The 72089-nt window shown below is 37.5% G+C and overlaps 3 protein-coding genes across 11 annotated transcripts; 1 reads left to right on the plus strand and 2 right to left on the minus strand.

The window, feature by feature from the left end:
• Window positions 1–15168: 15168 nt before the first annotated feature.
• LOC105060749 (uncharacterized) lies at window positions 15169–34444 on the plus strand. 6 transcript variants are annotated; one of them, XR_012141368.1, is made up of 11 exons: window positions 15178–15527; window positions 16745–16788; window positions 18537–18633; window positions 19238–19370; window positions 20354–20949; window positions 24284–24659; window positions 25642–25948; window positions 27130–27294; window positions 27855–28355; window positions 33398–33951; window positions 34266–34444. XR_012141368.1 is itself a non-coding variant. In XM_019845875.3 (10 exons), exons 1-10 carry the CDS (start codon window positions 15368–15370, stop codon window positions 33692–33694), a joined length of 2643 nt encoding a protein of 880 aa, XP_019701434.1. In that variant the 5' UTR covers window positions 15177–15367; the 3' UTR covers window positions 33695–34256. The 6 variants fall into 6 exon arrangements, 5 of the variants coding, with proteins under 5 accessions (XP_019701435.1, XP_019701434.1, XP_010942880.1 ...); XM_019845875.3 differs by lacking the exon at window positions 34266–34444 and having other exon boundaries at window positions 15177–15527; window positions 20387–20949; window positions 33398–34256; XM_010944578.4 differs by lacking the exon at window positions 34266–34444 and having other exon boundaries at window positions 33398–34256.
• Window positions 34445–38679: 4235 nt separating this feature from the next.
• LOC105060751 (nucleotide-sugar uncharacterized transporter 2) lies at window positions 38680–43387 on the minus strand. Of its 2 annotated transcripts, XM_010944582.4 has the most exons (7): window positions 43048–43387; window positions 41389–41540; window positions 41048–41256; window positions 40819–40912; window positions 40436–40602; window positions 40189–40359; window positions 38680–39277 (listed from the first exon to the last, which is right to left on the minus strand). In XM_010944582.4, exons 1-7 carry the CDS (start codon window positions 43124–43126, stop codon window positions 38854–38856), a joined length of 1296 nt encoding a protein of 431 aa, XP_010942884.3. In that variant the 5' UTR covers window positions 43127–43387; the 3' UTR covers window positions 38680–38853. The 2 variants fall into 2 exon arrangements, with proteins under 2 accessions (XP_010942884.3, XP_073113586.1); XM_073257485.1 differs by lacking the exon at window positions 43048–43387 and having other exon boundaries at window positions 41389–42018.
• A 1663-nt stretch (window positions 43388–45050) lies between these two features.
• On the minus strand, window positions 45051–52436 carry LOC105060752 (uncharacterized). 3 transcript variants are annotated; one of them, XR_003798516.2, is made up of 8 exons: window positions 52063–52436; window positions 50047–50598; window positions 49133–49356; window positions 48129–48275; window positions 47522–47746; window positions 46348–46378; window positions 46132–46276; window positions 45823–46048 (listed from the first exon to the last, which is right to left on the minus strand). XR_003798516.2 is itself a non-coding variant. In XM_010944584.4 (7 exons), the coding sequence occupies exons 1-6, from the start codon at window positions 52327–52329 to the stop codon at window positions 46135–46137; spliced, it is 1659 nt and encodes a 552-aa protein (XP_010942886.1). In that variant the 5' UTR covers window positions 52330–52435; the 3' UTR covers window positions 45051–45712; window positions 46132–46134. The 3 variants fall into 3 exon arrangements, 2 of the variants coding, with proteins under 2 accessions (XP_010942886.1, XP_029116455.1); XM_010944584.4 differs by lacking the exon at window positions 45823–46048 and adding an exon at window positions 45051–45712 and having other exon boundaries at window positions 46132–46378; window positions 52063–52435; XM_029260622.2 differs by having other exon boundaries at window positions 46132–46378; window positions 52063–52435.
• Between the last annotated feature and the right edge of the window lie 19653 nt (window positions 52437–72089).

The following is a 72089-nucleotide window of genomic DNA, read 5'->3' on the forward strand; positions in this document are numbered from 1 at the left end:
GTTTAGTTTTTTCTTTAGAACGTATCTCTTCTCTGTCCTATAATTTTTTTTTTCTTTTAAATTGGGTTAGGTGGTTACTAAAAATAACCATCTAAAACTACCATTGCATCATGGGTATATATATACCAACAATCTAGATCCCATCTATAGGCCTGTTGGATTGCAGGAAGATAAAAATGGACCCATGAAGGTCTTTTTTCCTCTCATAAGATTTGGGTTGAGGAGGGTATATGTCTATATGGACTCCATCCAAATAAATTGTTCACTTCATAAATCTAATAGGAAATCTAACAAAATCTTGTTGGATTTTCCAAATAGGTTGTAACACTCCATTATGATTCGTGTAAAAATATATGTAATCTCTCTCACTTGGGTATATCACATTCTCCCTCTCACCATTAGCTCTTGGATCATACACTATCTCAAATCCATTTGTCCATAGTAATTTGCTTTCCACCTAATATACGAAAGAAGGAAGCAATCATGTGGCCTTAAACATGGAAATAAGGAGAACCCATAATTTTAAAATCTTTAAGCTTCACAGTTCTAAATGTTGAGATTTAATGTTTTCAAAACCTACATTGGAAAAAAAATTAGTGAAAAAATACAGAATCCTATTTTAATATACAACTTTCTACATGCAGCTATACAACAAGTGCATCCAACCATGTTCCCCTCTCCATGTATGCATTTCCACCTCCATATTTCCAACCTTGCATATTTTTTAAGACAACCATGATTGGGTAGTTTGGGCACCTAGCTATGGATTACACTACTGAAAATTCAAACCATTCCTCTAGGATTTATCATTTAATTATGAAAAAAGAATATTCACTCAGTTGTCACTGACTAATATAAACCACATACAAACATAGTGTTGTTTGCTTGATAATGATTTAGATCTTGTATGATTATATTTGATGCACAACACTTGCAACACGTTTGTTAGCTAAAAATATTTTTAAAGATTCCATATCAATAAAAACTATAGAATGTTTATTTGCCATTGGATATTTGATAGGATCAAACTTATCCTCTATTACAACCATTCTTTGTATGATAAATTATGATAATATAACAGAGTAACTTTGGCCTGCCTGTAGCATTGGCCCCTATCTTGAATTTCTAATATGGTGTGCTCCATATGCAAACTTGACTATTAAACCAAAACATGATAGTAGCAAATTGTCAAAACCTTGAGACCATGAAATAACATCTACGAGGAATTATGAAACAAGAGGACATCGATGTCAACAAAAATAATTTATACATTTTGGTGTATTTAGGACAGAATTTTGTTGGAGGTTCTATATGGCATCACTTTCTTGTTTTTTTGGTGGAAGTGTGGGGGTGGGGGGCTAATTCCAGTTAAGGCTACAAATAGATTGGCTCGGACTAGGGCATGCTTAACTCCAACCCAACCCAATTTCATAATTGGAACATGATTTTGGACTCAGATCCAAGTTATTAGCTAATCAGTTTAGGTTCACAAAAAAGATTTTAGGTCTAATAAATCATTCAAATTAAGTTAGGGTTGTACTTGACCTTAACCCAATTGAAAATGTTCAGGTTCTACCCAACCTTGTTTCATTCTTGAGTTACAATTTTAGACCTAGACTCAACCCACACACTTATTGGATTGGGTTTATGGAAAGGATTTTAGGTGTGGAAGATCATTCAAATCAGATCAAGATGAAGTACTACCCAGGCTTAATTTGAAATATTCATGTTCTAATTGGAAACTTAGTCAGGTCAGGTTTGTAATTTGAGACAAGCATGTAATTATTCTTTACATAGCTAAAATCTAATAATTTATGGCTAAATATAAAATCACTAAAAAATAAATAAAATTAAAAGATCCAACTAAAACTTGAATTTAATTTTATCAAGTTGTTGCGGCCAATCTCCCGTGATGTCTATTGCTGATGAAGAGCACCTGCAAAATAAAGTCCACACTGACTGAAATTGTATCTAGTGGGGATCTTCTGATGCTTAAGTCAATAGAGAGTGGTGAACAGTAGATAAGTATCTAGAGAAGCAGAGTTTCAACTCTCAAGAGATTTTACCAAATACTGTTCATTTACCTCCTTTTATAGATGAGTAGTTGGTAACCATCTGTAATGGTTAGACATATGGGTCCGATTTGTTCCGGTATTATGTGATTGTGAGATGGGTTATTATACCCGTCACTGATCATGTTTTGACTATTACGCACTTTCTATGCTGGCAGTTTCTGCTAAGCCAACTATATGTTGGTAATCAAAATATGTCGATCATATGTCAGTAGTTGTGAAATTTCGAATGATTATCGATCGATAACTCTGATATGTCGATGGTCATTGATCTGAAATCAGTCAAGTCATCATAGTTGAAGCTTGTTAATAGCTGAGGATAGCCGACTATTAGTCGGCAAGTCGATTGATAGTTTGTAGTTTATGCTTATGAGGTCGATTGAGAGTCGAAATCAAGAAATCGGCTGAATTGTCCCAACAGTTGCCCCCCACTCCCAAATCTAAGGTAGTCTGACACATGAATTATCATGTGGTCTGGTATGTTGGATGAAGAGAGTTGCCACATGTTATCTCGAGCTCCGATTCGACTGCAGACATTAATGATTTTTCAAAATACGAAGGATCTCCAATCGTTTTGTCGTTTCGGTAACTATGAGATCATCATTGGAGTATCACTTCGAGAAGATAATCCGACGTTTGATGAATTCGGACGATTCGATTCTGACCAATCGATTTCGGCTATGTGTCCAGATGTCAATGGCTCTATGCAGTTCATGTGGATAGTGATGAGGTGGCATGATCTGAGGATAGGTACGTTGAACCTTTCGATCAATGATCGGTTTTGATGTAGTCACGTATCGAAATCTGAGGGAGCCCTGATTTGAATAACTTCATCCAGACCATTGAGGGATCCTATATATATAAAGTTATTTTCATTTAGACTTTTTGCTTTTGCATTCATCATTTTTCTCTGCAACAGAAGGTTCTGCCTCAGGTGTCAAGAGCTTTCTCCGTTCATGTCATTTCTTAGCTCCAGGTCGAGTTCTCATTTCTTCCTCCTAGGTTTTTTTTTCTTCTTCTAGGTTCTTTTATTTTCAATGGCAAGTAAGGAGAAGAAAGTGAAAGCTTTATCTTCTCGAGATAGTCGGTCAGAGAATCCGACCGATGATTCTCCTTCAGGTTCGAAGATAGAGATTTCTTTCTTGTCTGGATCCAATGTGGATCAGCTTCGAGAATAGTACCATATCCTGAAGCAATTTCAACTCTTTGCTCCTAGCTCAGATAGTCGGGTGAACTCTCCTCCTTCGGATCAGGTTGCCTTTTATGTCGAGGACCTTCAGACTGATCTTCAATTTTTGATTCCAGAGTTCGTCTGGAATCTTCTTAATTATTACCGACTTTTCTTGCTCAGTTGGCTCCGAACTCTATTCGATTGATTATCAGCTTTGCTTTGTTATGTCGTCTCATCCTGACCAACCCTCGTCTTGCTCTTTTTCAGATCTTTTTTGTCCTTTGTCCTCATCCAAAAGCCAAAGATTGATGGTTTTTCAACCCGAGAAAGGGTCTTTCTTTCATTTTCGATCTTTCATCGTCCATTCATGGATGGAAGAATCAATTTTTCTTCGTTTCTTCTTCGTCTCCTTAGAGCTTTTCTTCATACTGGGGCGATCGGAGAACTGGCCCCAATGAGCATAGTTGAATTGACATCATTGATCGTGAAGATTTTCTCCGACTTAAAGATACGGAAGTCCCAACACAATGAGAGCTGATGACAGAGTAGGCTCTCTACGATGCCGGACTTAGTTTGGTAACCTCTTTAGGTATAGCATAATCGTTCGCTTTATTTTTTGTTTGCTTCTGAACTTTGTATCGAATTTTTATCTTTTGATTGAAGCTATGCAATCGACAATGTGCATTTCAGCTGCCGACATCCATCTACATACTGCTAAGAAGAGAGCAGTGATCGATGCTGGACCATCCCAACCATCGAAAAGAAGTTGGGGTGACTCTGGGTCGGTACTAGTGAGAGAATCTGACCTTCCATTGGTGGTAGCTCCCGACATCGAGCCAGTTATAGCATTGTCGGCCCCGACAATGCTTCCTCTAATTGAAGTACCATCGGTCGAAGTTGAGACAGCAAGGAATGAAGATGCCGCACGAGAACCATCAGCGGCACCATCTGCGGGGGTTTGGACCGAATCTATGGCCAAACCAGAACTATTTGCGGCTGCGCAAGCCATTCCGCAACTGGCGCAGTCTCGGACACAGTCAAGCATCGATTTTGTGGTGGTTTCAAGCGAACGACCACCGACTGCGGAGCGGAGAAAGGTGCCGACTACCTCTGCCGATAATGGGTCATCGATGGGTCTCCCCACTCTTTTCAATATTCGGATCCTGATCAATGAGTAGGCTTTGGCCAACCCAATATTGGCCAAATGACTCATTGAAGATGCACTTCTCCTGACTGACAGGGAGAACAGGAAAGATCGGACAGTGTCTGAAATATTCTCTTCTTTTTATTTGATGATGCTTGGGGTAAGTTTCTTCTTTTTACTCGACTCATTTCTTCTTTTTCCTCCTTTTTTTTGACTTGTTTTTTTCTTTCAGTGGGCATACGATATGTATGCTCTAGAGAGCGGATGTCAAAAATTCATCGAGCTTCATCGAGCGTGGATGGACAAGGTAGTGATCGCTAACGTCGAAAAAGCTACTACCATTGAACAACTTCAAGCGATAGCTGAACGGGATAAGATGCTCCAGGAAGAGAACTCCCATGTGATGACCGAAGTACAGTTCTCCAAAGCCAAACTAGTGTTGGCTCAACAGAGCATCGGGTCTCTTGAATCTCGGATCAAAAGCAAAAAGTATTTCATCAATAGGCTCTAGAAAGAGCGAGATGGATGCATAGAAGAGCTTGAGGCAGAGCACGAAAGGTATCGGGCCATCATGGAGAGGTTGGTACTGATCGATGCAGAGTCGACCTCCATCAAGGAAGAAGCTAAATCGGTGAAAGGTGCTCTGAGTCTGGCGATCGAGAATTTCAAAGAATCATAAGAATTCAAGGATGAAAGTTTCGAAGGCAGATTCGCCTCCTACTATGTCAGATACAAGGATGGCAGAGATGCAGTCAAAAAATTATATCCAAACTTAAACCTAAGCAGCATCATTCCTTCTAGTTCGAAAGAAGAGGTTGCTAAGGAGACCACCGCATTGAATGAAGGAGATGCATCGACTGCATCAGAACCTGCTCCAACCACCGAAGTTGTACCGAAGCAAGGTGAAGAAGAAGCTGACTGGTGACCAGTGTAATACTTTTTTTTTTGTAATCAGACTATGTCCAATTTTGTAATCTCTTCTTCAATGAATGGAAAGAAATTTTCTAAGTATGAAATCCCTTTTTAAACTTGTACTGTCAATATCGTTGAATAACAATCGGATTATCGATAATCCATCGGTGAATTAAATGTCGACTAATAATAATAGTAGAGTTTGTCTGCTAATCGGGCATTAGCCGACTTAGCTTATATACTTTTTAGGTATTTGATAAATAGTGATAATCCATCGGTGAATTAAATGTCGACTAATAATAGTAGTAGAGTTTGTCTGCTAATCGGGCATCAGCCGACTTAGCTTATATACTTTTTAGGTATTTATAAAAATCGATTGATCGTAGTCAAGTCGGTGTATTTCATACTCGATCAGGATCAAGTCAACATAATATTCCACTTAGCTAAAGCTAAGTCAGTATGAGTAGTCATTCGACTTAATCGATTTTTACAATAAAAATTCGAGATATAGTCAGTACAATCTGACTGATTATTTGTCGATTCGATGTTGCTGTTCGACTTAAGTTAGTTTTTATAGTAAAAATCGAGATACAGTCGGTACAAGTTAATCGATTACTTATCGATCTGATGCCATTTTGTAGATAACTTGAAGTTGATAGAAGATTTTAAGATTTAAAATCTCAATATTTCATTTCGAACAGTATACATATGAACAACTTTATTGATAGTAATCTTCAAATTATTGACATTTCAAGTTCGAAGAATAGTCATTCCATCGAGAGTTTCTAATCGATATGCATCGGGTCGAAATGTCTCAGTTACTCTGTAGGGTCCTTCCCAGTTCAGAGATAATTTTTTTTGATCCAGAGGTTTTGAAACTTCTGCTTTTCTTAGGATCATATCTTCTAGATGAAAGATCTTCAGCTTGATTTTTGTATTGTAAGACCAGGCTACTCTTTGTCGATATGTTGTCATCCAAACTTGAGCTTGCTGTCAGACTTTTGAAAGTAAATCTAGGTTGACTCTCTGACATTCTGAATTGCTCAACTCATTATATTGTTTTACTCTTACTGATGGTAATCTGATCTCAAGTGGAATCATCGCCTCCGTTTCATAGGCTAGGTTGAATGACGATTCTCCTATCGGTATACGAGGAGTTATTCGATATACCCATAAGACTGGATATAATTCTTTCATCCAGAGACCTTTAGCTTCATTCAGTCTGATCTTGAGACCATATAGGATTATTCGGTTTGTTACTTCCACTTCACTGTTGGATTGTGGATGGTCAACTGATATGAGCTTGTACGTAATATGATATTTCGCATAAAACTTTTTAAAATTTTGATTGTTAAATTGTCGACCATTATCGGTGATGATGGTGTGTTGTAAATCGAATCTACATATGATTAATTTTTGAATAAACTCTTCCATCTTACTTTCAGTGATTTATGCCAAGAATTCAGCTTTTATCTATTTGGTAAAGTAATCAATGTCAACCACTATAAATTTTTTTAATCAAATATCGAAGGAAAAGGATCAAATATGTCGATTTCTAATTATGCGAAGGGTCATGGTGCAATAATCGATGTCAGCTGGCTGGCTAGTTGATGTTGTATGTTCATATATTTTTGACATAGTTCACATCTTCGAACAAGTTCAGTTGTATCTTTCTTCATGGTGGGCCAATAATATCCTTGTCGTAGGACTTTATAAGCCAGCGATTTATCTTCCAAGTGATTTTCATAAATTCCTTCATGAACTTCTCGGAGTACATAGTCGGCATCTGTTAGTTTCAAGCACTTCAGTAAGGAAAGAGAGAATGACCTTTTATAGAGTTGTCTATTCATCAAAATATATTGTGAGGCCATCCACCGTAGTCGTTTGGCTTCTGAAGGATCTGCAAATAGAGTTTCATCAATCAAATATTGGATGATCAGATCATCCAGCTTGATTCGTCATTGATTTGTAGTACTTCTTTGACTTTATCAATACTCGATTATTCAAGACATTCGATGAACGTCCAACCAAACGAGCTGAAAGAAGTAGTTGCGAGTCAAGAAAGTATATCAGCTCGAGCATTCTCTACTCTTAGAATGTGAGAGATTTCAAAATATTTTAGAGTTGACGTAAGATCTTTCACTTTCTGATGGTACTTCATCATAACAGAATCTCAGATTTCAAATTCATCCTTAACTTATCCGATAATCAACTGTGAGTCGGTGAAGATCTTCAAGTTGTCAGTGTCAAGTTCTTTGACAATCTTCAAGTCAGCTAGAAAACCTTCATACTTGGCTTGATTATTCGAGGCTTTAAAATTAAATCGAAGGACATATTCGGTTACAATTTCTTAGAAATTGGAGAAGATGAGATCAACTCCACTGTCTTGTGTGTTGGATGCTCCATCAGTATGTAGCATCCACACCGATGCTAAGTCGGCCTCAGGAGTTTCAACTTATTTCGATTTGTCGTCAGATCTATCCTCAGGATTATTGTTGGATATGGTGCATTTGACGACAAAATCGACCAAAATTATGCCTTCATTGACGGTCGCAAGCGATATTGAATATCAAATTCACTGAGTTTTATTGTCCATTTTGCCATTCGACCTAAAGTATCAAGTCGGTAGAGAATTATCTTCAATGGCTGATCTGTCAAGATAATTATTGGATGTGCCTGAAAGTATAGACAAAATCGCTGTGATGATATGATCAAAGTGTAGATTATCTTTTTTACTTTTGAATATCTTATTTCAGTATTATGAAGCACCTTGCTGGTCTAATAAATCAGCCATTGAATTCGATTTTCATCCTCTTGGATAAGTACTGAACTAACTGCCTCTGTTAAGGTTGCCAAGTAAAGATACAACGTTTCTCCCACCTTCGATTTTGTGAGCAATGATAGAGATGTCAAATATTTTTTTTAGATCCTCGAAGGATTATCGACACTCATTTGACCATGAAAATTTTTTTGCTTGTCTCAAGGTCTTGAAAAAGGATAAACATCTTTCTGTCGATCTTGAGATGAATCGACTGAGTGCAGCAATTCTTCCATTGAGTTGTTGTATTTCTTTCTTGGAGCTTGAATGCTTCATATTGATGATAGCCTTTATTTTTTCGATATTAGCTTCAATTTTTCATTGCGACATAAGAAATTCAAAAAAAAATTTGAAAGTTACTCCGAATGCATACTTAGTCGGATTCAATTTCATCTGATATCATCGAAGTGTGTCGAATATTTCTTTCAAATTTTGAAAATGATCAGAAGTTTGGAGGCTTTTCACCAGTATATCATCAATATAGACTTTTATGTTATGTTCAATTTGTGCTTTGAACAGTTTGTTGACTAGTCGTTGATAAGTAGCTCCGGTATTCTTTAAACCGAACGATATTACTTTATAACAGTAGATACCTTTATCGGTTATGAAGACAGTGTGCTCCTCATCTTCGAATGCCATCTGAATCTAATTATAGCTCGTGAAGGCATCCATAAAGCTCAAAAGTCGATATCCTGAAGTTGCATCAATTAGTTGGTCGATCTTTGGTAAAGAGAAACTATCTTTCGGACAAACTTCGTTTAAATTTATGTAGTCGATACAGATTCTCTATTTCTTATTGATTTTTTTCATCATTACTACATTGACGAGCCAATCGAGATATATAATTACCTTTTCTGATGAAGCCAGCCGCGAGGAGTTTATCGACTTCTTCGTCGATGACATTCTACCTTTTAGGAGCAAAAGATCTTTTCTTCTATCTCACCGGCTTAATTTTAGAATCAATGTTCAGCCGGTGGGTTATTACTTTCGAAAGAATTTCTGATATGTCAGTTATCGACCAAACAAAAATATTGATGTTTGCTCTTACTAGATTTATCGGTTGTTGTCACTCTGGATCTGATAATTGTGATTCAATTTGGATTGTCTTCTCAGAATCTTCTTCTTTTAACAGGATAGAAACTAATTGCTTGGCTAGTTCATCCCTTTCTTCATTTTCTCTTTGGTCTAATTTATCGATGGACAAAGAGTCTTCAGATTGATTATTCTTTATAGAGATCATGAAGCAACGTCGAGCAAGTTATTGATCTCTATGTATTTTTTTGACTCTATTTCTTATTGAAAATTGGATCAATAAATGATATGTTGAGACTATTGCTCTCAGGACATTAAGTCCAGGTCATCCAAGTACGGTATTGTAAGTCGATGGAACTCGGACAACTATGAATGTCAGGAGAATAGTACTTTATTATGGATCTGTTCTCGCAATTAGTGGGAGAGGAATTTTTTCTTCCACGATAATTGCATCTCCAATATAACCAACTAATGACGTTGAGATTCTTCTGAGTCGGTCAGTCAGTAGTCGCATTTGAAAAAAAAATTGAGTAAAAGAGAACATCAGTTGAGCTTCCATTATCGACTAAAATTTTTTTTATATCATAGTTTGCTATCATCGTCAAGATAATGACAGCATCATCATGGAGAGTTTGTATTCTTCGGATATCATCTTTCAAAAAAGAATTACATTGTCAAGTCATCGTTTCTTTACTGACTCTTCTTCAAAAGTTGCCTCCCATGCTTCGGTTGTCCAGAGATCATGTTGATTATTCCCACCATTAATCGATTGTTGATCATTTCTTCAACTTATGGCTGAGACTGTTGGTCGGTGGGAAGTTGAGTCGGACGATCTTGTCGAAATTTTTTGAGGTAGTTATGTCGGATCAGGGCCTTTATTTCATCCTTGAGTTGAATACATTGTTTGGTATCGTGATCGTGATCACGATGAAACTAACAATACTTCTTCTTGTCGCAACTCCTCATGGGGGATATCGAAGATACTCCTTTCCTTTGATCTCCATTAAGATCTACGCACAGAGAGCAGAAAGAGGAGTGTAGGAGTCATACCTGCTACCATAGTGGTTCGGCCTTAGACTCCGTCGATGGGGTGAAGCTCCCTTATTGATCGTCGTCTGATTTGGTTTGGTCGAAGCTCTACTTTTTTTTTATTTCTTTTTCTGACTTTTTTCTTCTATCTGGCAACGATCAGAAGTACCTTCATCTGCACGAATATACTTGTATGCGTACTCCAAAGGTTCAGCATAGATCCGAAAGAGAATCTTATCTAGAGAGTAGGTGAATCTGGATCCCTTTAGACCTCTCTTCATGGCTGAGATGGTCATATTTTCATTGAGATCCCTGACCTCAAGCGTGATCGTATTGAAGTGAGCCACGAAGTCTCTCAATGTCTCTGTCTCACTTTGCTTGATGGAGAAGAGACTATCTGATATCCATGACATCTTTCGGCTAGTACTGAAGTGGGCCACGAATGAATGCTCGAGCTGCTCGAAAGAATTTATACTCTCCGACTGAAGTCCAGAATACCATGCTCGACCTTCTGAATAGTTGTCGAGAAGCCAATATATAAGAGGGCGTTGATTGCCCCTTGGATCATCATAAGAGCCTTATAGCTCTCCAAATAATCAATTGGGTCGGTGGAGCCATCATATGGCTCCATCTGTAGCATTTTGAACCGAGATGAGATCGGCTAGTCCAAAATATGCTGAGAGAGAGGTTGGGCAGTGTAGAAGTCGTAGTCATTGAAAGACTTCCGACCTTTCACTTAAAGTCGGACAAGTTGACGGTCGATCTGCTTAAACTTGCGCTTGTAGTCGTCGAGCCGCTGTTGTTGAAAAAATTCGAAGGTAGAATCTCCTGAAGAATTCGAGGGTGGAGAAGTAGAAGGTACATACGGCCTCTTTCCTTTCTTGATACTATGTACATGAGAAGGAGAAGGAGATCGTCGTGGAGAATGAGCAGCATGATGAGAATGTCGAGAACACGATCGTTCGATTTGATGAGAATGTCGAGACGGTCGTCGCTCTGGAGATGAAGAAAATGAACACCGTAGAGGACGGTGGCTATGCCTAGATGGCATTGAATGAGCCATCGGCTCCTCTGCTGGCAGTTGTTGTGGTTGCTGTGTCTGTTGTTGTTGGAGGCTGTGCACCGTCTCTGTTAACATCTTCATTTATTATATTAGAGTAGCAATTTGTGCATCCGTAGTGATTACAGGATGCGAAGAGCTGGACTCTGCCAATAGAGGAGGAGGAGGGGATCTTTCCGGTTGGAAGATTACCTCGCGGATCCTGTAGAACTTTGAGCTCTAGTCTTTGTCATAATCGCTCGTATTGTTCGCCTATCTGGTGCGCCAATCTGTTGCAGCCAAATTCAATCCTCTGTTACGTCTGTTGCTGGTGAAGAGCACCTATAAAATGAAGTCCACACTGATCAGAATTATATCCGATGGGGACCCTCCGATGCTTAAGTCAGTGGGAAGTAGTGAATAACAGATAAGTATTTAGAGAAGTAGAGTTTCAGCTCTCAAAAGATCTTACTAAATGCTGTTCATTTACCTTCTTTTATATATGAGTAGTTGGTAACCGTCTGCAATGGTTAGACATGTGGGTCCTGCTTGTTCCGGTATTATGTGATCGTGGAATGGATGGTTATACTTATCATTGATTATGTTTTGGTCATTACGTGCTTTCTACGCTGGCAGCTTCTGATAAGTCGACTATATGTCGGTAATCAAAATATGTCGATCGTATGTCGGCAGTTGTGGAAGTCCGAATGACCATCGATCGGTAACTCTGATATGTCAATGGTCGTTGATCTGAAATCAATCGAGTCGTCATAGTTGAAGTTTGTTGATGGTTGAAGATAGCCGACTGTTGGTCGGCAAACCGATTGATAGTCGGTAGTTTGTGCTTATAAGGCTGATTGATAGTTGGAATCAGGGAGTCGGTTGGATTGTCCCAATACAAGTAATTGATCATTCTTAGCTATACAAACTATGTTTTTGAAAATATATATTGGTATACCCGGAGGCATTATAGATAAAAACCCACCAAAAAAATAATATAATATAAATATATAGATACAGTATAAGTGAAAATAGGTAAGAGAGGATGTAGTCGCTGAGTTAAAAATGGATAATTAGTTTAAATGGGAGCTTATTTAATAAATTTGAAAAGATTTTAGAGTGGAGGAGGAAAAGGTTCATGTGATTTGGGTTTTTGGGTAAGACAGCGTTGGGTTAAAAAATATAAGACCCAAACTCCAATGATCTGCGGGTTAGGATAGGTTATATCAGGTTGAAAATACGAGAGCCAAGTCTGACCAGAATTTGGAGCAAATCTAATTTTTGAACCCGATAAAATCCACAAATCTTCAAATATGGATTTGACTAGGTCTCATTTGGTTAGAACCGAGTGGCTCATAGGCTGACCTGACCCATTTGCCACCCTAATTACAATTTAGGAAAAAAAATACTTGCTAAATGTGATTCAAAGAGAACCAAGTGTAGATGAAAAGTCAGTTGGTTAGCAAGTATGGTACAAGTTGGGCTCAGCTAAAAAAATCCAAACTGATTTGTGATCGATCCATGATTGGATTGGAATATGCAAACCTATATCTAATTTATTTACTCTACATGAACCTCTGCTATCCTCGTTTTCACTCATCGTTCACACACACTAGAAAATAAAGCAAGATATAATAAGCAAAGAATACAAAATAACAACAACAAATCTAACTTCAAAGATATCACCATGATCACAAAGGGTTTATGAATATATGATATGCGGCGGTTAGAGAGCATTCAAGTTTATTGCCCCTAGCTACTTTAATTATAGTAAGCATAGTTCCATAACCAATGGCTATCTCCCGAGGCCTAGGCTTTAGCCTAGGTGACATGGGGTGGATTTAAGGCAGAGAACAAGAAATAACCCCACTCAAATTAAAAAAGATATTAATTAATAGTAATAAAACAATTACTTGCATCCGAACCTTGTCATTTATCATATCAAATGCTCTATAATCCCCAGCTCCCCTCTTTTTTCTTTTATTTTTTTTTTTAAAAAAGTTGAACTGAACCTAATGGGAAAAAAAATTAGAGATACATTGGGTCCCAGAGTTGGTTGGTTCCTAGTCAATTCATCTTTGATGACTCATTAAGTCCAAGGGGCTAAAACAAGACCCATGCATTTATAAGTAGGCTAACTTTGGGTTGACATAAATTGATCTAAATTTATTTCTTGGGGACTTTGATGGGTTGATAGGTGTGGGTTGACTCGTTGATCTTAAGCTTTGTCGAGACATATCGTACTTAAATTGCATTAGAGTTCATCAGTCCCTGCCTTTACCCTCATTGCATTGTGATGCATACCAATGGATGATCAAACATAAAGAAAAAGGATGTCAGGATAGATTTATAAGCTCCATTATCTCCTTGCGTATCTGGAGAGAAATGAAGCAAGGTAGCTTCATCTGGAAGCAAACCCAGACTCCCTTTTTAAAAGCACAACCCTTTGTTTCATATTCCGTTTAATTCGTGCAAGCATACCTTTCATTCTAAAGTTTCCGACACACCAAAGATATATTATGACGTGGAAAGATATATTTTATTTAACAAAAGATATTTACAAAAACAAAAGTTAGCTCTTTTATTTTTGTATTATTTCACTGCTTACACTGTTATGGAATCATATGGTTTCAGTGTCAAAATTGGAATCTGCACTGAATTGACTAAAGGATATATGCTATTCCCAAAAATAAAAGAAAGGATATCTAAAATGCATGTTTTACAAAAAGATAACAATACATCATCATCATCATTCCTTTACTTTTATAATTATATGAATTTAGATCACATGTCAGCTACGTATAAAATTAATAAATAATTTCAGATAGGAACCAAAAATTGAATAGTTCAAGAATAAAGAAGAAATCAGTTATGATATCTGATAATTTTTATCTTTTTTTGATCCTAACAAAAGATATTCTAGAATTAACATACAAATGTTTTCATCCCAAAAAGGCTAAATAAAATCTTTTGGAGAATTGTTTCGACATCTAAATGGTTTTGTTTTTTGATAAAGTATTGATGTATCAGTATATTCAATAAGCCTAATATAAAAGTTATCTTCTCAAAGAGCTATAAAACCATCCATTAATTTGCAAATATGTTACACATTGCTCAAGTATGTAAAGTCTACCACAAGCGCCGACAAAGAAATCATACCCCAAGAAAGCTCAAAAACCAGAAGAAACATAATAAATTAAACATTACAACCATCCAACCAATGACTAATTCTCAAGGTCGAGAGAGATGAGTGCTACCCTACCTTGAAATTTATCACTTTGATATTATATTCATCTCTACTTAGACATGCAAGCAGGTGTAACCGGGGCCAAGTCCAACTTGATATATTTTTAATTAAGACTAGCTAAGAATATAAGATGAAGATATAACAAGCCATAGCCAATCTTTCAAAATAAATTTGGTCTGACTAGATAAAATCTGATTAGATCCAATCTAGCCGTATATAAATCTACGGATTCTATATCCATCTTAATGACATTTCATGTCTAAATTTTGGACTCCCACCTCGCTGAGATTTCTATTTAATCCGATGAAGATGCAAGAAACCACAACTAATCTTTCGAACTAATTTTTGTCCAGCTAAATAAAATCTGATTTGATCCAATTTAGCCTTGCGTAATTCTACAGGTCTTATGTCAATCTCAATCACATTTCATGTTTAAATTTGGGACTCGCACCTGGCCCTTGTCTTATCATGTTACATGACCAATCTGCACCTCCACCCACCCCACCCCACCTCCGAGGGAGACCATTGGGAGCTATTGAAACCAACGGGCACATGAGCCCACAAGAAACGTGTCCCATGGCACGGAAACCAGACGAGTAAAATCCAAAGACAGCATCCCTTCTGTTCATCTCCGTTGCCTGCCCATCAGACCCCGCAGCACAGCCCGAAAAAAGACCAGGAAAACTTTAATAGAAGTTCTTTAAACATGACAACCTCATGCCCCCTTCTTAAGACCCACTCATCGGGGGAAAGAGAAACTGGTGAGGGGCTCCTTGTACTCGGTCCTCTCTCTCTCTCCATAAAAACATTTCAAAACCCCCAAAATCTCCCATTTTGGCCTGCTATTCCTGAAAAATACCCGCTCCCTCTCTCCTGCCCCCTCCCTCTCCCCTGCGAGCCAAGATGAGCGGTTCTTCTAGGATCTCCATTCCAAGCAGCGTCCGGAGGACGATCCAGGACATCAAGGAGATTGCCGGGAGCTACAGCGACGAGGAGATATATGGAATGCTCAAGGAGTGCTCAATGGATCCCAACGAGACCGCACATAAGCTCCTCCTCCAAGGTCTCCTTTTCTTTTTTCTTTTTTTCTTCTGTTCTCTCTCTCTCTCTGTCTATTGTTTTTCTTTTCTCCACGGGTCTTCTCCCGGTATCAATTCGGGCTTACGGGGCTTGATTTGGTGGCGGACATGTGTTGTTTTGATGGGATATGGTGATTTGGCACATAAAATCGAGCTCCGGTTGATAGTTTTGTAGTTTTTTTGGTTGATTCATGCTTTTTTGTTATTGTCATTATTATTATTTTTTTGGTGTCCGTATCTTTTTGATTTCAAGAAGTTCTGATCAATAACATGATGGGGTTTTCTTTGTATCTTTAGTTGGATCAACTTAAGATTTATTATTAATATATATATATATATATATTTATTTATTATTAATATATTTAGTAGAAAATGCTAATTTTGTCCTTAAATTTGAGTTGGATTATTGATTTTCCGCCCTTTCCAGTACCATAATGTCGCATCTCGTTCTTTGCATGTCACTGATGAGTTCTCGTTATGTTAATCCAAGTTGGTCTTACCGCGACCTGATTTCAGTCACGGATCTGATAGATTTCACTCTAGGAAGTATTATTTGAGTAAGGTTGTTTGAATTTTATTGCGTAACAATTGATGCCTATGCTTGATCTGAAGCTCCCATTCAATCCCAGCATGTTGACTCGTAGAAAAAAACATGCCGATTTGTCTCGCTTGTTGGACAACTTTGACCGGATGTGGATGCAGCAGTTTCTGTTCGGCATCGGGAGGGTCTGCTGTTTGTCGACTGATAATCAAGCAAGTCTTTCTATCAGGAACGTCGTGTTTTTGTTAATGACTTTCTTGTACTTGCTATCAGTTCGGTTGACTGAAGCATATACTGAAATGTGTGAAGTCAGATTTGATGCATAATGATCTTAAGCTCAGGGTCTTTTTATCTGTGCCCCTTTTGATTCTTGCAAGTCAATGACATGCCTTTTTTGATCGTTCATATAACCAGTGGTATTTACGTGGATGATTCTAATATCCTGAGAGGCTTTTCTTTGTAAATATCGATGCATTACAGATTGGTTTTTATATTTCCAAAACCTTTTCTATTATATCTGTTTTGAATTTAAAAGGAAATTGCATTTGCATATTAGGATTTTATGTCCACTGTGGGATCTTGTATCTAATGCATTAGCTTACTATCACGTGTTGTGACATTCTAATGTAGTGAAATGCTAACAAATTGATGATTTTCCAGATCCCTTTCATGAGGTCAAGAGGAAGCGCGGCAGGAAAAAGGAGGTATTGCTTTCCTTATGGCTCTTTCTTATTCATTATTCAAATCTTTGTTTTGATCTTTGCACAGTAGCTGAGTATAAGAAAGTCATCAAATTGAAACTGCTGATGCTTCTTCATTTTCATTTAATCATTTTTTTTTTTGAAAAAATTAAATGTGCTTCTGATACTTTGTCCATTGTGCGTTGTATTCTCTTAAAATAGTTTATTGCATGTTTAAATGGAAGAGACTTGGACTCGTTTGTTCTTTAAAACTCAAATTTGGAAAATAATTTAAATTTGAACATGTAATCAGTATCTGAGTTTTAATTGTATCAGGTCACTTTTACTTTGCATTTTTTTAAAAGAACAGTTAGGATCAGTTTTATTAGATCAGGGGTCAATTTTTTTAAAAGTATCTTGACATTTATTTTGGGAGAAAGGTCATTCCCAAAAATTGTGAAAAATTATGGATTAAGTAACCAGTTGAATTGGACCATGATTTTTCCTCTTCTTTGCAGATTCTTGATCTCTTCTTCTTCTTCTTTGTATCTTCTTGCTTCTTTTTTTTCTTACTTAGTTCTCAGCTATAATGTTGTAGCACTTGTCTAATTTTGCATTTGACAGTGTGGCTGCATGGGCTTGAATTAGTACTATAAAATTTGACAACTAATGCTTACATTTTATGTCGATCGTGGGGAATAAATTGGATGAACCTTGCCAGGTTGTCATGAGTGCACTTACTTCTAAGCCTTAATACGGGTGAAGATCTGCTAAAATTTGATTTCTGTTGCTTTAGACATAATTCATGAAATGTGTTATACCATAACGAACAGCAAGCATTCAATCTCATAGTGAAACGACCTTTACATGTCAATGTAATAACATTCATCTGGTTGATTTGGTTAACTATGGCTGCAGACCTGCTGATTACCAATCCTACTTCTTGACTATTTCTTCTATTGTTTTGACTGCTTATGATTCAAAATTTTGTTACACAATCAAAGCTTCTCAACAACTTTGAACCCTGGCTATTGCTTTGTCAGAGGAGACTTGTTTGCTTGAATATGTTGAGTCTTCTGTGGCTGGTCCAGACAGTATTATATGGTAAAAGTTTATTTAAACATCAGAAGGCACACCATACCCTAGAACAAATTTATTGCTTGCTAATGAACATTTGCGCAGTGTTTCTTTTTTGGTGCACATATCCAATCTCATATTTCACTAAATGGTCCATGGTCTTGTAAATTGGTTTTGATTGAGTGATTTAACCCCTTTTCCCCCCTCAGGTGACCTATCTGTTTATAATATATATTTATCAATAAATTAGATTAAACAGAATTTTTTTTAATTGTCTTGATTCTTGGCACTGGTTTCTAATGTGCATTTCTTGATGCATTTTCTGGATTATGACTGTAGTATTCTTACTGATTCAAAGGGCATCAGAATGTTGATATTTTATTCTAAAATACTTTGCATCATTAGCATTTCAATGTTGTTTACCATGATCTTTGATAATTATAAAATCTTTAAGGAATTAATTTTACTTTGTAAGTTTGTATTATTCGTTCTTAGATTCAACCAAGTTTGTCAATGAGTTTCCTAATGAGCTACTATGTCATTTACTAACTAGCAGATCAAATCTGAGTAGTTGGTGGTCTCTTAAATTGTAAAAAAACCATACGGTAGAAGAAATTACATTGGTACATGTGTCATGCCTGCGTTTTGCTGATTTGGATGAAATTGTTAAATAATTGCTTTTTAACTTTGTGCAGAACAGGGAGCCTGCTGATTCTAGGTGGAGGCCAGGGTTGCAAGGGCGAGGGGGTAGGAGTGGTAGGGGAAATCATTCTTCTTGCCATATTTCTCATGGTAGGTACTTGTTTACTTACAAGGTAATCATTTAGCTGTGCACTATGGTTGTTATCATACATTGGCTATAGTGGTATCATGATACTCAGCAGTTATATTACTGTTATTATTTGAACTGCCATGTTTACTTAATATTCACTGGGAAATAAAGTTGTTTGCATTTGTCATCGCATGGATTCTTTGATTCTTCTTCTTTTTGAATATCTAACTAATGTGGGTTCTTTGCATGATTATTAGTATATTCTACATTTACCATGCATGAGTGCTACATCTTTATACTTATGCATTAATGCTTCTCATTCTTCCAGTTGTTTAAAATGTATACTTTGTACACCTTGTACAGATCAAATGCACTATTTTTGGTCCTCTAACACGACCATTCTATTGCACTTTTGCTTTTCATATTTCTGCTAAATACTTGAAAATTTGCTTCAGTATCTCTAGAAAGAATGACAATTATATAGCTTGTGTTACATTATTATCCCAAAGTTTAATTATCCTTTTTGGAAGACACGCACCTAACATTATGGTTATGCTACTTTTACTTTATTTTATTTGTTTTTTTAATAGCTATGAATCATGCTTAATGATTATCTCTTGTTAGATGTTGGAGGTGGAAGTAATGTTGGTGTTGGAAAGGAAAATGGTGTCAATCAAGGCACAGATAAGAGCATCACATCTTCATCTTTGCCTACCACTCATGACACAGGAAATAAGTTCGCTGCCACTATATCAAGGTACATGTCTCTCAGTTGTTCTGCATGCATCTCAAAGTAATCTTCTTTTGCAACCTGCACTATAGGTTATTTTGTCATTCTGTTGTCTGCTTGCAGTGCAAAGCCCATTTTAAGGCAAGAATTTTGCGCACGCATCCGCACATGCTCAGTTCCTAAATCAGTCTAATTTGTAGAATTTGACAAGCCACTGACATAATTAATTTGTTGATATTTAAAATCATTCTATCGATGAAACTATTGTAATGTATGGCAACTTAATGTTAGCATTGAAGGATACCATGCTGAGCTGCTATGACAATGTGGCAGTAGGTATAGCTTCTCGTGTGGTTTGTTTTACTCGCTGGTTTTCATGGTTCCCCTATTCCTGCAATGCCTGGCAAACTGCAGGGGCATCATTATAATCTTAGTTATGTGCTGATGCTCATCCAGGAAGTATTTTGACAGTTAAAGATAAAACATTGTAGTTGACACATCCACCCATCTAGGATTGATATTGCTTGACAGGTTTTAGCTATTTCTTTTGATACAATACTAGCAATTTAGTCTGGCCCTATTAATTTGGTTTGGATTATATAATTGGATCAAAGAAGTGCATTCATAATTCTGTTATTACTCTTATGTTAGTGGATCTGCACTTTGCGATTAATAGATATGTCTTTTTGCATTTGACGTTATCCTTTTTGAGTTTGATGTTATTCTTTGTCTTCATTTTTAAAGAATTTATGGTTTTCTCAGCTGCTTTTTCTAAGATAATGCATGATTTATTCAGTTTGATTGTCTAAATAGGCTGCATGTATTGGTACTGATTTCTTTGGTGCTCACGATGCATTGTAGGGATTATTTAATAATTTATGGGCATAATATCTTAGAAGATAATATTTGATTATTCCATGTTTTTCATCTTCATTTCTTCCATGGTTTCTGAGTTCGAAGCACTCTCTTTATCTTGCATGTTTGAGATTTATCATAGATTATTTTCTCAGCTCTGTAGCTGGCCTGGATAATGGTTCCACCAGGATGGAATGCCAGATTTTGGGACACGGAGGTACATGCCAAAATTCCGGTGGCAGTGTTAACACCTCAGTAGAGGAATGTTCTACCACTGAAATAAGTAAGATGGCAACACAGCTACCGGGTGACATAAATAGTGTTTCTGCATCTGGCCAATCTATACCTAATTCTGACCAGTTTGTATCATCTAGAACAACAATTGTATCAAGAGTGTATGCATCAGCTTCAGACCCTGTGCTGGTGCAATCTTGTGATGCATGCATTCCAGGTGTTATTGGTGCCATCGGCTGTGAAGTTGGGGGTCAACGAACACCTGGAGTGACAGACATCAACAGAGTTGCATCTTGTGATGTTGCTAGTTCTGAGTTGTCATCTATAAATGGAAAGAATTCTTCAGAATTGGGCAATTCTAACAAACAAGGAAGGACGCCAAGCAAATCTAATGGACTTGATGTGATCCAAATTTCATCACAAGATGGATCTTCCTCTTCTACCACTGTCTCTGTGGGCAGTAGGCCATCTTCTAATTACAGCAGCAGATCACAGCCACTAAGTGGTCCTCAGAAAGGTACAATATCCAATGCCTTTTCCTTCTCCAGAACAAAATTCTTCCATGAACTCCTTGAAAGATCATTTCAAGCCCTATCTAGGTATATATATAGTACATTAACAAACCCAATAGGAGAGGGTGGGATACCGGAGTTGAAGTTTAACGTGGAGTTTTGGCCATTTTAACTTCAGACCTATCAATCTGCTGGAATGATTTCTCTTAGTTCCTACATCCTATCTTTTATTTTTAAGATGTGGAAGAGAAAGTATTGTGTGTTTATAATGGTTTGTATGAGAGTTTGGATATACAGAAGAGGCAGTTTATCCATTATACTTTTAAAGGGAGTATGTGTGCAAGCTGTAAATGATATTAAAATTAATAATCTTTAATGCGTTCTCCTTGCCATCATCAATTTCTATTATCTTCCCCCTCACACTTTATGAAGCACTAGCATGCTTTAATCAGGAATGCAAGGCCTGTGATTATAGCTCTACGTTGAAGTATCTGCAATATAGGAATAAAATATAAAGATATTATGGGCTGGCCTGCTGGAGTCTAGGGTTTTCACACACAGATACACATGTTCTATATATGCGTATATGCATGTTTATGTGTATATACATCAGCTTTTATAATGGGCAATTAAAAAAGGTCTGGAAACAATGGAAACATCCAAGATGGTACGGTGGTACTTCAAGCAGATGGACTATCCTTTTTGACAATATGCATGGCTCCCACTTGACAAGCTCATTGCATTGTCAACATCTATATTCACTTGTTGGACAACATAGCATGAATAGCCATGGTATCCTTAATATGTGCACCATACTATGAATTCCTGTATTATTAATGTCAAGCATCAAAAGCTACTTCAAGCATGGCCAGTTTCCTGTTTGGAAATTGGGCTTAACTTAATGAGGTTGTAAGGAATCAAATACCTAAACACCAAAAGGAGGATAAACAACTACCTTCTGGTTTCCTTACATTGACAGAATATTGGAAACCACCAATGGAAATAAATAAGACAGCTGACTCGAAAGAATTTCAGATAAAACCAAGCAGATGACACCTATATTAGAGAAATTTTTTAGCTTGCTGTTCTACAAGACAGGAAGCAGATTGAGTTATGCAGTGTTCAAACATTTAGATGGGTCAAGATTGAAACATCATGTGCCCTTCAAATATTTGCCTATTGTAGCCAGTCAAACTCATTAGTAAGCCCAAATATTGATAACTCTTTATAGGTTGTATGTTTTAAAAACCTGCAATACAGCATACCTAACTTTTAAAGCAATGGTTAACAGATGTAAAAATTTATATCTTTATGAGACAAGCTAGGATAAGTGAAAAATATGTCGCAAAAAAAAAGTTTCTTCCCCTCTGATATTCTTTCCAAGGCAATATTTTAATTCTTCCAGATCTTCCCAAAGTAAATACTCATAAAATTTAAAGTGCAACCATTGCCAACTTCACTTATTACTATTCCTTTTTTTTTTTTTTGAATTTTTTAAAGTCAAGTCAGATCATGTTAAAAAATTCAAAAAAAAAAGAGAGAAAATAATAAGTGAAGTTGGCAACCACTGCCGGTTTCACTTAAAAAAAATAAAAAAAAAAGGGGTGAAGCCCCTGTTTCGAAATGAGTCATGGGCTCCACCCTTGTTTCGGCAATGCCGGGGAGAGAGGGCTCCCCCCTCCACCTCTTTTGCGCTCCGCCAGCACCCCCCCTCCTCTCTTTCTTCTCCTCCTTCCTTGCCAGTTTCTCAATCTGAAGGTTGGAATCATCCCAGCCGGCCTCTAGCATGTCTTGGTATGCCAATTTCCTTCTCCTTCTCCCCCTTCCTTGCAGATTTCTCAATCTGAAGGCTGGAATCATCCCAGCTGGCCTCTGGTATGTCTTGGTATGCCCCAAACCGGGTGGTTTGGGATGGTACCACTGACCTTTCTTGTGATAAGAATAGCTTTCAACTTCTTATTTACCCTTCTAAAAGATCTTTCTCTACATCTTAAAACATGGTTCTCCAATAATTAAGTTATGATTAGGAGTATGGGGCGTGTATAGACTGTTTTCTTTTAATAAGCATACTATATGATACTTCTAGGTTTTCGTATTTTCGTTACCTTGTTACTTCCTGGGCATGAATTTTAATATTCTGGGTTTGTATGATTAGCAAAAGTGTCGCAATGTGGATACTCATCTTATACTTGGACCTTGGTCATCATACAATAAGACTTGTATGTCAGTAGCGATTTTAATCAGCCAATCGTAAGATTTTCTTTGAAACTGATGCCTGGATGGCAATTCCACACCAATGCCTTTTGTGTGATTACCCCTTTATGTAATAGCCTTGAACTGACATGGACGTGCATTGACACCTTGGTCACTTGGTGTAACTTAAAAGCTACTTAGCTCCACCAGACATGCAAGAGATGCTTGTGGACACCTAACCATCAGTACTAACTGTTAACTGACAAATTTGAGTTTAACTTTATGAGTTGAAGTTTGAGCAGAATGTAAGAGGAGTGCTTCAGGTTGATGGTTTAAGCATTGTAAAATTGTAACTATGCAACCTGAAGGATGTAAAAAAACCTTATCAACAAATTAAATTTTGATGAAATTGCAGAATAATTTGTTTTGTAAGATTTAGTTTCTTGTGGCTAGTGCTTGATGACTAGGGTGGATCTTGGCGGCTTGGCACAACCGCAAGGTTGCTCCATTGTGACTTGGAGGTCATGGGTTCAAAACACGGAATTAACCTCTCTGCATGTGGGAGTAAGGCTGCATAACCCTCCTCAGGTCTTGCAATAGTGGGAGCCTCATGCACTGGCGGCCCTTTTTTTTTTTGGCTAGTGCTAGATAATATTTTTCTTGCATCTTCACTACTGACCTGCTATATCCTTTCAGTTGGGTTAGCTTGCAGACATATGATATCAAATTATCTCTAGCGGTCATATTAGGTTAGGATAATCTATCCATTTTCTGGCAAAGAACTGCTCAAGTCATCAACTTTTTTATAGGTTTTGCTGCTACATTTCATATAGCATGGGTCGATAGACGAGATATGAAGACATAGTTGATCTTTTGCTCTCATTTATGCACCATTCCTTTTCATGATCATATGTACTTATGTAAGCTCTACCCAGATCATCTGAATGAACTAATTCTACACAGATTTAACTAATGCATATATTTAGTCTGATTTTTTTCTTCCCTTCTCCTACTTGGTTTCTTAATTTTCAGCAACCTCTCGTCTCTTTGTTTATATATTAGTTTACCGTTGCATATAATCTGTTTAAGAATGTTCCTTTTATTTTCTCCTGCCTAGTCTGAGTTGTTTAGACAATTTTGATTCAGCAGTTGGTCCTGCTAAGGAGTGGAAACCGAAACCAACGAGTGTGAATTCTGCTCCGGCCTCTGGTTTGTCAAGCACTTCTGAAGTTCAAACTATGTCAGCAGAAACTGTTGATCCCTCACTACCTGCATCAAGTTCTACCCCTTTCAAGAACACTACTTCGAAGCTGCAGGACAAGCTAGAGGAGCAGCAGTTTTCAGAAACCCATGTTATCATTCCAAATCATCTTCAGGTTCCACAATCTCAAATAACTGGTCTGAGCTTTGGAAGTTTTGATGCCAATTTTGGGCTGACCATGACTGATAGCAACAAGAGCTCGACGCTGTTGTCTGAGTCGTCTCAGGAGGTTAAAGAGAATGTTGAAGAGCCTTCTCCAACGTAAGACTCATCAATTGCAATTCCCCTTCATTTCCACTATGGTCATGCTTTCATATGCACTTGACTGTGATTTTATTATTGTTGTTGTTGTTTTTATTGGTTAGTTGACTAGAATGTTGCTTAATGACTAGAAGGTCTTTGCATGCAGGAACTAGATGGCTTAAATTGTAATAATTGTTGAAATAAGTGCATGAGTCAACATCTGGTGATTGCCTGTTCTCTTTAATAAATGTTTGTCTAACTTTATTTGTATCTTTAACCTTTTTCCATAAGAAAGTTTTGAGACCTCGGATATTCTTAAATTATTGACTTAATTTTTTTCTTTTTTTTATAATTTAATTTTGCATTTGGTTTTGAATGGATAAAGTTTTCAAATAATTCATTCCTTTTCCTTTTTAATTTGAGACCATTTAGATCCTTAAATGTTTTTTTTTTCCTAGAAGCTGCAAGCCCATTAATGTCTGTCTAGCTTACCTCTGAGAGCATGTTACTTGTATCTATCATCTTTCAAACTAATATATCTAAGATATGCTTCTTTGTTTTTACATTGTCTTTTGCTTGCTAGTTTCGTTTTAACTTTTTGTTCTTTAATGAACATTGCATATTCACTTTGGATGCTTATTTTGATCACTTTGCTCATGATTTCTAAAAAAAATATCTTTACAAATTTATGGTTCATAATGAGTTGTTGTTGTTATTCTGCTGATATGGAGGTATTCCAGTGGGAGCATTAATTTAATGTAGTAACTGGATTATAGCAACGGCTTCATCCGAGCAGAACGTGTTAATGTCATAAATATGAATTTTTTTGAAAGAAATAGGCCTATAGTTGATGGGCTAAAGAACGGCAATGCTCCTTCCCTCAAACCCCTTTATACATTTGTTCACCTTTTCCCCCTTCTGAGAAACATATATTTGTTCATTTTTGTTGTTGATGGAATGTGGTTCAGCTCATTAATTTGGTAGTTTGTATTGAGTGCAGCTTTCACAATGTGTCAACTACTCAAGAAGCAGATTATCCAGATCATCTGCAGCCACCAGCCCAGATTGCAGAAAATATATCAACCAAGGAGCCAGAAATTTCCTCCAATGTCCTTGCAGCACCCGAAAATGATCAACCAAAACCAGAAGCAAGTTTGGCCCCTGAAAGTCCTCAATACTCGGTGGTTCATACTGCACACACTTATTCAAATTTTGGACTGGTACCACCAACAGTGAGCAGCCAATTTAGAACCGTTGAAGGTGCTGAACCTCAGTCACATGAAGCCTCTCATGTCTCGGGCTTTGTTGTAAGTCTTTAACCTCTTTTCATGTATTTTATCTGCTACAACTTATGATGCTATAAGCTCTCTTAACATCAGATGAATATCTGCTCTGTATGCTAACTTGTTGTGAGCCACATGAAACAAGCAACAAACTGTTCAAAATTCGGACTCCATATCCTCAACTGGAAAAGCTTGTGAATCTGGTCAATCCTTGTGCTCTGTGACTTTTTTTTTTTTTTTTCAGCTGCAACGTTATATCTACAATTTATAATTCCACTGTCCTAAGAGATGAGGTTTAAATTCTTAATTTGATGCAGAAGTAATTGAAATTTGTCTAACTTTGTCTTTTATAGATATATTAACTTGCATAATGTGAATCTGATGAATTAATGGATTAATGTATATCTTGTGAGTTAATTTCTTTAGCTACCTAAGTGATTTATCACTCAAGTTGCACATTTTGGTTGTTTTCTTTGTTAACCTGAAATCTTAACTTTTCCCTAAGCAAAATTAACATAGTCAATTGTTCGGTTGCTGTCCTGAGAGATAAATTCCCACCTGTAGGTCCTTCCGTGCTCCATCAATGTTAAGATATATCCTGCTTTGGATGACTCTGCTACCTTCAGAATGCACATTGGAAGTTGTGCATTCTGGCTATGGATTTGTTGGTTGCTTTGACTTGAAATCTTATCCTTGTATGATGTCAAGCCATTTGAATAGTGACCACGACATGCATAGGATGGTAAGATGTCTTGGGGACAATGTCAGCAGCAGATCTGAAGGCCACATAGAACTTTCACTTTGTCAGGATGATAACTTTGTCCCATATAAGTAGCCCAAGTCATACAGCCAAGATATCCATCCTGCATATTGGGTGGTCATTGTAAAACCTTGGTCATTGAATATGGGTGATGTGCCTGGACTTAATTTAGGCATAGAGCTTCTTTTTTATCAATTTATATTTTATATTTCACTAAACTCTTCTTTCCTGGTGCATTCAGTTACTGATATCTTTTTCAACTTCATTCCATTCACAATATTAACTATGATTCTCCATTTATTGTTAGTCCGGGTGGGGGGGGGGGGGGATGGATTAGGATGTTTGTTACTTGACATATAAATTCATTTTCCGCTGTTGGTTGCAGTCCAGTCTCTGTATTTGATTAATACAATCAAATTTAGATATTTGATGTTCATTTATTCAGGTGCATCAACATTTTGATCCATCTACAAGCTACTATACACAAATTTACCGACCTGCTGCTGATGGTGATGGTCGCTTCTCTCCATTTCTTCCACCTGGTGCTGCTTCCAAATTCAACGGAAGCATTGCAATCTTACATCCTCAGACTGGCCAGTCTCAGCAGGAGGTATGAGTTACAAGCATTCTTTATCATTTTTTTTAAATACATAAGAACCATCAAGTGCCCTCACATTTTCCTGTCTTTAATTATCACTTAGCTAAGCAAGCTTCTCCATGTTATTTGAAATTGAGCTTAAGGTTTTTATAGCCCTGAACAAATTTTCTTATATCTAATTGGATATTTTGAAATTTTATCTTTTGTTGATTTTCAAAGGTCTTGACAAATGTTTGCATCCTCTCAATCATGTAATCATAATATTTAAACTTTATGGTGTTTGAGTAGCTGAGAAAATTTATGAAGTTTGTCATCTCTTTCTTGTCTTACATCTTTGAAAGAAATGACAACAAATTACCACTAGATTTTTCTGATGGCAGCTTGCACAAATTGGTAATACATTATTTTTGTTAATTCTAACTGAAAGTCTCTGATTTTTAAGTTGCACACAAGTGACATTTCTACAAATTTCTAGGCTTCCATGTGAAAGTTTACCTTTTTTCTTCTTTGCATCCTTGTGTTAAAATCATTAGTTTACTGATGCTCATATGTTTTTCCCCCTCCCATTCCAGAGTGGGAATTCTTCTGTTCTGTCTTCAACAGATCCGACCCTGCTTGTACCCCAAGCTGCTGGAGTTATTCCGAGCTCTCTTGCCATCAACCAACAACCAATGCCTGTCTTTCGACAGCCTGCTGGTGTACACTTTTCTCATTACCCTCCTAACTACTATCCATATAGTCAGTATTTCTCACCATTCTATGTTCCACCCCCAAGTCTTCACCATTTTTTAAGCAACGCCGCATTCCCCCAGCAACTTCCCACTGGAAGTATGTATCTGCCTCCAGCAGATGCAGCTGCTGCAAATCCTGTCAAGTATTCACTCTCTCAACACAAGCCTCCAACTAACAACAGTAATCCAATCCATACTGGAATGCCAACTGGCTTCGGCATACACAGTTCAAGTCCAGCCAGTTATAGTCCCACTCCTGCTATGACATCTGGAAACTCAACTAGCAATGAGGATGGTTCCATGCAGTCAAAAGAAAATAATGCCGACATTGATAGTCAACAGGTGCTTTCTTCCACTTTCAACTTAAAATATGAGTTCGGCTGTTTCAATCTATCAAATGACTGAAAACTTTATATTAGGCAAAGGTCTTACATGAATAAAGGAAACAACAGAGAAATTTGTGTACAAAATTGTAGAGACAGTATCCTTGTTTATTAAAACCAACTTTAGACTACCATTTTAACCATAGTTTAATAGTTTATACATTTCTCTGCTATCCCATGCTTTTTATGTTTCATGAAGTTTGTTACAGATGACATTTGGCCGCTGCTTTCCATGGGTAAAATAGAAACTTTCTGGCATATTTATTGCTTAGGGATTAAAATATGTTTACATGTTGATTATGTAATTATTTAGATTTTACTTCTGTTCAATGATATAATGTTGCATGCCTGTACTAGTCACTCAACCTTATGTATTCCATATAATGCTTTGTGTTCCAGCATGTTGATAAACTTTGAACTTGTCAATGGTCACTTCTAGTGCATTGTGAGAACACCTGAAGTAGTTTTAAAGCTTTGAGGCTTGAATTACGAAACAACAATCTTTGAATATGATACGACATTTTCATCTGAGCCTGAAAGGAACTGCTATTTGAAACCTGGACATGAATGTCTGGGAGATTGACTAAAGTTTTTGTTGTATGGTAGCTACAGAAGCCATCTTTTTAGAAGATTTCAATACTACATTTCTAGTATGGTCCATCTAGATTTGGGTATTTTCAAGGCATTTTAGATAAGAAGTTTCAAGAGTAGGGTTTTGTTAATCACCAGCAATATTTTTAAAGGCTATAGATGACTTATGGGTGGCCTGGCGTCTGCTTAGTGCCTTGGCACTAGTTCAGTGCCTAGGCAAAATGCCTAGAGGTCAAGTTGGCACAAAGATTAATAATTAAAAAGAATAAATATAATGAGTATGTAAAAGACGCCTATATTCCAAATATGGAAATTATTTATTAAATAAGATATAGGAAGTCAAAGGGAAGTACTAACTTGGCTGCATTTAACATCAATTCATAGATTCATGTTGCCCTCCATACTCAAATTGGATGCAATCATCAAGGTGGGCACCTATTGACTGAGGTGGCTCTTTTTTTGTTTTAATTATACCAATAATAGCTAAAAAGAATTGTGAAGGGAAAAAGAAGATGAAAACACTTTAGTGTAGTTGCCTGAATTGCAAACATGCACTGGCGCAGACTTGGGTGCAAAACTAGGAAATGGATCTCTCTGAAGATCTCAGAGGTGAAACTATCTTAGATACATCAATATTAAATGATTTTAAATGTAATGAGTTATGTAAATGTGGCGGGAGTGATGCTTGATTGTGACGATGTGTCCCGGTGTTAATATGCAACTGTCAGGGTGTTAATATGCAACTGTCAGGCCAGAGGCGGAACTATGCTTTTTCATGGGGTTGGGAGGTGTACCCTGATATCTTGTTTATCGTCTAGATGTGAGTGCTATCATTCTGTTTTAGTGCTGTGGAAGATTCACACTTTGACAAAGAAAATCAAATCCAATGGTGCAGTAGTCAAATGTGCAAATTAGTCGATCATGGTAAGCTTTAGTTGTTTAGCATGTTGATACTACTAAGAACATTTAAAATTGAAGGAGAAACTATCTAGCCTAACAACAATATATTTCGTCATGGTGGTGGTAGTAAATAGTAAATTAAACTATTTAAGAACTTAACCAAAGCTCGAACTTAGCAAGCTAAGTAATTTCTATAAGATTTGATCAGTATTTTACTTATTTTCCTAAAAATAAGATTACAAATATATGATAACTTTTGCATCCATAAAAATAACCAAAATGTGTGCACATACCCCCTGGGGCTAAAGGACCGGGTGGGGGGGGGGGGGTGGTGGTGGGGAAGGCATATAGATCATAAAGGTTGTATGTTTTCTTTTTCATATCTTTTTCTAGAATGATGTACAAGGGAATTGTAGTTCATAAAGGATTGTTAAAAATTTGATTCCTTGTAAGGCATGCAGATTTCCATCGCACCAAAAGTAATAGGAGTCCAAATATTATCTTTCCAAAAAAATGGAGGGGAAGGCATGTCTGAGAGATTTCTCAGGGGTGCTGTCAAGTAGATCAAGCAGGTGGTTGAGAAGGGAGTATTGGTTGAGAGGGGACAGGTGTTGGAGAAGCAGATATATGAATTTACCCAAAAAATTCCAAGTTTGAGGGGCCCAGCCACAAGATTTTGATGGAGCTGCATGGTCAAGAGATGTAGAGAACGATTTGATCTAGAAGAAGAGGCTCTCTTTAGTAGAACAATATGTTTGAGAGAGGGTTTAAATTCTGCCATTTTTGAGGATAGAAGGAGGCTCTTGTCAGGGGTACAATCTCAAGGTGCTTCTTGAAGAATTCTTTCCTCAATTTTCTTTTCTTTTCCTGTCACTGCTCTACCAGATATAGATCAGGGTATTCTTCTTCCATGTTATGCTTTGTGATAATATTTCATTCAAAACCACTAAACTTGTTTGGACAAGCTTGTATTTTCTGATCCTTTAATTTCTACAGGATTCTGATTAACATTCACTTTATTACCATTTCATAAATCATATATCCATCATTTGCAACTAACCTGCAAAAGTGGGCATTAGTGCACATCAAATGTTGTTCATGTTCTTTACTGGTTGGGGACTTATAATCAAATATGGTTGAAGGCCCCTTGTGGTTCTACAGTTATCATTTTCACCATTCTTTTGGCAAATACTTTTGGCAGATACATGTTGACAAAATTATGCTGTCTTGATGTTTTCAACACCCCCCCGCAATAAAGGCTTTTTAATAGTAATCTTGATTAATTTGCAGGATATCTTTGATGTAGTTATTGAGTGACTAGTTAGTCCTCCAAAGCTAAAGCTTAAGGTGAAGTTTTTGTTTTTGGGTGGTTTGTCTTTGAACCTTGTTCTGAAGGCTGATTTGAGGAGAAGGCATAGATAAGCTGCTGTTGCACTTGCAGAGACTGCCCCTCTTCATGTTGCTGAGATTCTTTTGCAGCTAACTTGCAAAAATAACTGAAAATTATGTGCTAAGATGCTATGGTAAATTATCCACATCCATTATTAGAGTTAATTCAAATGGTAAATCACATGGTAAAAGAATAATTATCAGGGTGCAATTTTAATGAAGATTCAATAATTGAGAACCAGTATTCAAATTGCAGCCCGGATGGCCGCATATGCGTCCCCTAATGCAAATGCAATCTGGTGACCGCTTTGCGCAGGGATTGGGCAACATAATGAGCTGCTGGACACCTATATAAGCTCAAGTGGGCCGCATATCCACCCATGTGACCTGATTCATAAGGATTGTGATGGCAATTGATTGTTGTCAACTCACTTTCTAAAGTACAAGTTTGACTTTTGGTGTCTTTTCGAAGATTAATAGCTTAAATCCTACATTCCTTGTATAAACTTGTACTTTGAACCTAGTTATAAATAATGCATCTTTGGTGATTGTTTATGGAATGTTCATTGTTTGATAAGTCATTGAATTCTTCACTGGATCAGTTTACGTGAAATTCAAGCACAGTTCATAGTACAATATTGTTCTTTTTTAGGTTGGCATGTCATACCATATTAAAAAAGCCTCTCAGATAAATGTGAAAAATTTTGCTTAAAGTTCAGTTTATTTTTTTTATTTTTTGAATTTTTCTTTTTGATCCAAAGAGTGTATCGAGGGATACTTGACTCCTGATGCTGGTCAAGTTATGGTCGATTAAGTGGTTCATTTTATAGTCAATGAGTAGGTGGCACACATGAAAGTGCAGTTGATATAGGCAGTTATGCCGTTATGGTGGGTTGACTATGATCTAGTTATGTCTCCATATGAACAGTAATCTGTCCTCTAGATTTCTTGAGATAAAAAAGTCCATTCAGCGAGTTCATTAGTCGGCAAAAGGATCAATTCTAGGGTTGGTTGAATTTTGCTTGGAAGGTCCAGATTACAGTTTTGTTGTTCCTGAAGTGGTTAATTCCAAGCGAAGATTTAAATCGGTCACCACCAGCCATATCAGATAATACCAAGAAGGTTTGGTAAGGTACCAATACTTGGTATTTCACCACTATTTTTCCGTGCTGGCAACAAGAGGCATACTGTGTTATAATATGGTTCTGTGCCAATATAGGTACCAGCGTAAGTAGCTTGTTTCCTGGATTAGTCAGTCAATTCTACGAGGAGACCTTCATATGTATTTGTATGATTGTTTACATTTTATATCTTTTGGTTTTACTAAATTAGCAGACCACATGCATAGGTTGATCTCCAGATCCTAAGTGCTTCAAATTGCAAGTTGTCTTAATATGCTACCCTAATTTGATGTGCTTTGCATAAATACAGCTTGTGAGCAATTTACCAGTATGTTCAAGTGTTGCTTGATCAAAAAAATGGGATCCAGTATTGCATCATTAACTCACAAAAATCACCTATTAAATAGTCATTGATAACAAATGCTAATGTGGATGCCATCGTATATGAGAAATGAGATGTCTATGTCCCAACTTGCAAATGCAAGTTTTAGCATATTAGACACCACTCAATTACCCATGTATCAGTATATTGATCTATTTTATATTTTTGGAGCCAAGATTCTTTTGGCGTGTGTTAGAATATTTTTTCTGTGGAGACTCATGTCTTATTGCTTAGGAAGCAGCATTCCTTGGACATCCTGAAGCTACTATATCTTAATTTTTTCGCATGAAGTTAATAGTAGTTGATTACAACAAATGTACCAGTTAGTTGAGTAGTTGAGAACTAATATGATTGTGACTCGTTCTGTCACATTTTTTTTTTGTGTCATGCCTTTTGTTTGGGGATGATGTGTTGTTGATGTAGATATTCCATTTTGAATTGACCAAAGCTTACTTGGGATCAGTCCTCCTTTACAATGATATTAGATTTTGATTAGACGTAGTTTATTTGATTATATGTTATTTAAGTAGCTTATTTAGAGAATTTTGTGAACTTCATGTGTTGTGTTATCCTTGTCCTGCATGTATTAAGTTGTATCTGAATTTCTGTTGTTACCAGAGTGAAGTTCCAACTGTGTGGATTCCCGCACCTGGGAGGGACGTATCTAGTCTGCAGGCTAGTTCTTTCTACAGTCTCCCTCCTCAGGGACAGCATGTGACATTTGCACCAACACAGGCTGGCCATGGCTCCTTCACTGGAATCTACCAACCCACCCAGATAGTAGCTGCTGGTTCTGTTCATCCATTGCTCCAGCAGTTTCAGGCCACATCTGGAGCCATTGAAGTGGCCGGCACTCCTGCAGGCATATATCAGCGGCCACAACGTGCGCCGGTTAATTGGGTCAATAATCATTGAGAGCTAAAGAAAATTTTCATTTGCGGTAGCCAGTGATGCAAGATATTTGACATTTTGTTGGGAATGATGAAGGCTACTATTGATTTGAACATAAAATCATGATTTGCAGCATGACGCGGCCTGCTAAGGAACTGTATATATATAAAGGTTGGCCAGGAACTTCTGAGACATGCAAGTTTTATCGGTTTTGGACTGCATGAAACTGATAGAGTTCACCCATGATTGATGGTTGACCAAATTTAATTAATGGAGAGGAGGTATGTGCAGGTCCCTGTCTCCGCTGGCTGGTGCTTTTTACCTTGATTGTTTTGCCTTTCATTTTTCTAGTTATTGTGGGTGGTGAAAAGTTTGGTTTTTCGTCCTTTTTCCCCCTTTCCTCATAGTTTCCCATTCTATGCTTTTCTTGAGGCATCATAGAAACTTTGGAAGGTAAGAAATTAAGTTGGTGGATTTTCATTCTTTCCCCTGACTTTCCTGTAAAGTAAATTTTGATGGTAAGAAAATTTATTACAACTGTTCTATTTTGGTGTAATAGAAACAGCAACATAGCCCATTTGTTTCTTGTTTTCAGATTTGAAAGAGGCATTTGGCTTCGTGGAACATGGGGAACTTCACCTTTAAATGCTTTCTTCTGGCTCCAATAATCATGGATGACTCTGTGCTATCATAAAGCATTTGTGTTTGAGATGCCTTAATCTTCTGGAATGATCATAACCTGAATCTAATATATGGAATCTTTTTTTTGTTTTATTTTTTTTTTAAATTTGATTAATGTTTATTTCTTCAACCTTGAGTAAATAGCATGGCCCTATAAGAAAGCAACAGGTGAGTATCCCTAAAATTATAATTTATAATGTATTGCCTGGACATTGACATATCATGTTGTACTCTTAAGCAGTAAGTACAATCATCTTCTTTACCTCTACATTATGTGGAAAATTCTATACATGCATAGCTTGGCATATGGGAAGGCTTTCCTGTTTTTCAGACGGATGGTTTGGAGACAGTCGAAGATCTCAGAGGATGAGAGATTGGGGGTGTTTATCAGCTCTCCTCCTTTTATCCTCCTTTATTTGTAAAGTTTATACCAAAACGAGAACTGTAATTTGTGTCATATATATATATATATATATTTAATAGCATTTGAAACAGATTTACAATACAAGAAATGATTGTGGAACTCTATTTTGTGCCTAGAGGATGCAGAATGGTAAGCTCACTTGTTATTTGACCACTGAAGGCTTTTCTCAGTTTTCTGAGTGCCTAAAACCTATGGTTTTGTAGTAATTGTCTTGTTTTATTATTATTATTATTATTTTTCAAATCGTTTTGGTGAGCCTTGATGGATGGAAGTGGAATTAGGCTTGCTTCCCTTGCTTCATCGTATATCTGCTATGGTTATTTATTCCACAAGCACAACCAAGCAGTAGATAGTTTCTGTTCATTGGATGGTGCTGGAGTCTTCCTTTCAAGGAGATACCCTTGTATCACTGAATCAAGGATCTAATTTATATATCCTTTTCCTTTTTATGACCTTGAACCCTAACGTTTCTGTTGAGATACTTCAGCAGGGACAAAGATTGTTTCCAAGCTGAACGCTATAAATTTCCTCACAATGTGGGCTCTTCCTTTCATTCAAGTCCATGTAGGTCTGAAATTAAATCCGATGTTGATCAGGTATTAGTATATCTATATTCATATTTTATTATTTAAGAATATAGATATGGATGCGAATGTTAGATGATGATTTTATATTTATATTGGTTTTAAAAGGATATGTATATAAATCGAATATTGAAAATATGGTTATAAAATATGGATATAAGTTGAATGAACAAACTTAATGACCATATAATCAAAAACATGATGAAGTGAAAAATAAATCAAATTAGTAGCATTTATTATGGTTATTTATTTTTAAAAATAATTTATGATAATTAAACATTATTAAGTAGGATGATAAATAGAGTTGAATTTTTTTGATATGTATTGGATGGCTATCTATTCATATGCATATTCATTTTTAATGGATATTGATACGATGCATATATTAGTTAGATGTTCAAATTTTTATTTATGTTTAAATAAATTTAAATGTTAAAATGGATAGGATGAGCATTATTAGATGCACTTTCATCTCTAGATCGATGGTGACAGATTGTTGCTGCAGTTTCTTCCTGAATAATTTATCTGCAGCTGGTAATCTTGGCTGAAGCCAACCAGAAATATGTCCAAATGGCAGCCTAAGACCTGATAAACAAATTATATCGGGGCTTCGTTCAGCCACATTTAACCCTTGAAGGACATTAAATTTCTTGTGGCAAGATGAATAGGAAGGGTTGGCTACAGTGTACGATTAACTAAACGCTTTTTTAAGTATATTAATACGATTGGCAGCTTAGTAGATGGAACATCTATTTTTATGAGGACATTGTGAACTTTGTACTCATGCACCGAGAACAAAGAAAAGCTATACATTGTAAAAGATAGAGTACATGCGTGAGGTACAGGCGGAAGCGCATTTATCGGATCCGGATTCAGAATCGTCATGGTGCAGGGAATTGTGTTGAAACTTTCATTTTATCCCAATTTATGTTGAAACTTTGAGGGTCATGTAATGCTTGTTCTTATCCATAGAACTCAAGATGCTATCAATTTTTCAATAGCGTACATCTTTGCCAATCAAGAACTGTGCCTGTTCTTATCCCTGGAAGACAAGGTGCTATCAGTTTTCCGATTGCGTACATCTTTTCCAATCAAGAATTGTGCCGTATATTTTGCAGAGAAATATTCATATATTTCTGAGAAAATGACAATTACTTATATATTACACTTACACAAGCATTTACTTATTGACATTGGATACCCAGAGTTGGAGCGTTTCGTTTCAGAAAATGTCTGTAATTTTACTTCATATATGAGGTGTGCTGCAAATTGTGAGTGTAATGGAAAATCTCACTTTCTGACTGTGTGCTTAGTGAATTTGTTTTAAGTGGCACGGCTGAATGATCTCATCGATCCAAATAAAGGAAAATATCATCATGTATACTTTCGACTAATAATTATGACCTCATCTATTTGAAGCCGGCTTTATAATTTAACTCTTTTAGATTGCTAAAATAAACATTAGCCTTCTTAACAAACCTCAGAAATAATTCAATCACCAATAAAGTACATTAAAGCCCATGTAAACTAGTCTATTATTGTTTTATTCATTTATTTATCACTATGTTACTCAAACCATTCCTTGATGCTCCATCCAAAAGATAAAAATTGCCCGCCCAAGACATCAGCATCTATCAGGAAAGATTCCAGACAAGCACCATCCACTCGTAGTAAAGAAAGCGCAACAAAACCACAGCGTGCCGTGGGGCCTGGTCTATGGCCTCCCATCGATTTTATCTTACCGTGTGGCCCTCAAAGAAACGAAATATAATAGAAAGATGCCCTCCAACCCAGCTCTGACGACAACCCTGGTCTTTGTTGCTCCCGCCCCCTTTCAAATATAAAAGGTCACCTTTGCTTTCCTCATTTTCCTTGTAGACCTCCCAGTTCCCCACTAACGGCCATAACTGTCATAACCGCCACCCACCATGCTCTCCAAGCTCTTTGGGTCCAGCACCACTAAATTATCCTCCCTAAGGAATCCATCACCGGCAACGGCTGCCATCCCGGTCCCACCGGAGAAGCACCCTGACTCCTCGATGCCGCTGAGGATCGTCCACGCCGGCGGATTCACCGAGCGCTACTACATGGCGGTCCCGGCAGCTGGCATCATGGAAAAATATCCACGGGCCGTCCTTGCACGACCCGATGTGTTTCGCCGGCCATGGGATTCTCTTGTTCAGCCAGAGGAAATGTTGATCCCTGGTGAGAAGGTATACGTCGTGCCCCGCGGTACCATCAAGAAGCTCCGGCGGCGAATCCGGCGGCCTGCAGTCCATGGGCTCTGCTCCAAAGGCGATTCATCCGGGGGGAAGAGTCAGAGCAACATGTCCGGCAAGTCGGCTGCATCCAAGCGGAAGAGTGAGAGAAACATGCCTGAAAGGAAGAAGATGGATGACGGCGTAAATCGAAGGCCTGCAGCAGCTCCAATTGTTCAACCAAAGAACAGGAGCGTGCAAATGGAAGGGATGTGGCAACCATCTCTTGAGGCTATCAATGAGATGTCACCACCATTACCTCGTCCATCTAAGATACTTCATTAGAAAGATATGGTTATAGTTAAACTTAATTTTCACCTTTATAATACATGTATGAAATTTGTTTTTTATCCTAATTAACGGTAATAGATGGTAGCTTTCCATCCTCCTCGTACAAAATGCTTAATGTAACTAAAAAGTAACCTCTGAATTTTAACATGGTAAGTTCTTGAAGAGACAAAATTACTGATTATAGGTTTCACCACTGGAGTGAGGATTATTTCAATCAGATGCAACCAACTTGTAACTTCGATCAATCAAAGTACAAAAGTGCTCCTTCACAACTGCTGTAATTTGCACATTTTAGCAATCTTGCATCATTTAGTCCAGTCACTCGAAGGGCCATTGCAAAAGAACCTATTTGTAAAGCCATGTATCCTACAAGAGTGGTAGTTGCATCTGAAGTTTTCAGGGAAATCTTGAATTCTTGTTCCACATGAACTAGTTTTTTATAAGCCTCATATAACACTGCGGTCCAGTTGCAGACACTTTCTAGATAGTGCAGGAAGAAGAACATCGGACTAGGATAGTCATGATAATTTCACTGTTCAACATATGTAACGATATTGGTCTCCCTCCGGCCTACTCATAAATAAGGTATGGCAAACAAACTACCAAAGAGAGGCTCAAGATTCTGCCTGTATTTTAGAAGAAATCAAGTTTGTCTGAAACTCCTTAGGCTTCGGTAGAAATTTGACTGCAGACTACTGCATATGCATAAAACATCAAAGAATACTATTGGCTGACTCGAAAATTCTTCCACACAAAGTTGAGAACAACAAATTTATAGGGAAACTGATAAATGTATTTTGATCATCCAAAATTGCCCAGAATCAGGTTATTGCTGTACATAAGTTAAATTTCAGGGAAAAAATGGTGCAAACAAAGAACGGAGAGACAAAAAAGTTGACATGGTTAGTGAAAGCGTCACTTGGCACACACCGAGCATTTGTTCTCTCAAACAGGATCCTCATCGATCTTTAGGTCAGGCGCCTCGTTGTCTATGATGGTTTTGGGTTTTAGAGATATAGAATTCTGCTTCAAAAGAGGCTGCTTGCCTGAGCTGTCGAAGTCGATTTTGGGTCTTGGAGGGAATGAATTCTGCTTTGAAAGAAGTTGATTGCTTGCTGTGCTGTCGAAGTCGGTTTTGGGTTTTTGGGTAAATGAATTCTGCTTTGAAAGAAGCTGCTTGCTTGCTGTTCCCAACCCCTTGGAGCCTTGCATGTTGAGGTAAGTGTAGACTGACATACCACAAAGAGCAGTGACAGCCCCGCATAGACTAATGACTCCCGGATCAGAATTGAAAAATAGAAATCCAGCAAGCATAATTACACATGTTTTGAACTGGCCCAGAACCACGTGCGAGAGAGCAGATGTGGCGCTGCATAACATGAAGACAGTAAGAAAGATGTGTTGTGCATGTAATAGCATGATCATAAATCCATATCAATGATAGCATGTCATTCTTTTCCGATGTAAACCATGCTGTTATTCAAGATTATAGAATGCTTGTATGGATATGGAATTTGATCAATAGCTTCTCATGGTCTCAACTTTGTTATGATGGGTGTAAAGAGATTTATTATAACACAATGCAGACGGTGCCAAAACAAAAGGCAGGAACTTACAAGCCATTTCACCCAAAATTTAATTTGCGAATCACACTGAACTGTTGTAGCTCATCAAAAGAAACTTAAATTTAAATTTCAGTTTCTCTCACTCCATTTTATAATTAATGCTTTTCTCTTGTAATCAAAAAACAACTACTTAACATCCAGGTACTACATGCAGGGTGCTTCCAGGCTTTCAGCTCTACCTCTCACTTTACCTATCCTTTTGTCATCCATAATCATTTTTAAAAGAATAAAAATAAAAATCATGACAAGGACTAGGATAGTCATTAAAAAAATGATGACAAGAATATTTGAAAATAAAACAAAGACAATAAGATAGACTCCGGCGAGCCTACATTATGCATTAGAAATCAAACATTGGGAATATGGCCGTATTCTGCACATCATTGATTGGTAAGATTCAAACATTTCAAATATTTGTATCTTCCCAATCATTGATTTCATCTCAGAGCTGTTTGCAAAAAATCACAGGACAAACTGCATTTACTGATATTAACTTTCCATAGTTTTCAGAAATCAACAATTATATTGCATCGAGACTGACAGATCCATGAACAAATTATCAAAATGGAAATTTCTCAAATCAAATTATAGAAGAGCAAGTATACATGTATTTCTTGCATTAGGATATTATAAACCAAGGTAGTTAAAAACTCACCCAAGTGCCAAAGCCCCTGACCACTGAAGGAGAAATCCAAATAGAGCTGATATGATGATCGCAGTCGTGTTGCTTAAATTCCAATTGTAGGATAAAATACCCGGTGGGTCTAGCAAAGGCATCAGAGCCATGAAGAAGAAGATTGTAATTGGGGTAGTCTTCCACATCAACCTGAATAAAAACTTTTCGATTTAAATGACATTCAAAAACCCTTAAGTAGCTCAAGATATATACCAGCACAACTTACGCGAGGGCAGTCCAATTGCCCTTTTGCTGCATATTAGACCACAGAATTTTATTTACAGCACTAGGCACAATCCATGCTAATGCTACACAAGCACCGAAAAAATTGAATTCTAGATCAGTGACAGTCGCAACAGCCACACCTATTGATACAATAGCCAATGTGATAACCTGCACAGCCCAAGGAAAAATGTTCATGGTTCTTTCACCAAAATGAATAAAGATGGAGAATTTTAACTTCAACGATTCTTTTCCAAATCAAACAACCAATATGCATCATCTTTTGTGATATGATTCTGGCAGTTCTTTTTCAGGATAGACATGCTCAAGCAAACTCTAGTTTAGAAAACAAAGGAGATGACGGTAGAAGGAAGAAAACAAACAGACCTTCTGAAAGGAAACCTTTTTCTTGAAAAGCATGAACTCAGCTAAAACAATGGTTGGAGTAACAGCTATCTTAGCCATCTGATAGAACCCCACACTGCAAACAAGAAAACAACCCAGAAAAAAGAAGAATGAGTTATATGAGCATTGAGACAATTTCCAATGGCAGCTCAACAACAAAAAGCATAGAAGGTTTGTGCAGTTGTTTTGGCAATTACATGCACTAATATACCTGTTATGTTTCAAGCTGATGTTAGCCAGTCCAGTAGAAAGAGACATAACAGCACCCAAGACAAACAAGGAAGAGTAAGGGGTGGATTTAGAAGGAGGGGAGGCAGGTAATAGTGAAAGTGCGCTGAAAATGGCCATAAGAAACCAAGCAGTTGCATAGTGGATTAGCGACAGAGCAACTGGGAAATTGAATCCAACCTTGCCCATCACCTATAATACAATGTACTGCATAAGACTCTAATTTTTACAGGATATGAAAATAATCGACAAGGAAATCCAATTGGTGTAAAGATCATTAAGAAAGTAACAAGGAAAAGAGCAACTAAGACATGAAGCACCCACCACTTTGTTTGCCATGATTATTCCAACAGCTACTGTGAAATTAAAGGTCATCGCTACAACCGGACCACAGAATCTTTGCTGCTGGCGTTTTGCTCCTTCAGAAGTATGGAAGTCACTATACAAAGAACTCCGCAGCTCTTCCAGAGCTCGACCTGGCAGCCATGAAAGTGAGATAGGAGTACCACACAAAGACATTTTAGTCTTTCCATGGAAAAATTTGCTTCTTTTGCTACCATCATACGATTTATGAATGCTGAATTTGGTGATGGGAAGCATTCTGTTTATCATGAAAATATAGGTGAAATGGTGGGAAGAGCACAGGCTATAGAATGCTATGCAATGAGGGTTTCTGCTGCTGGTTTCAAAGAACAAGAAAAGAGGCAACACAAGAAACCCATAAATAATTCTTATTTCCCTTTCAAAAGTTCGGTTTTTTCTTTGTTCTGTGAAAGAGAAGCAACCAATAAGCAGCTTCATGACACATGAATAGTACATCACTTGTATTATTTACCGACAGTCGCAAAGAAAAGTAAGGCATGAAAAGAAAATGGACTGGAGAGGACAGGGCTTCTGACATATACAAACTTCAGTGGTTTTAAACAAAATAATCTCAAGTCTTCAATCAAACTCTAAGTGGGATGTGAGAAGGCCACAGAATTCACAACTCCACTCAGCAAATCTAACAAGCTATGCACATGTACTAAATTAGCTCATAGTAGGACAAGAGAAGAATCAATCATTAACCTAGCATACCTAGCTGTAGATGTCCCTTTGCTTGCAGAAAAAGATTTAAAAAGGGGTATAAAAAATAGAATCTGATAGGAAGAAAGATAGAATTCAAGAATTGAAAAATCAACACATATAACGCAGGCTAGCAAATAGGAAGAAACTAAAGAATTAATCTGTAGAAAAGGAAAAGGACAATGTTATTTAATTTCCGTAATTATTGACTTGAATGGAAAGTGAACATTAACAATAAAGCGTAATCGTTAAGATGCAAAAGTGGGAGGGTCCAACGACATATCTGGACTGCACAATACACCCAAAACAAAAAATTGCAGACGAGCCATCAGTATCAGCGATAGAAATCATCTGACGCAATGGTCGGAACCAGGTACCCACTACCTCTAATAAACAAAATGGCCCATGGAACGTAAGCTACCAAAAAGGCCAACAAGAAATATCCGGTTAAAGTTCTCACTGGATTGGCTTAAGATTTTTTTTTTGAATAACATACAAAGACTGAACTACCAAAACCCATGTTCCGGTCTACATTGAATGATAAAAAAACACCTTTTTGAGAGAAATTAAACAAACCCCAATCTGACATGTAACCTTAAAATTGGATTCAAGTCAGGGAAGACCCCCTGAAACCTTTAAAGATCTCAAACAACACGGTAGGAAAAAAAAAGAATTAAAATTGCAAATAAAATACAATGATTAAGCTAGCAAAAATCCATACTTTATTACACAAAAACTTTAAAGCTCAGATTTTTCTCGACGACAAAGAAAAAAAAATATATATAAATGCCACAAAATAAATAGTTGCGAATAGACCCAAGTTCGCGCAGCCTACAAGCCCCATTGCTTCAGATTGAGAAATAATAAGAAATAAATAACCAAAAAAAACTCATGTCCATGAGTGAGAGAGAGAGAGACCATGTTCCCCTGCGTCGCTGTCCTTGCGCTTGATAAACTTCCGGGCATCCCGACTCAAGATGGAATCCAGCACTCCCATTCCGATCTGTTGGAAGAGCGCATCAGCTCATTCCTCAAACCACTCCCCCAATCCTCTCCCTCTCCCTCTCTCTCCCTAAAAAAAAATCAGACAGAGATCGAGCACCCCAAATCCCTGCGCCTCCTCCGCTCCAATGGCGATTCTAGGTCACAAACGCGAACAGCTTGACGAGGAAAAAAAATGGCGTCTTCCTTCCATAAAGCTAAGGTGCCCCAACTAAGAAAGAGAGAAAGGAATCGAAGGCAGAGGAAAGAGGGCAAAGGGCACAAGTCCCTTCCTCGTTTTCTGTGATGGAATCGAGAGAGAGAGAGGAGGGCCTCGCCGGTAACGATATTTGAAATGGTACGAATTATAAATTACTTATTTTTTGAAGGCCTTATTTGCATACAAGGACTTTTTCTGTGTACACTGTACATGGAGTGATGGAGGAGGCTTCTCCAAGTTCTTCCACTTCTGATGATCCATCTCGTCCGTCTGATCGCTGACGATCTTCACCACTCGTTGGGAATGGAATGCACAAACCAGCCGTTGGCCGACCTAACGTTACGTAATTGTGATCTAGGTTGTCATGTTCTAGGCTGGCTTGTGCCAGGCTATTGCTTTAATATGCGTTTACTTGACAGAGTAAACGATTTAGTTCGTCCATCTCCATCTCATTAGTTACAACCACATCTTAATGAATGGGTGATATGTGAAATTGAAATGGGAGAGTTCCATTATATTAATAAGATTTTAATGCTTTATGAAATCATCTAAATGGACAACTTAAGATGCGTTTGGTTAGACATTAAAAATATATATATATTTTTTTAATTTTTAAAAAATAAAAATTAAAAAATAATATTTGATAATATCGTAAAAAATAAAAAAAATAAAAAAATAAAAATAATTATTTTATATACAAAATAAAAATTATTTACTTTTTAAAACTTACTTTTCTATTTTTTTTGCTTCTCCACATTTAAAACATCAAATCAAAAAATAAAGAGTCCGAACTCTTGAATTCTTCTTTCTGATCGAACTCTTCATCTCTCCACCTCTTTCTTCCTCCTTTTCCGAACTCTTCTCTTTTATTGAACTCTTCATCTATCATCCCCAAACGTTACTTTTTGCTTTATAGCAAAGCAGTTGCCAAACATAATTTTTATTTTTTTATTTTTTTCAATAATAAAAATTTAAAAAAATAAAAATATTTTTTAAAAATTAAAAATCAAAAAATATAACCGAACGCACACTTAATTGACAAACATAAGCTACTACTTAAAGATAGCATCTGTATAATATTCCTGATATTTCTTACTTTTATTTTGACTCATTTTGAAAGTAACAAATCTTTGTTACCAAAAATTTTGAAAGATTTTATAAACAATTTGTGGATCTCATGATTCTGGTAGTTTAGTTCATTTTTCCTGTCTCCGAGGACATAAAGAGAAAAACGAAGGTAATACCAAAGGAGCCATTGGTTTTATATCCAAGCGTACAAATAGCGATAAGAAGTGCGTGAGACTCCACAACATTAGGCGTTATCGAAACAAACAAAAACAACAATATCACAAGATTTTAAGTATTCGGTCCATCGATGCGTAACATAAGTCCCAAATAGTTGTTAGGTGAGATCTCGTTGGCAAAATTGGACTGTTCTAAGATTGAAACATTGCTCCATCTCTTCAGCCTGAGTTGAGGTACCATATGCTAGAGATTGGAGTTATCACAATTCTCGATTTATAGCTGTATATCTTAACATGGCTTCCTTTACCAGCTGCACAACCCTTATAGGGTTTTTACTAATCTCTCTTGTGATTTATAGAGACAGAAATTGAGAAAGTGAGTTTAAGAGGAGCCCAGGCAAGACCTTGGCATACAACAGGAATAGAATAACCCATCTGCTTTATTTGAGCATTTATAAGAGAGTAAATGTAGGACGTAAATAACTGCAGGAATAGTGTTAATAAAAAAGAAATGAGACATCCTGACCCACTTAATCTTAAGAGTGACCAAGCACCACGGACATCCAATGTCTGTGTTACATAACATAGATTACTTCTGACATTTTTCATCTTTTTGGGGGGATCCTCCGAAGGTGCAACCCTTGAAGAAATTCCAAGGTGTGCAGGTCCCCAAAGGTTGCACACTTCACACAGAACTGCAGTACACAATTGGCATTTAAATGGCTGATGGCTAGAGGAAGTCCACCCCTCACAACCAGTCATTTGGCCATCATCTGGTATGAATTGTCTGACGAAAATATAATACAAGAAACATTATTCTTTATTCTAATATTAGACAAGCACACCCACATGTCTACTGGAACCTGACAGAATGGACCATGTTCATACCCTTAAACCAGTCCCAAAATCATACGCACAACCAACCATGCGGGAGCCATCCCCAGAACAACAGACGTAAACATCCTGAAAAAAAAATATATATATACTGCTGCAGCCACAGACACCTCCAAGAGGTATAGTAGCTCCCTTCCCTTGTAAATTGAGTGCCCAGCCATCGGTAATAGTCGAACTGAATGCTGCTAATGTAACTACTGTTGTTGCAAGGATGTGCACAAGATTCTTTGCTGGTATCAACAGTCTGCGGAGAGTGAAGAGAACTCATTAACTCAATGAAACTTACTGGACCACTGGTGGTTCCCACAAAGTTATAAATATGGTTGTTTCGGCTACAAACAGCTACAACAAAAGAAAATTCAAGGAGTACTGTTATCGGTCACTGGCTGATGATCACCGCTCAGTTCAACCTGGATGTGGCAGTTGGGATTGGTGCCAAACATGGTGGGGTCAGTAGTGTTAGTCGGGCCCCTGCCTGTGCTTGGCCAATCACTGACTTCCGCATTCCACCGGTGAACCAAATGGAGATCAGTAGTGGGTGAGCTATAGGTTTTTTCTTCAAGAGAAGGAAGAGACATTTCTGTTTTCAAATAGGAATTTTGCTCAATAATTATCTAAGAAATGCTGGATCAAACAAATGATAAATTTAATGCAAGACTTTACAGATTATTCATGGCTGAGCTGCTGCTCTAGAAACTCATTTTCCTTCCTGATCGAATCCAGATCTGCTTGGAGTTTGTTGATGTCGAAACTACGGGAAGAAATGGCCGTAAGTTTAGCATCTTGCTCGGCAGCCTCTCTTCGAGCTCTGTCAGCGGCAAGAAGCTTGTCTGAAATCTGTTCAAAACTATCATGGATGCTTGTTAAAAGCCTATATACCTGCCGCCTTACTGGGTCATCTTTCGCATTCCTGCAGAAGTTCTTGGTCAGTGGAATATGCTTTGCTGTAAGCAGAGGCTGATTTAAAATTCCAAAAAAGAGCACCAAACTGTGTAATGCACCAGTAGCATAAAAAGTTACAGCAAAGGACCCCTACTTTTACTGCAAACACTGTCTGGAGCAGTGCAGGCATGGCAAATCAAGTTCAATAATTAGAGGACAAGGGCATTGTTTGCATCAATGTCACTGCTGTTACCCGGGGGTAAACTACAAATCATCAAACATAGAATGTTTGGTTCATGAAGCTGATCTCAAATTCTCAAGCAGATGAACAGAGTCTGCTTGACTAGAAATCATGATTATATGGATTTGATGCAGCATTTAGCATTTTATGGAGTCATGATAATAACAATAAAAATCTGCTTGACTAGAAATCATGATTATATGGATTTGATGTAGCATATAGCATTTTATGGAGTCACGATAATAACAATAAAAACTAATGCTTTATTCCCCCAAAAACTAATTTTTTTTGCATATGTACCCCTGTGAATATGGGTTAATGCACATTTACCTTTGAAAAAATCTCTATTGTCATATGTACAACTTAGTTCATCCTGTTTTTGCACTAATGTCCCTTCCCTTAGATTTTTGGCTCGTGGTATTAACACATAACTGTTTGAAGTGTGAAATGACTATTTCACCTTTTTGCATCAATACCCTTAAAAAATTTATGCAAAAATATAACTTCTTGTGTAACAAATTGAATGCTAAAACTATTCGAGGATATTAGTGCAAGAGGGTAATATAGTCATTTAACACCTAAAACAACTATTTAGTAACACCATCCACAAAAGAAGAAATCTAATAGGAGGGCCTTTGTTCCAAAAACAGGATTATTGGAGGGTGGTATATACAAATAGTTAGTTTCAAGGGTAAATATGCAACAACCCATATTTCTAAGGGTATGTATGCAAAAATCCCAAAAACATGGTACGATTGAATGTTCCTCTGGGGTACTTTTGCTCCTCGTCAAACCTAAAAACATGATGCCGTTGTTGAGAAATAATAATTGGCATCTTATATGAACAGTCATGGACCATTTTCTTCTAAATGGGGAATAAAAGAAAAATATGTTTTCCAAGAGCAAGCTGCGAGGTCCAAAACATCATACCTGAAGACAGTTTCTTCAACCACGGCATAAGTCCTATGAAGGCGTTCTTGTATGGAATTACTCTCTAACTGAAGCTCTCGAGTCTCTTTTATGATTCGGTCAATGTCAGCATCTTGTTTCCAGCTATTCTTTGTAATCTCAGTTATACGTTGGATGTAGGATTTTCTAGAAGAGATCTTTGGCAGTTTCTCAAGCTCCAGTAGAAGTTTAGCATGCTCATCCTCTCTGAGAACATTATAACAACAAGATAATCAGATATAGTGAAGAAAAACATGATCCACTGGGAAATAAATGAGATTATCTTAGCAAACTTCACATCAATCAACTAGCAGCAACATGTAAATTGAAATTTCAAAAAAAATCTGAGATTATCTTATAAATCAGTAATAATATAACGTTTCTTTAGATTTAATTAACAAATGGCTCATCTATGAGTTCATTTTCTGATAAAATACATGAGATGCTGGATTTGCTCAGTATATTTACTACATACTTCAACAAATAATCTAAAGCATTCTTTCACATATTTCATTATAAGCAATTCAGACAGAGCATTCTTTAATTTTTTTTTAATATATTAAAACTCTCCATTAAAGAAAAAAGGTACCTTTTGCGAATGTCAGATATGGTGGCATCTGTTTCTTGTTCAATTTCTTTCAATTTAATTAGCTTTTTCTGCACTGAAGATTTTTCAGCATCTAGTGACTGCTCCTCTCTCATCTGTCTCTGTTCCAACGTTTGCTTGAGATCATTCCTGCAACAGATGGTAACTTGTACTTACTCCATTCAGTGTCCTACTGAAATTTAAATGTCTCTTTAGGCATATCTAATAACCTATATTGAAAGAAAAACTTCTGCAAGAATTATTCAAGACTTTTGCAGCAAATTTATATGCTCCAAATCTAAAACATTGTTTGCTATAAGTCTTAGGGTATGTAATAAGTTTTCATAATCAGTCAGAGTGCATTTTCCTTATTAGAACTTTTCTATTGGTCAATTTGCTAGAATAAAGCCAGAATATGTAGTTCGAGTAAAGCATCTAATACAAGTCAGGTGTTGAAGGAGCTGACTAGAAAGATGAAGCTGTATTTAATATAGTAAGAGATAAAAAAGCTGATTGTAATAGAGGGTCACAAGAAATATCTTGGCGAATAAAAACATCATTCACTATAATCAGGCACATGTTTAAAATCAATGACTAAGTATTCATTTCTTTCAATTCCTGTTGCTTTGATATGCACTTATACTGGTCAATGCATAATGATACAGGCTAGCATGAATGTACAAAGACAGAAACCCTCTTCCGATGCAAATAAGTTACTAGCATGGGACATATTATAGATATTGTATGGAACAAATGAAACTTCAATCCATGACATACAGTAGGAAAAACTTTATAATAGCTCTGGACCTTAAACATGCAAAACCATGCTAATGTTAGACTGAAAGAAAGAAATAGGTTGCATCATATTAGAATAGTGACTATACAATGCTTTCATGTGTTATGTTTCTACATCTGTTTCAATGCACAATAAATGAATGAATGGATGAATGAACAAATAAATAAAGATGAATACTTCAGGTGACTAGAGATATACCACAATGTCCTACCACTGTGATTCCAATTCCATAAAACTATGCCTTTTCGCTTCTACTTGTTCATTTAGCTTTTCAATATAGAATCCAACAGAATGTTGTTCATCTAATGCCATTTCCATAGCAGCTTTTAGGAGCTCATGCTCACTTTCAAGGCTCTGAACTTCCAAGGCCTTCACCTGTTTTGCCTCCATCATTGTCTTTTCTTGATTTTTCAAGCTCTCAGATTTGTCCCTTAGCTGCATCACACAGAAGACAGGGAAATCAGTAGAGTCAGCATGTTTTGCATGGTTAAAAGAAAGCATATACTTCACTAAGAAAAAAGGCATCATAAAGCATCAAAGAGAACTTCCAATGAAAATCAATGCTAACTATCAATCTGGGTTTATGTAATCTGAAAAATGAGAAGTTTGGAATATATATTTGCCCAAACCATGCAACATGAATGATGTATGACATCAAGCAAGAAGAAGTGCATCATGGAACAAATCGCTAGCCCAACAACTATATTTCAGAGACCAGTAAGAAATAAAAAGATAAAAACAGAGTCTTTGGATTAACAACTAAAGAAATTCGTAATTGGAACAACAAGTCTGAAGAAATCAGGCAATGTGCACTTACGTTAGTAAGAGGCTTGTCAGACAACTTTACATGAAAAAAAAGAGGTTTGTCAGAGAATGTTACATGAAAAGAAAGATTGTTCTTGAGCACTGGAAATTACTTGCATCTCTTACTCTCAAGAATCCAATGAACAGTTATCTTCCACATCATACAAACTTTTGTTTAGGATACAAGTTAGCTGTGCATTGACTAGTCATAGAAAATATAAATACATAAGAAAAGCAGCATGAAAGCATATAAAATAACCAGTTGTTGAATTGTAGTTACTTGATCAACAGGAAGGATATCAATCCCTTTATATGGTTTACCTTGGATAATTGCTCTTGTAAAGAAGCTAATTTTCGTTCTAGTTCAGCAACATACTTGTCTGTTTGGGCCATATTTTCTCCATCAACACATAATTCTTTCTTAGAGTTTACAGACTTTTCGGGAACATCTTCAACACCTTCCTTGCTGTGATGGCTTTTGACCTCACTGGATTCTATGCGCTCAGAACAGGGTGTTCCAATCTCAGCTGACCCACCTGACTGCCCTGGAACTGCAACAGTGTCAAGCAACGCATCAGAGCATATCTCCTCAGCAACCGTCTCAGATGGCTCTGCAATTCCCTTATTTGATTCCCCCAAAGATCTTCTTTCACAAGGAAAATTCACTTCACTTTGACTCTCCCCCACCTCATCCTCCTTTTCTTTAAGCTTCTCTAATGTATCATTACAGATATCACCAGCAACTTCACCACTGCCCAAAGTAGATTTGGTTGCTGTATATTCTCTGGCTCTTCTACCTTCAGATGATTCAGATAGCCTCTCCACCAAAAATCTTATTAACTTGTATGAGTCATCATAAGAAGGATAGAGGAACTGCCAGAATCAACAAAAGAATAGTAGAATCAATAAAGAGAAGACGATAATTTTGATAAGCATATATGACAGTAAAACAGAATGTATATTAGATGATAGTAGAGTCCCATTTAACCTTGTTGTAGTTTAATGATTATGCTAGTAAATTTCATATGGTATGGTTAAGAATTAGCCAGTGTAGCATAAGATGTGTAACTCTCTAAATAAATGCACTTGGAAGAATGATCAGCAGATTATTTCCACATGCGATTCAAGCTTCAGAAATAACAAGAAGCAAAAGTGATTTGCAAGCAAAAAAAAAGATTCCTCAAGTATAAGAGGCATATGATTCAAATATTCTTCTGAGACAGATTTATTTACAATTTTAAGAATAAGTGGTATATAAGAAGCATAATGACCATGGTGGGAATAGAAGAAATCCAAAATTCAGGAAGGAAGAAAAGACAAAACTTCAGCCAGGCTGTCAGTAACCCTACACGTGCCAAAAACACATTGGATCAATTTTATCAGTGGCATTTAATATTTTGAGGATTTAACCACATTGCATTAAGGTAAACATAATTAAAAAGTGTCAGAACTTGTAACTTTTTACTCTTGAAACACGATCTTTGCTGACTTGTTTGCCAAATAACTAGTGCAGATTTGAACATAGGTCATAATACTTAGACTAACAACACCAATGTTTTTTGCTGACTCGTTTGCCAAATAACTAGTGTAGATTTGAACATAGGTCTAATACTTAGACTAACAAGACCTCTTTTTTTTATTTTGCAAATAGCTTTTTGCGTCCGTACAACTTGTTAACCTTCTGGCAGACCATTACAATGAAAAGTGCTAAACCATCTCCGACCAACAATATATTCTCTGCAGGCCTACCATGTAAAGATTCTGAAGTAACAAGTCCAGTTATTATTAATCAATCTTCTAGGAAAAACCTTAGCCTTTGGACTGGTCTGCATCAAATATCAATGACCACTAATTTCATGCAGACTACCACAGAAAGCTAATCATAACACAAGAAATCCCTGAAAGTCGCAAATTTTCATCATCATACACTCAAGATGAACTCAGTATCCTGATTTCCAGATTTCCTTGTATTGTTCACTCAAATATTATCAATCCCTGCTCCCCATTATAACAGTACGTAATTAGATAATAGAAGCTATCGCCAATATTTCTACATTTTCCTCCTCTTATATTTCACATATTATGATAGAAACATTGGTAAATAGAACAATGGATCTCTTCGAGATCTAAACAAATATATGATAGCTTTACTGTTTGGTGAATAGCTGATGATTATAGGGTCATAAATTCTTCACCTTTTGATTCTATTCTTGTTAACTGAAGCCATTCAATCAATTGACATTTTTGGATTCGAGATATATAACATGTTTTCAGGAAAAGCAAAGAACTTTTGCTTCGTATGGAAACAACAAAGATCTCGGAAAGAAGTTGGGTAACCTGGTGGAAGCTGAGATCCCCTCGGTATCCCAGGGATTTGACGGCAGAGGCGACGTCGGCACAGATCTTGAAGCGCTCCGCGGTGGATTCGGGGAGGAAGGTGGCGAAGGAGGGGGGCGACTCATCGTCGTCAAGGAGGCGGAGGGATTGAGCGCAGATGGAGACGAGGGTCTCCGGGGCGAGATCTTTAATGGAAAAGACGCCGGCGGGGAGGGAGACCCCGGAACTGTTGAGAGAGCTCAGGAGGATCTCCTGCGCCTCGTCCATGGCGGACGGTACACGGCCGGTTCCTAGGGTTCGCTTCGTTCTCGACAGCTACCAAGCCTACCGACACGGTCTTCTTCTAAAAGACCAATCCCGTCAGGCACAATGCCGAGACTTGTTGAAGTTTAATGTAGATTGGTCGACGTGAAATTAAACCAGTCCCGGCAAGCTCATAACCGGTACTAGTTTAAATCTGGGAAAGATTCGAGCGCAATTAGCCTACCGCCCAGGCTAGTTGAAACCCGTAAGCATCCAATAAATCGAGCCACCCACCCGTTTGGACGTGGGAGCTGGGGAGTATTTTTATTTATTATTATTATTAAAAAAAAAATATTTTCTTGGCAGGTGGACTGGGGAGAGATTGCATTGTGTAAATTTGATCTAGTTTCTGTGGGCCAGGTGCTAGAACTACATCAAGCTTGGTAGAAATAATTGGCTTGGGATGGGAAAGTTCCGTATGGCTAAGTGCCAGGAGGATAATACTGGAGAGAGATTGCACAGTAAAATGAAGCCAATCTGACATCCCAGAACTAGTTCATGGATAGATAAATAGATAGATAAATCCATTATTCGATAGATAGAAACCATCCGACTTAAAATTTATAGATAAAAAATTATTATATTAGAATAGTGAATATTAAAGAGAAGGATGAACCAGTATACTATATATTAAAACTATACTACAACAAATAGATCCCGGGTAAAAAGAAATAAGCTAAATCCTTCCAGGATCTATTATAATCATATTCCTTGATTTTGAGACAGATTCTTCAACGAATATAAAATAGATTATCCAATGAAGATGTCAAGGCTATGTTTGATGATGGAAGATTCTGAATTCTTCTTATTTGGGAACGTCCTTGCATTTCTTTTCTTTCAATAAGTCTAGAAGACTGTAGCTACAAGTTGATTGAAGGCAGCTCTGATTTTTTTAGTGTCATTGTAGTTCTCTAAGAGGTCCAGAAAAAAATATCAACGTATGTATGAGGATGCACCCTCAAAGAGCTAGTACCGAATTACTTTTGAATAGGTGCAATGCAGCAGTACGTGGTCAGTTGATTCTCAAATTTTATTACAAGATACACAACCTCCCAAATCCCTTCTACTTTTTGGCTTAGCACTAGTCTGGTGTTTACTTTGATTCATAACTCAACCATAGAAGCATGTTGACTTTAGGAGTATGGCTGATTTCCATAGCATGAAGGTGAAGGCACATTTCAACCTAGAAATACTTTGAAATTGCTAGAGAGATGCCGCTGAAACTTGACTTGAATTGTTTCACCTCTAGATAATTTTATCAAGACTATTTCAAATATCATTTGATTTCTATCTTACATGATAAACTGAGGCATGAACACTTATCTTTTTAAGGGGATCATGCATAACAATATATTATGTTAAATGCTTGAAATTACTTAATATTAGATGCACAAGATTTATCTTTCAAACAATTTGCAATATGACACCAGCAGGAAACCCACTCGTCGTATCACGTATCGTACAAAGCTCATAGAAGAGATATAATAAGCATTGTCATATATAGATTTCCATGGATCACATTATGGGTAGTTTTGAAGCTCATGCAGTCATCTTTATTTATAACACCATCTTTAGCATTAACATCGCAATAGATTCTTTCAGGTTGTCTCTGTTGGGGTAAACCAATCAACCCCTGATTTTGATCACCACGACTTCGAGTGTGCATCGACTCAACATGTAGTTCCGACTCTTCATCGATCGACTGAGTAAATCGCACCGACTCATAGTCGACTGACTGACGAATGTTCGATTACTATCGATCAACAGCGGACGACTTGAACCGTTAGCATAATTGAATTACTAGCCGACGGTCGCTCATAGATTTTATCGACATATGATCGGCTCTACCGATATATGGTCGGTTAATCTGCTTAACATACCATAACCATTGTGAACGGTTATTGACTACGTATCACAGTTATCCAAGAGAATTAATGACCCACTAACTCCACATTTATGGCCCGATAATTCAGCGCTATAAAAAGCGGGATCACGTGCTCGACGGTTATATCACAATTATCTATAAAAAGGGAGGGTAAGTGAACCAGAGGGTAAGATACTTTTGAACCAGAGCTCTGCTACTTTCAAATCTACTGTTCACCAATTCTCTCTCTAACTTAAGTATCGGAGGATCTCCGTCGGACAAAACTTCGATCTGTAAGGATGCTATTTTTGTAGGTGCTCATCACTGGCGACAGACAACAGAGAGTTAGCCGCAACAGATTGACGTGCCAGGAAGGGGGCTGGATCACACTCGCTATGATAAAAATCAGAGCCCAGCATTCGACTGCAATTGGATCAGCAAGGCACTCTTTCCATCGGAAAAAGATTCCTCCCCCTCCTCCAATAGCAGAGCTCAGTTCCTCACATCCCATGGTCACCACGAACATTCAAATCGCTGCACTTGTGCAGCAGATGAATGTCTTGACGGAGGCAGTCAAAAGCCTCCAACAACAGCAGCCGTCGATAGAGCAACCGGTGGCACAGTCGGTGTCGTCCAGGCATAGCCACCGTCATCTACGGCGATCACCTTCTTCTTCTCTGGAGCGACTGTCTCGGCTCTTCCATCGAGATGAACAACGACATTCTCAGCACTCTCACCGTGCCACCCATCGCTCGTGGCATCCCCCCTCTCCTTCCCATCTCAACAGCATTAGGTAGGGGAAACGATCGTGAATGCCTTCTGCTTCTCCTTCAGACTTGTCGGGAGGTTCCACCCTCGAAATTTTTCAACAACAGCGGTTCGATGACTACGAACGCAAGTTCCAAAAAATCAACCATTGACTCGCTCAGCTCCAAGTGGAAGGTCGGAAGTCTTCCAATGACTATGACTTCCACACCGTCCAACCTCTTTTTCAACATATTTTGGACGAGCCAATTCCATCTCGGTTCAAGATGCCGCAAGTGGAGCCCTGCGACAGCTCCACAGATCCGATCGACTACCTTGAGAGCTACAAGGTTCTCATGATGATTCAAGGGGCAACCGACGTCCTCTTATGCATTGGTTTTTCGACAATCCTTCGAAAAGCTGCTCGAGCTTGATATTTCGAGCTTCAGTCGGGAAGTATATATTCCTTCGGATAGCTTGAACACTCCTTTGTGGCTCACTTCAGCACTAGCCGAAGGCCGTCACAAACTTCTGACAGTCTTTTCTCGATTAAGCAGGGAGAAACTGAGACATTAAGAGATTTTGTGGTTCGATTTAATACGGCCACACTTAAGGTCAGCGATCTCAATAAAGATGTGGCTATATCAACCATGAAAAGAGGTCTGAGGGGATCTCGATTCACATATTATTTGGACAAAACTCTCTCTCGAACTTATGCTGAACTTCTAAAGCATGCACACAAGTATATGTGCGTGGACGAAGGAGCTTCTGACCGATGCCAGATAGAAGATAAAGATCAGAAGAAGAAGAAACAGAAGAAAGGAGGAGCTCCGACCGAATCAAATTGGCCACCTTCCAATAAGCGAGCTTCGCTATAACGATGGAGTCCAAGGTCGAGTTACGGCAGGTATGACTCCTATACTCCTCTTTCTGCTCCTCGTGCGCAGATCCTCATAGAGATCGAAGGAGCAGAATATCTATGACACCTTCCACCGATGAAAGTGCCATCGAGGAGACACAATCAAAAGAAATACTGTCGGTTCAATCGTGACCATGGTCACGATACTAAATAATGCATCCAACATAGGGATGAGATGATGCCCTAATTCGACGAGGATACCTCGAAAAGTATCAGAGAGATCACCGACTCAACCTCCTGCCGATCGACGACCTCAGCCACAAATAGAGAAAGCTATAAATAATCAGCCGACTGCAGGGGTGATCAACATGATCTCCGGACGATCGAACTAGGGGGCAACTTCCAAAGAAGAGTCGGTGAAAAGACGATGACTCAATAATATAATAACTTTTTTGAAAGAGGATGTTCGAAGGATTCAGACTTCCCATGATGATGCTGTTGTTGTTTCAGCAATAATAGCTAATTATGATGTAAAATTTTTTTTTGTAGATAATAGAAGTTCGACTGATGTTCTCTTTTATTCGACTTTCTTCCGAATGTGACTACCGACTGATCGACTTAGAAGAGTCTCGATGTCATTGGTTGGCTTCACAGGAGATGCTGTCACAGTGAAAAGAGAAAACTCTCTCTCCTTAACCACTGGAATTGAACTACAACAGAGCACTGTCTCCATAATGTTCATGGTAGTTTGAGTTTCTTCAGCTTTTAACGTCATACTCGGACGATCTGGACTTAACGCTCTGAAAGCAGTGATTTTGACATACCATCTACTAGTCCGATTTCTGACAAAAAATAGAGTTGGAGAGATGAGTGGAGATCAACAGCTTGTTCGACGCTGCTTCCTTATCTCCACCCAAAATAATAAACCTGAAGACTCTCTACCTGTTGATAAATTAGACCAAAGAGAGAATCAGGAGAGGGGTGAACCAGTTGAACAACTGATCTCTATCTCATTAAAAGAAGAAGATCCTGAAAAAAATGATCCAAATTGGATCGCAACTGCCCGATCCAGAGTGACAGCAGTTAGTAAATTTACTCAGAGTAAATACCGACATTTTTGCTTGGTCGGCCACCGACATACCCGAAATTTTTTCGGAAGTAATAACTCACCAACTTAATATCAATCCGAATGTTAAGCCAGTAAGACAGAAGAAACAGCCTTTTATCTCTGAAAGATAGAAGATCATTGATGAAGAAGTCGACAAGCTCCTCGCGACAGATTTCATCCGAGAAGCCACATACTCCGATTGGCTTGCCAATGTAGTGATGGTGAGAAAGATCAATAAAAAGTGAAAAATCTGCATCGACTATACAGATTTGAATGAGGCCTGTCCGAAGGACAGTTTTTCATTGCCGAAGATTGATCAACTAGTTGATGCAACTTCAGGCCATCGACTTTTGAGTTTCATGGATGCCTTCACTAGGTATAATCAAATTCGAATGGCACCAGAAGATGAGGAGCATACAGTCTTCGTAACCGATAAGGACATATATTGCTACAAAGTAATGCCTTTGGGTTTGAAAAATACCGGAGCTACCTACCAATGGCTTGTCAATAAGATCTTCAAGGTGCAGATTGGATAAAATATGAAAGTATATTTGGATGACATGCTGGTAAAGAGTCCCTAAACTGTAGACCATGTTCGGATCCTAGAGGAAGTCTTTGCCATACTTCGACGACATCAGATGAAGTTGAACCCGACTAAGTGTGCATTTGGGGTAACCTTTGAAATTTTTTTTGAATTTCTTATCTCACGATGAAGAATCGAAGCTAATTTCGAAAAGATAAAGGTCATCATCGACATGAAGTATCCAAACTTAAAGAAAGAGATACAGCAACTCAATGGAAGGATCGCCGCACTCAACTGATTCATTTCTACGTCGGTCGAGAGATGTTTGTCATTCTTCAAAACCTTGCAGCAGACAAAAGATTTCTCATGGTTGGATGAATACCAACAGTCCTTCAAAGAGTTGAAAAAGTACCTCACTTCTCCACCTTTGCTTATAAAATCGAAGGTCGGAGAGATGCTGTATCTCTATTTGGCTACTTCCACAAAAATAGTTAGTTCAGTACTTATCCAGGAAGATGATAACCAAATTCATCGACCAATCTACTACACCAGTAAAGTGCTTCACAATGCCGAAGTATGATATTCAAGAACGGAGAAAATGATCTACGCTCTAATTATATCGGCACAACGACTTCGTCTGTACTTTCAAGCACATCCGATTATAGTCTTGACAGATCGATCACTGAAGGCAATCTTACATCGACCTGATACGTCAGGTCAGATAGTGAAGTGGACAGTAAAGCTTGGCGAATTCAACATACAATATCATCCATGACCATTCATGAAGGTGCAAGTTTTAGCTGATTTCATCGCCGAATGTACAATACCCAACAATAAATCAGTGGATACAGATAACAACACAATAAGGCAGTTTTTTACGACTCCCGAGCCAGACCAAAGGTTGGCATGGGTGTTGCACATTGACGGAGCATCTAATATGCAAGGTAGTGGAGCCGACCTCATCCTCACAAATTTTGAGGGGGTAGTTATTGAATACATCCTTCGGTTCAATTTCAAAGCCTCAAATAATCAAATCGAATATGAAGTGCTCTTAACTGGTTTGAAGATAGCCAAAGAATTTGAGATCGACAATCTAAAAGTCTTTACTGACTCACAATTGATCGCTGGATAGGTCAAGGATGAATTTGAGGCCCAAGATCCTATTACGATGAAGTACCTTCAGAAGGTGAAAGATTTTATATCAATCTTGAAATATTTCGAGATCTTTCATATTTCGAGAATCGAAAATGCTCGGACCGACATACTCTCCCAACTAGATATTACTACTTTCAACTTGCTGGATAGGACATTCGTTGAATGTCTTGAACAATCGAGTATCGACAAAGTTGAGGAGGTGTTACAGCTCACTATTGAACCAAGCTGGATAGATCCGATCGTCCAGTACTTGACCGATGAGATTCTCCCTTAAGATTCTTCAAAAGTCAAACGACTTCGATGGATGGCCTCTCAATATGTAATAATGAATGGTCATCTCTACAAAAGGTTGTTCTCTCTTTCTTTACTAAAATGCTAGGGACCAACAGATGCCGACTATGCACTTAGAGAAGTGCATGAAGGGATTTGTGAAAATCACTTGGGGGGCAAGTCTTTAGTTTATAAAGTCTTGCAACAAGAATACTATTAGCCCACCATGAAGAAAGATGCAGCTGAACTTGTCTGAAAGTGTGAATCATATCAGAAATATGCAAATATACAGTATCAACCGGCTAGTCAGCTAACATCGATTATGGCACCATGACCTTTCACACAATAGAAAATTAACATACTTGGTCCTTTTCCCCCAGTATTTGGTCCGAGAAAGTTCTTCGTAATCACCATCGACTATTTCACCAAATGGATAGAAGCTGAATCTCTGGCACAAATTACTGAAAATAAGATGGAAGACTTCATTCAAAAATTCATCATCTACAGATTTGATTTACTGCACACCATCATCACCAACAATGATCGATAATTTGACAATCAAAATTTCAGAGAGTTCTGTGTGAAATTTTATATTACGTCAAACTCACATCAGTCGACCATCACAATCAAATGGAGAGGTGGAGGTAACCAACCGATCAATCCTGCATGGGCTCAAAACTCGACTGAATGAAGCCAAAAGCCTCTGGATGGAAGAGCTATATTTGGTTTTATGGGCATACCGAACAACTCCTCGCATATCGATTGGAGAATCTCCTTTTAATTTAGCTTATGGGACGGAAGCAATAATCCCACTTGAAATCGTACTGCCTTCAACGAGAGTAGAACAATACAGTGAGCTAAGCAATTTTGAATATCGGAGAGCCGACTTAGATCTCCTTCCAGAACTTCAACAGTAAGCTCAAGTTCGGATGGCTGCATATCGGCAAAGGATAGTCCGATATTATAATGCAAAAGTCAAGTCGAAGGTCTTTTGATCAAGAGATTTGATCCTAAAAAAAGCAAAATTCTCAAAGTCTTTAGATCAAGAAAAGCTATCTTCGAATTAAGAAGGACCTTACAGAATATCCGAAATACTTAGACCAGACGCATATCAGCTGGAAACTCTTGAAGGGTCGGCAATTCCCCGAACATGGAATGCCCACAATCTAAAGGTGTATTACCAATGAAGTTGCTCATGTATACATTGTTTGGAATACAATACAAAATTTCAGAATCACAAGCCTTGCTCAAGTTTCTATCAACTATCGACTATATGTCGGCTTTCACAGTAAAAGTCAGAGAATTAACTGTCTCAATATCGATTGTATTATATCGACTGCGGTTTTTCACTGTAAAAATTGGTATCAAGTATACAGATTTTTACTGCAAAAGCCATAGTACCGACTATATCTTAGTATTCAATGTCGGCTTTCCACTATAAAAATCGATCATAGTCGAAAGACTAATATATCGATTTAGTCCTAACTAAGCGGAAAGACCAATACGATCAAGGTCAGATTAAAAATATACCGATTTAACTACAGTCAGTTGAAGGATAGTCGGCTTACCATCGATTATCAGATAATTTGACGTATAAATCCGACCTAGAAGCAGGTACAGAATACTTGACTTACCATTAAATACGTCAAAAAGACTATGCGACTAACGAATAATTGTACAAGTCCTATCGAATGTTTGGATCACCGATCAATGTTCGGTGGCTGCTTTACATTGCAGACATTGCAGACTTAACATTACAAACGAGCGAAACAAAAAAGTTTAGATTTGAAAGAATTTTTTTTTTCATTCATTCTCAAAAAGAGATTACAAAATTGGACCGAAGTCCGATTACAGATATTTGGTTACAAAAAGAGAAAGCAAAATACACCGATCAAGGCTTGTCATCGTCCCTATTCCTTTGTTTTGGTGTAGAGTCGGCGACTTGAACAACTTCAGGCATGGTCAGTGTTCCATCTTGAGTTGGCGCAGCTTCTTCTTCTGCAATCCCATCTTCCGACCTTGGAGGGATGATATTGCTCAAGTCGAGGTTCGGGTATAATTTTCTGACTACATCCCGACTGTCTTCATACCCGACGCAATACAAAATGAAGACGCCTTCGGAGATCTCCTCCTTGAATTCTTTCGAACACCTGAAGTCCTCGATTGCCTGACTCAATGCCTCCCTTGCCAACTCCGCTTCCACCTTAGCCAAGTCAGCATCGGTTCGTGCAGAAGACAACTCCTCTTTAGCCAGTGCCAACCTTTTCAGGCTAGCCCGATGTCGTTCACATTCGGCTTTGAGTTCTGCGATGCATCTGTCTCACTCTCATCGAAGTCGGTGGATCGAGTGTTTCTTGCTCTTGATCTGTGATTCAAGAGCCAAAATATTTTTGCGAGCCGACTCAAGTTTGGCTCTAGAAGATGCTAGGTCATCAGTCAACTGGGAGATCTCCTCCTTAAGTTTGGCTTCCCGCTCAGCTGTCGATGTAAGTTGTTCAAGAGCAGCCGCCTTCTTAGCATCAGTGGCTGCCACCTTATTCATCCACGACCAATGAAAGTCGTCAAACTTCATATAGTCGGCTTCCAAATCGAACATGTCGTGGATCAACTGCAGACAGAATATAAGTCGGTTAAAAAAAAAAAAAAAGAAAAGAGAAGAAAAACTTATCCCGAGTATCATTGGATAAAAGGATGAGAACATCTCGACCACCGTTCGGTTCCTCCGATTCTCCCGATCAACTGGAAGAAGAGCAGCTTGGCACAGTCGCTTGGCCAATGTCAGATTGACTAGGGCTGACTCATCACCAGGTACTTAAATATCGAAGTGAACCGTGTGGCCCTCCGATGCTACATCTTCCGCTGAAGTTACTGGAGCTTTTCTCCGATCCCTTATCAGTGGCCCCACGTTCGAAAGTGAGGGGAAGCTTGAACTCGACTGTGCCCCAACTGAAGGAGCAACTGGCGCAGCTGCAAATTATTCGGATCCTCCTACCTTGGTTCGAACCTCCTCAATTGATGAAACTACCGATGTTGTTTCGGTAGATCCCCTTGCCGTCCTTTCAGACGACACGGCAGGAAGCACTATCAGGGTCGACAGTGCCAGAACTGGCTCAGAAATTGATGCAGATGGTGCATCGGATTCCTCGATCAGAACAACAGCTGGCGCTGGCATTGAAGCGGTAACTTGAGTCCGCACCGAAGCAGTAGCTTGATTCCTTTTTAGTGGCCGGAAAGGCCCAGCCTTGGATACTGCCCTCTTTCTGGCAGCATGTTGACGAATGTCAGTACTTGACACTCGCACTCTCGACTGTATGGCTGCAATTACAATAAAAGTCAGTATGACTCAATAGGCAAAAGAAGAATAAAGTAAGAAATGATCGACTATACTATACCTAGATGGGTGACCGAACTAAGGCCGGTGTCATAAAGGGCTTGTTTGGTCATAAGCTCCTTCTGCAGCAGGACCGCCATGTCCTTTAACTGATGAAAGTCTTCTCGATCGCTGACCTCTACTCAGCTGTTGTCGTTGGGACTGATTTGTGGATCGTCTCAATGGAAAGGAAAACCATAAGGAAGAGAGGAAGAAGCAAAAAAGAACTGGTTCTTCCATCCATGAATGGACGATGAAAGATTGATAATAAAAAAAGATCTTTTCGAGAGTTAAAGAACTACCACCCTCTGGCCTTTGGATGAGGTCGGAGGACAAAGAAAGCACAGAAAAGGGAAGGATGAGGTTCAGTCAGCAACAACCGACACAGTAAGACAAAACTGATTTATCAGTCGGACTGAGTTCGATGCCAGTTGAGCAGGACAAAGATCATAATAATCTAAAATATTTTGGACAAACTTTGAAATCGAAAATCAAAGATCTACCCAAAGACCTTCGACATAAAAGGCCACTTGGCCTAAAGGAGTGGTATTCACCCGATCGTCAACTTCAGGGGCAAAAAGCTAATATTGCTCCGGGATACAATACTGCTCCCACAGCTACTCGACATTCGGCTCCAAAAATGAAAAAATCTCCACCTCCGAATCTGACTGGGACTCGTCCGTCGGATTCTCTGATCGACCATCTCGGAAAGAAGAGGTCCTAGCCATAAGAAATGAAGACTAGAGAAGAAAGAACTCAAGAAAAGACAAACCTGACCTGAAAAAGATGGGAACAACAAAGTCCTCAGATGCTGGGATGATCTTCCGACAGAGTCTTAGCACCAGAAAGGATGAAATGAAAAATAAAAGTTTGGTTGTGAGTGATCCTATATATATAGGATCTCCCAACGGTCGAGATGAAGGTGATTGAATCGAAGACTTAATAGATGATGACACGTGGCAACATCTAGACCGACCATTGATCCGATGGTTTGACGTACTTGCTCCAGATTGAGCCACGTCATCCTTATCCACGTGAACAGCTCTGATCCAATAATATTTGGACACGTGGCAAAAATCTGCTTATCAGAATCATATCATCTGACGTCGAATCACCTTCCTGAAATGACGTCTGATACTGATATCTGATACTGAATCATCTTGTCAACATGGCAATTTAAAGATGACTCTGTACCCGCCAAAATGATAAAGCGGCCAATCGTCCATATCTTGAAAAAAGTGGCTGTAGAATCGGGGTTCGATATGATAAGAAATAACTCCCTTCATTCAACATGACAAACCATGTGGCAATATACACGTTAGTTCACCTTGGACTTGAGAGTGGAGGGCAACTGTTGGGGTAAACCAATCAACCCCCGACTTTGGTCACCACGACTTCGACTATGCATCGGCTGAACATGCAGTTCTGACTCTTCATCGATCGACTGAGTAAATTGCATCGACTTATGGTCGACTGACTGACGAATGTTCGACTACTATCGATCAACAGCAAACGACTTGAACCATCGGTATAACTAAACTACTAGCCGACGGTCGCTCATAGATTCTACCGACATATGGTCGGTTAATCTACTTAACATACCATAACTGTTGTGAACAGTTATTGACTACATGTCATGACTATCCAGGAGAATTAACGACCCACTAACTCCATATTTATAGTCCGATAATTCAATGTCATAAAAAGTGGGACCACGTACTCGACGGTTATATCAGAATTATCTATAAAAAAGGGAGGTAAGTGAACCAGAGGGTAAGACACTTTTGAGTTAGAGCTCTGCTACTTTTAACTTTCAAATCTACAGTTCACCAATTCTCTTTCTGACTTAAGCATCGAAGGATTTCCGTCGGACAAAACTTCAGTCTGTGAGGATGCTGTTTTTGCAAGTGCTCATCACTGACGACAGGCGACGGGGAGTTGGCTGCAACAGTCTCATTCTTCGCGGATGAGCTCCAGCACACTTCATCTCAGTGGAATCGGCAATCATTGAAAAATTTCTTTATAAAGGGTTCCCAATTGAGTTATCTAAAAAGAGATGAAAATTCGTTGGAACATTTGAGAGAATCTCTAGGTTATGCCACTATCGAAAGGTCTGTTGCTATTCTCCCCTCCTTCAGTTGAGATCCGAGAAAAGTTTTGACCAAAGGACCTTGGTACTTAGTTGGCCAACTTCTGGCAATAAAAGCTTGGAGACCATCTTTTCAACTAGGTCAAGACCAATTGAGGTATGCTTCCATTTGGCTTCACTTCCTTAACCTTCCATTAGAACTTTGGGATAAGGATATGATCATGAAGATAATTTTGATGGCTGGCAAGCCTTTATTTTTAGATGATTGGACTGAAGGTAGTACTGAAATAGGATTTGTTAGAGTTAGTGTACAAATTGATCTCTCTAAGCCAATTTGTCCTGGTACTAAAATAGCAGAATGATATCCTTATTTGGCATGAATTCATTTATGAAGATCTTCTTGATATATGTCATTATTATGGGAGATTAGACATAATCATGGAGAAGTGTGGTTGTTCAAATACTGAAGGATCATCTGAAGTTAAACCCTTATGGGGCCCTTGGATTAGGGCAATTAGAGTGCCTATTCCCGCTGCCTTATCTCAATCTTTTGAAAAATGTAGATCAACTTTCTCTCTATCTGAAAATTCTTCTCACAATTTTCAATGGACTCAACATAAAAAGATTTCAAAATGGAGGTCCTCTCCTCTTGCTTCTGTTCATCACTTACCCATTCCAATGCCTGGTTCTAGATTTGGCCCCCTTGTTGTGGTTGAGCACCAAGATGATCATCTATGTCAGCGATGGAGGTTTAAGTAGAATCTGGGGCTTCATAGAAAGAGAAACAAAAGTATTCTCTCACCTTAAATTAAGGCTTTGTTAAAACTCCTGGTTCAGAATTGCTGTAACATAAAGTGGTTATTTTTGAAGATTCTGATCCTTCATTGCTTGAGCAAGGGCTTGACTCTTCTCTTTTTATTACAAAGTCTGAAGGTTCTAATTCAAAAAAGAAAGTCTGGAGGGTGATCTTGATAGGTGTTACAAGCTCTACTTCAACTCTGGTGGGTTCAACATCTACCTCATCTCTAGGGCTGGCAAAATATGATCCGACCCGCTAACCTGATCCGTATTCGATTGGTCACAAACAAATTTAGGTTTAGGCTAAATGGGTTCGGATCATAAACGGATCGACCTATTTAACTCGTTTAATAAGTGGGTCGGATATGGATTTTAGATATCTGATCTATTTAATCCGTTTAACCCATTTAATATTTAGGTTGGGTTGAGTCAGATAACCCATTTTACCTATTTAACCTATTTCTAACCCATTTAACCTGATCTGTTTAACCTGTTTAAACCATTTAAGACTCGTTTAACCTATTTAACCTGTTTCTGACCTATTTAACTTGATCCGTTTAACCTATTTAACCTATTTAACCCGTTTAACCTACTTTGATCTATTTAATAAATGGGTTAAATGGGTCGGGTCGGATTATCTATTTAATAAACAGGTCGGATTCAGGTTTGAATTTTTGATCCATTTAATAAATAGATCGGGTTTAGGTTGACTATTTTCTGATCCGACCAGTTTATGATATGACTCGTTTATGACCGACCTGACCCGTTTTCCACCCCTACTCATCTCACAATAAGGGGCCAGCTATAGCATCTTTTACTACTTCCTTACGACAAGGATAAGGTATATCATCTTGTTCTCATTAAATGCACTTGTATAATCTATGTTAGCAATTGTCTGCTCCTTTGAATGGGGTTGAGCCTTCTACCTCAAATATGGCCTTTACTCTTGCTTCTATTTCTCTACTGAGAAGGCTTTTACCTCACAAGAGAGTTCAGAAATCACTAATAGGAAATTGAAGAAAGTGGAGCCTTCTCTTTCTATTGATTCTCATATATGAACTTGTTATTTTGGAATTATAGGGGTGTTTTTAAGTCCCATTTTGTAAAATATGTTAAGTCATTAGTTAGACAATATAATCCTATGCTATGTGCTTTTGTCGAGACTAGACTCTTTATGCAATCCTTATCCCATTTTCAACATATTATGGGCCCTTATTGGGATCTTTATGTGGTGCCATCTACTAGGCTTTCAGGCCGTATTATTGTTACTTGGCAAAAGTCATCAGACTAGGTCACCTTCTTTCGTGTCGATCATCAAGTTTATTTTAGCCTTCTCACTCCAAATCATTGCACTTCTTGGCTTCTTGCAATTATTTATGCTAGCACCTATGGACTCTATAGATGTATTGCTTGGGATCTTATCTCTAGAGTTCTTCCAAATCAGCTCTCTTTATGCTTGATTGGTGATTTTAATGTTATCTTATATGCAGAAGACAAACGAGGAGGTATGTTGTTAGGAAATACCATCACATGACAATCCGGTATGCATACAGAGATTTCAAAATTTTAAAACATGCAGTGGAAGAGAAATTTCAAAAAAATTTTTAAATTATTCTAGGACAACCATGCAACATAACATGTCAACGTTATGTCAGGATCACGTTATGTCAGAATAATATTAAAACAAATCTCTAATTAAATCTAATCTAATCAAGCATGTATAGAGATCATATTTCAACATAAAGTCAGACATCATCATATATATAAGATTAAGATTTATGCAAAAATAAAAATCAAATTTTTACCATTGCATGGTAGATCTTCACCACGATCCGATGATCCGTGGATATCTTCAAGGTCCGTTGAATCCGTAATCCGATGATCCGTAGATGTCTTCAAGGTCTTTTTAAAGCTGCATAAGTATCTAACCTCTACATATATCCATACAAGATTGATCTGATCAGGAGATCCTGATCTCATCTAGGTGCTAGCTCCCTTGCAAAGATTATTTCTTGAATTATCGAATCTTTTCTCTCTTTTGATTATCTTCTCAAGAAAATCAAAAATCCATAAGAGGATCAAGAAATCAGATCTAATCTGATTTCTTTTTTGTTTGTCTTCTCAAGAGAAAGAAGAAGATCTTGAAAGGATAAGAGATCAAATCTCTTTTCTTTTCTTTCTATCCAACTCTTCGATTGATTATGGAGGAGAAAGAAAGAGACGAGGCATCCAACTCTGGACTAAGAAAAAGAGAGAGTCGTCCATCTCATGGGTATAAGAAGAGAGTAAGGGAGAGGAATCATGTCCATCTTATGGATGTAGGAAAAGGAAAAGGGTGAGGCATCCATCACATGGAGTGCCCCCTCCCTATTTTCTTCTCTTTGTGCACCTCACAAAACCACCGCATGCCTCCTCCTTTTCTCTCTTTTCTTCATGCCACTTTTTCTCATAAAATCACCGTAAGATCTCTAGAGGTGCCCCCTTATCCCCTTTTTAAACTAAGAATTAGGGTTTAGGTGGAGTTTGTTAAGAGTCCAAGAGGAGGACTCTAGGTGCCACCCCACCCTTCCTTTTGCGCCATCCTTCTTGCACCACTTTTTTCTCCATGCACAAAACCCTTTTGGCTTGACGATTTATTGGGCATGATCCTCTTTGGGACATGGATAAGAGAAGAGAGTCCCAGTCCAACAGGACTCTAGAATCTTAACCTAGTTCTAATCCGATTCGAATATAATTTGAATCTAAATTGAGTCAAACGCAATTAAGAATTAAGTCAAAATCCTATTTAGACTAGAAAATCAAATTAAACTAAATTCAATTAGATTAAATCTGATTTAATTCAACCCATATTTGATCAAATTAAATAACTAACAATATTACAATTAAGTCCTCCTACACCTCACTAACTCTTAGCAAGTCCTTCATATAATTTTTATATATTAGTTCAATTATCAATCATATTGATAATTGGATCTTTTTTATGATTCAAAATTATAATTCAATATTTTGATTAATTAAGATTTTTTTTTATGCATGATCCTGTAGGTTCTATTCTGTCTGATAGTGACATATATTTTGATCTCTATTAAAATATCATTCAAATTTTTTTTAATAGATTGAAATAATTCTAACTCACCAACTGAAAATATGGATCATCAAAATAATTCTCATTGATCCCACAATCCATCAGTAATACTTAGCAGTATGTAGTGATAATTCAGTAGAATAAAAATAATGAACCTCTAGGTGTAGTTACCGTATGATTCAGTCCTTCTATCATGAGTCTCGACTAGATGAAAATTATGAAAAACTCATCAAACTTCATTGTTTGTCATATACAAGATTGGCTTAACTCAAGTTCATTTATGAATTTTTATAAATTTTTTTTTTAGTATTCACACTTGTTTCAGTTGAAGACTTTTTGAACTCGATCTTGTAAATCATATAGGACTTCTTCTTTTCTACTAAGATTGATAGATTCCATCTAGGTACATACCTTATTTCTATAATAAATCTACTACAGCCAACATATACCTCAAGACTCCATATGACTAGAAGATCGAGTTATGGTGTAATCAAACTATAGCAATCTCATTGTGAACAGCTGAGACACCGCAGGTTAAAGAACTACTCACACTACTACAGCATCGAGAAAGTCACTAACGAATGAGTAGATATCTAAGTAACTTCTCGTATTGATCACGCTCGATATTTTTATTCTCTAACAAATATCTACATTCTCACTCTAGTGTCCTCACACTGTAGACTCAAAATTCATCTATCCAAAGAAAGTGATCCATGCACCAATCTAATCGGATCAATCACCATCTTCATGATGATCCATCAAGCGAGAGCAATTTGAAAATTAACTATCAATGACACATACCTCAAATTCTCAACTCTTGAGAATAAATGTCATCATCTTATTAACTCTTTGAATGATTCATAGATATATATACTATATAAATGGTAACTAACTATCCTAAATAATTAGATCAAGTATGAAATTATGTCTTAAAAAGAATTAATGTGCTAGTCTAATTGGCTTATAGGGCATATATCTAACATATGCCTTTTAAAGTTAATGGAGATGTTAGAGAATTCAAATCCTTTATTCAAAATAATGGGTTGATTGATCTTGACTTTCATGGCCCTAAATATACTTGATGTAATAATAGACTTAGTTTGGCCAAAGTGTGGGAAAGGCTGGATTGGATCTTTTCCTCAAAGGGTTGGTTTAATCTCTATCCAGAATCTCAAGTCACTCACTTGATAAGATTTGCTTCGGATCATTGTCCTCTCCTTCTATCTATTGCTTCTGAAAGATAGAGGCATCGCTCTCCTTTAAGATTTGAGAGATTCTAGATGGTGTGATATGAGATAAGAGATATTGTTAATGCAGCTTGGTCTATTGATATTCAATGCTTCCCCATTGATAGACTTTTCTTGCTCCTTAAAAATGTTAGTAGTAAGGTGAGCCATCAGAACAAGAAAAAGATTGGTAACTTATTTCGAATTGCTGACTTTCTAAACTTGCGCATTCTTTCTCTTCAAGAACTTGAAGCACAATAGGGGGCCTTCCTTACGAGTAGCACTTCTCTTTCCTTTCCTACTTAAGGGCATTTCATAAAAATCTATGTATGTAAGAAATCTTTTGGAAGCAGAAGTCCCGTATTTTGTGGCTCAAAGAGGGTGATGCAAACACCTGATTCTTCCATAGATCTACCTTATTAAGGCATAAGCGCAGTTGGATTTCTCAGTTACAATATGATGTTGGAAATATTATTGATTTTGAACAAGATATTTATGATCTTTTTATCCAGCATTTTAAATCTAGGTGTGTTGATACTATGATTGATTTTGATGATAATAAAATTTTGAATAATTATAGTACTAATCATATATTTCAAGATTAGATATAGGATTTTTCAAATATCCAAAATAAAGAATTTATTTTAAGGATAAATTCTCTTAAGATGTTAAGCTAAAGCACCTAAAAGAATAAGTTCTCACAAGTTTGGATTGCTAATTGTAAAGATAAATGAAATTGAAAGAAGCAAATATCATTTGAAAGCATTATGGTCAAGAAATTCAAGTTTGAGAGGTCAAAATATGAAGAAAAATAAAGTTGGACAATTATAGCTGACTTCGAAAGATTTCGAGTAGACTCTGACATGTTGAAAAAAGACTGGCATAGGTTCGAATCGATTCAAAGTCAATCCGAGCTGACTCTCTCAGAGAAGATAAAAGATTGTATTTTTCTAATCCCTGCTTAAGCTTGCTCGCTTTTCAATCCAAGTTGACTTGCCTATGGAGCGAACTCATCTACAAATCGAATCGACTTCTGTCATGAGACTGTACCAATGATTAGTTTTTCTATATTTTTTCAATGGCTAGTTTTTACTTTTAATAACTATTTCAGTCCTTCCAACAGTCATAACTCACTTTCAAGCTACTTTCAAGCTTACAAAAGATTAGAGAATCAATTGGGAAGGCATCTAAGAAGATTAAAAAGAAAAAATCATTAGTTTAAGTGAGGAATATTAAATACCATTGAAAAATAAAGAAGAAAAAAAATTAGTACATAGATTTAAGAGTTTTCAAATAGTGATCTTCTCCAACATCATCTACATCCTCTTTAGCATCAATTGAAGATAAGTGAAGCTTCAAAAAAATTATTCTACAGCTACTTCTTTGAGCTTTAAAGAGTTTTTTTATTTTTATTTTATATTAAAAATTATATTTTATATTTTATTTTTTTTATAAATTTTTTTGGAGGAAAAAAAATTAGAGATTAGGTCTGTCCAAGTTTGAAATTGAAATTATTAGATTTTAGTTGATGAGCTTGTAAAATCAACTGGACTGATTATGAATTAGAAAAACAATCGGTGTATAAGTTGTAATTGATAATCCTGAAAAATCAACTAGATTTGTTTGTGATCCTAGATAAAATAAAAATACTGTAATCAAGAAGATTATAATAAAATTTTTAAGAAACTTTTAGAGAGTGGATGTAGGTACGGTATTTCATTGAACTACTATAAATTATCTTATATTTGTATTATGCCTTATTTCTTCTTTACTTTATTATCTTGTTTTCTTTACTTGCTTTTAAGTTTAGTTTTGCTGCTTCAATATCTTAATTCTGTTATAGCACTTTACATCCACCTTACAATCACATAAGTTAGATTAATTTGAAGCATATTATTGTTTAAATTTTAGATTAGCTAAAATTTTTAAATAATTCAATTCACCCCCCCTTCTCTTGGGTTGCTACCTTTCTAGGCAATAAGGTGGGATCTTGAATGGCAGCCTCGTAGTGCTTTCATCCCTCAGTTGCCTTATGCATTATCTATAGCCAATAATAAGGATCTAATTGCTGATATTACTCAAACAAAAATTGAGATAGTTGTATTTTCTTTTTATCCAATTAAATTGCCTTGTCCAGATTGTTTTCCACCTTTTTTTTTCAAGCATTTTGGAACCTAATCAAATTGGATGTCATTGCTGCAACCAAATTTTTATTTGAAACTTTTGCAATGCTAGCCTCTTGGAAGCAAACATATATAGCACTTATTCCGAAAGTTTTGAGCCCATCATTGGCTCATCATTTCAGGCCTATAAGTCTTACTAATACCATCTACAAAATTGCTGCAAAAATTTTAGTTAATCGAATGTCAAAGGTTATGCCTAGTTTGGTATCCTCTTCCCAAGTTGCCTTTATACTAGGAAGGGACATTATCTATAATATCTTGTTTGCTTAGGAGTTAATATATTCTCTTCATAAAGCCGCTCCATCTCCCAGCCTCATGCTTCTTAAAATTAACATGAAAAAAAGCTCTTGATAGATTTTAGTGGGGTTATCTAACTCAGCTTCTTCAAGCTTTTAATTTTAATGATAAATTCATCTTCTAGTCCCTTGCTTATATTTTTCACCCTTAAGT

The sequence above is a fragment of the Elaeis guineensis genome, chromosome 1 (assembly GCF_000442705.2).
Source record: "Elaeis guineensis isolate ETL-2024a chromosome 1, EG11, whole genome shotgun sequence".
Lineage (NCBI taxonomy): Eukaryota > Viridiplantae > Streptophyta > Magnoliopsida > Arecales > Arecaceae > Elaeis > Elaeis guineensis.

Bases quoted from the DNA above. Each gene is read 5' to 3' on its own strand.
- LOC105060751 (XM_073257485.1), bottom strand. From the start codon at position 41,883: ATGTACTATTCATGTGTCATGAAGCTGCTTATTGGTTGCTTCTCTTTC. The intron at 40,913-41,047 runs GTATATTAGTGC...TCTTGTTTGCAG, and splicing joins ATCAGCTTGAAACATAACAG to TGTGGGGTTCTATCAGATGG. The intron at 39,278-40,188 runs GTGAGTTTTTAA...CATGTTATGCAG, and splicing joins TCAGGGGCTTTGGCACTTGG to CGCCACATCTGCTCTCTCGC.
- LOC105060749 (XM_010944578.4), top strand. From the start codon at position 15,368: ATGAGCGGTTCTTCTAGGATCTCCATTCCAAGCAGCGTCCGGAGGACG. The intron at 18,634-19,237 runs GTAGGTACTTGT...ATCTCTTGTTAG, and splicing joins TTCTTGCCATATTTCTCATG to ATGTTGGAGGTGGAAGTAAT. The intron at 19,371-20,353 runs GTACATGTCTCT...TTATTTTCTCAG, and splicing joins TTCGCTGCCACTATATCAAG to CTCTGTAGCTGGCCTGGATA.
- LOC105060752 (XM_010944584.4), bottom strand. From the start codon at position 52,329: ATGGACGAGGCGCAGGAGATCCTCCTGAGCTCTCTCAACAGTTCCGGG. The intron at 49,357-50,046 runs GTAAACCATATA...TGTGTGATGCAG, and splicing joins TACAAGAGCAATTATCCAAG to CTAAGGGACAAATCTGAGAG. The intron at 46,379-47,521 runs GTATGATGTTTT...GAACTTCTGCAG, and splicing joins GTTGAAGAAACTGTCTTCAG to GAATGCGAAAGATGACCCAG.